The 69,168-nt window shown below is 57.2% G+C and overlaps 1 protein-coding gene and 1 long non-coding RNA gene across 4 annotated transcripts in view; both read right to left on the bottom strand.

Moving 5' to 3' along the window:
* LOC124230485 (uncharacterized) overlaps nucleotides 1–6,693 on the bottom strand; it is a 14,775-nt gene extending 8,082 nt beyond the window's left edge. For both annotated transcript variants that reach the window (XR_006886193.1, XR_006886192.1), the window contains exons 1-2: nucleotides 6,489–6,693; nucleotides 2,197–2,356 (exon numbers count right to left, since the gene is read on the bottom strand). This is a non-coding gene — a long non-coding RNA (uncharacterized LOC124230485). The remainder of the gene's footprint in view (nucleotides 1–2,196; nucleotides 2,357–6,488) is intronic.
* Nucleotides 6,694–18,715: 12,022 nt separating this feature from the next.
* NFAM1 (NFAT activating protein with ITAM motif 1) lies at nucleotides 18,716–52,841 on the bottom strand. 2 transcript variants are annotated; one of them, XM_046646546.1, is made up of 6 exons: nucleotides 52,710–52,841; nucleotides 37,440–37,769; nucleotides 36,110–36,222; nucleotides 28,944–29,042; nucleotides 20,629–20,715; nucleotides 18,717–19,247 (listed from the first exon to the last, which is right to left on the bottom strand). In XM_046646546.1, exons 1-6 carry the CDS (start codon nucleotides 52,786–52,788, stop codon nucleotides 19,188–19,190), a joined length of 768 nt encoding a protein of 255 aa, XP_046502502.1. In that variant the 5' UTR covers nucleotides 52,789–52,841; the 3' UTR covers nucleotides 18,717–19,187. The 2 variants fall into 2 exon arrangements, with proteins under 2 accessions (XP_046502503.1, XP_046502502.1); XM_046646547.1 differs by lacking the exon at nucleotides 28,944–29,042 and having other exon boundaries at nucleotides 18,716–19,247.
* Between the last annotated feature and the right edge of the window lie 16,327 nt (nucleotides 52,842–69,168).

Genomic DNA, 69,168 nt, shown 5'->3' with positions numbered 1-69,168 from the left:
AGATGGAAGTCAGGATGATCCCGGGGATTTTGGCCTGAGCAGGTGAGTGGAAAAATGGAGGGGCCATTACCTGAGAGAGGGAAGGTTTCAGGGGGGCAGGTTTGAGGTGAAGCTCAGGGGTTCGGTTTGTGACCTGCTGAGGTGGAGCTGCCTGTGGCCATCCAAACGGAGATGTGGCAGAAGGCGCTGGTGGACAGGGCTGGAGTTTGGGAGGGAGGCCCAGGCTGGGTGTGGGCACCTGTCCGTGTCTTGCACATGTAGGTCCTCAGTAAATGCCTGCTGACCTGGCCTGCAGGGCCTTGTGAGGGACACAGAACTGGCCAAGGCCCAGCTCCTGGCCTCTAGGAGAGGTGGACAAGGGCCCCAGGGCCAACCATGGAGAGCCACACCCTGAGAGGGGCACGTGTGGCACCGCCAGCATCCCTCAATGATGCGGCGGGAGGGCAATCTGGGAAGGCCTCCTGGCCGAGGCAGTGTAAGAGTCTTGGCAGAAAGAGATGGGGCAGGCATTCGGGGAAGGCAGGGCTCTGGCTTCAGAGGTGAGGTGGGAAACAGGAGGCAGAAGGCCCCCCGGAGCCAGTGGAGCTGGGTTTACACGGATGAGTGCAGGAGCCTGACCCCCAGCTCCAATCCAGGCTCTGGGACCTTGGGCAAGATACTTAGCCCCAGAGCTGTCCGTTTTTGCCTCTAAAATGATAGGGAATGAAAACCACACTCCCTTCACGGGCTGGTGTGAGGATCAAATGAGTTAATCCACGTAAAGTGCCCAGAATAAAGTGACACAGGTGCTCAGTAACGTGACCTGCCCATTAGTGCTGCGTCCACAGAAGGCAGCGTGCTCCAGCTGCCGGGGAGGATGGAGGAAGGCGGGGAAAGATGGTGCCGAGGCCCAAGTGTGAGGTACCTGGGGGACTCTGCTCCCTTCGGGCGACAGGGAGCCATGGGAAGTTCTGTGCAGAGAGATGAGGGATGTTACAGCCAGTCCTTGATTATCCTCCACCTGAGCTCAGCTCGACACATCCCTCACGTCCCAGGCCCGACAGTCCTACCCGGCAGCCTGCCTGCAGGGCTCGGGGCACACCCCACAGTGACAGCCGGCCCTCGGTGAGCGCCTACCATGTTAGTCCTCACAACGGCCCCGTGTGAGCTTGGTCCTAGTATCACTGCGGCTTGACGTGAGGAAACGAAGGCACACAGAAGGTCCCACAGATCAATGTCGTCATGCAGACAGTGGCTGGCAGAGCCGGGGTGAAACCCAGGTGGTGGCTGCTGGCCTCTCCCGGCTCTGACACTGACCCCGGAGCCCTCTGAAGTGGCCGGGCATCGGGAGCGTCCAGCACTATCCATTCTCCCAGTGGGCAGGGCAGGGTCATGGTGCCCACCCACAGGGGCAGAGACCAAAAGGTGATATGACTTGCCCCGAGCCCCACAGCTGGTCCAGGGAGAGACTGAGACTCCGGTCCAGGTCTGTTAGACTCCAGATGCCCTCACTGGGGGCCTGGCAGGCGTGACCCGTGGAGCCCTGAGCTTCCTTTAACCTGGGCCTGCATCAGGGGTGACCTCCTGCAGTGGGGAGCCATTTCTGAGGCCCTCGGTCCCCTGAGGAGGATGGGGAGGCAGTGGATCCCTCTGCCCGGCTGCCCTGGGGCTTTCCTGGGGCTTGTGTCACAGGCCCCTCTACAAGCTGTTCCCCTCCTGACTTTATCCTTTCAAAGAGGTTTTTTATCCCAACAACCACCCCGGTCCACCGGGCGGCCCTGCCCTGCCGAGAGGAGACCAAAAAGCCGGCTTAACGGCATCCTCTTAACAGTTCCACAGCCAGAAAAACCAGCAGAGGGAAACAGTGTTTGCAGATCAGGTCAGGTGCAAGGTCGCTCCATAAAAATGGATTCCCAGAAAAACATAAACCAGCAATTTACCCGGTGAATTTCACTGGCTTCAAAAAAAAAAAGCTATCCCATTTGAATAACGAAGGGAGATAAACCATCCCCAGTTCCTCCTTTATCAGTGAATAAGGACACACAAAAACTCAGCAGAAATGGAGCGTACACAGGCAGCTTCGGGTCTGATTGATTCATAAAAACCAGCATTTCTATTGAAATAGGATGATGTCCAAAAGGTCTGTTTGCTTTAAGAAATTGTATTTAATACAAGGCAAGGGTTACTTTTATTTTTTGTTTTTTACACAAAGCTCACCTTCTCCCGACTTCACGCCTGTTACTACGGCCGGGGGGAAACTGATTTCAGAATCCATCTGACATGTCGGATTTCTTTGTGGCATCCACTTCGTCGCTCAGCAGCCAGCCATGATGTCATAAGCCCATCAGATTTCCGGTAGGGGGAAAGCACTGAGGAACTGGAGAGGATGGATGGTTCTTACCCGTCAGGAAAGGGGGAGAGGGGCTGCGTGGATTGGGGACGCAGAGGGGCGGGAGTCAGGCCCAATGTTTGTGATATTAAATGTCAGGCAGAAACCTGAAAAATCCAGCCACCCAGATGTTGGCTAAATATCCAGATGTCTGGCACTGAGCAGATCATGCTCCCCACCCCCAACCTCCTGTCCCAGGGGCACTTAACATTTCGGCTTTGACCTCAGGTCCACAGCGAGCGCGCCCTGCCAGGAGCTGTACATCCTCAAGGCTGCCCACCCTCGGGTTTGGAATTTTTCTGTAAATCTTTACACACGGATGACAGGAGTAACTAGGTCCAGATTTTAAAAAGCTGTTGAAGCAGTGATTGGAAAAGTTCAGTCCTTGGAATTAGCTTCCACAGAATACACTGTGCAAGCCAAAAAGGAGGGAAAATATCCCTCAGCCAACACACACACAAACATATGTGACTCTTAAGCCATAGGACTTAAAAACCCAAAACAAAACCAGCGAGCCTGAGAACCAAGGACTCCCGGGCTGCCACGGAGAAGCCACGAGCCCTGCCCCAGGAGCACGCTTCCCCCGAATCAGAAAAACACCAAACAGCTTTGTTCTTCCTGACAAAGCCCCTCGCTTCCAAGAAGCAGACAGTTGCCAACAAAAGCACAGCGTAGAGCTAATTTACACTGAGACTCGGGGCTTCAAGGAGTCATAAAGCACAGAAGTGGAAACGGCTTTGCCTGCGAAGCTGCCTCCCCACAACTGGCCTTGGGGACCCCGGGGCCGGGGGAGCCCCACAGGCCACAGACGGAGCAGGGTGCTGGCTCCCCGGCGGCCTGGCCATGTGCCCACTGAGGCCACCTCCAAGGCCTGTGACATCACGGCTAATTGCCCATGAAAGGGAGCCAAGAACGGCAGGCCCTTGGGGCCCAGAACCTACAACTTCACAGGGAGCTGGGAGGAGAGGCAGCTGGGGAGGGGACCGTCTCCAATTAGAACCAAGGGCTTGGATAACGAGAAAAGGGGTGGCCAGTGAGAGGGCATCTGGCAGAGGGCAGTGGGAGGGGAGGGGGGCTCAGGGCTGGAGGTGGGGGGTGCTCTGTGGCCTCATCTCCTAGAACAACCCCTGTGCTTTTCAGATGAGGAAATTGAGGGCCAGGAGTGGCTGAGTGGCCTGCCCAAGGTCACCAAGCTAATTAGCAGGACAGCCAGTCCTAGGGAACAGAAAACACGGGCCTGGAATTACACAGCTCTTCCCTGAATGTTATCTAATTTCATCCTCACAACACTCTGTGAGAGAAGGATTATCATTAACCTCAGTTTCCAGAAGAACCAATGGCAGCTCAGAAAGGTTAAGTAATTTGCCCAAGGTCACACAGCCCATCATTAGCAGAACTTGGCCTGAACTCCGAATCCAGTGCTCTTTCTGCTTGGGGGGAGCGGTGGGGCACGGGAGAGGCAGCTAAGGTTTAACCAGGAGCAGTGAATCTGATTTAAATACATATTTAAAATGCTAGTGATCCCCACACAACAGAAGGGAGTAAATCATTGCAAATGAGTTTTTTAAAGCCATTCCAGTCAGGAGGGCCGGGGGGGGGGGGGGGGGGGGAGGCCACTTTGATTCTGTCCCTGCCGCAGCCTGAAGAAAGCATGCAGACACTCTCTCCTGGCGCAGGCAGGCCCCAATCCCCTGAAGTAGGGAGGGCGGGGGCGCTAAAAGCTTTGTCGGGCATCGGCGGGGCGGGAGCGTAATCTGCCACAGGAAAGGGGCCAGAGCGCAGGGCCGCCAGAGCCGGAGGAGGGAGAAATGCACTGAGTACAGAAACTACAGAAAATAAAAACAAGACTCGAGCCTGCTAAGCTCGATTCCCTCTTTCCAGCCAGGAGCTGAAATGAACTGCAGGTCACCTGGGCAGCAAATTTGTGGTCCCGAGGCCTGACTCTGGGTCAGAGAGGCGCTGCCCAAGGGCCCGTCCGCCCAGGATTGGGAGTGGGGTGGAGGGAGGCCAGGCAGGTCCTGGGGCCCTGTACCCTGGCCATCCTGGGGACCCCGCTGGCCAGCACCTTCTCCCAGAGCAGCATCTGAAGGAAACCCGGCCTCCAAGAGCTGAGACAGAATAATGAGGAGCAGGCTGGTCTGAGCTCAGAGAACAGGACAGCCCCTGTCCCCTGGCCTCCCCGCCACGGTCCACTTCCCCTCGGGCGGGCCAGCCTTGGTGCTTCAGTGGGTCGTTGCGCCAGGCCTCTCCCTGCCCTCTTCCTCACCAGGCCTGCTGGTTTCCTTCACTTTGTTTCTGTGAACGGCAAACAGGGTGTGGAGCCCAGGATTCGGGCGAGGGGAAGGGAAAGGAAAGTTTCCGCCATCTGGATGCATGATCTGGCCCAGCAGCTCCCGTTTTTCTGAGGAAATTCTGCTCATCCTTTATTTGCTTTGCTATCACCTACCCACAAGAGATTCAGGTCCTGCCCTCATGGTATTTACAATTGATGGGGGGAGACAAACATTAACCAAATAATGACAGAAAAATGTCTAGGAAGGGAGTGGTCCCTAGGCTATCAGAGCCTGTCATAGGGGAAGCATCAGGTCAGGGAGGTCCGGGAAGGCTTCCTGGAGGAGGTAACACTGGCACTGAGGCCCAAAGGATGAAGAGGCATTAATCCCTCTGAATCACTGTCACCTCTGCAGAGAAGCCTTCCCTGATGCCCACCCAAGGCTGCCTCCCCTCCCCATGCCCCCTTCCCATCCTGACTGTTGTTCATCTATGTCACTGCACTGGTCTGGAAGCTCCGGGAGGACAGACTGGGTCAGTCTTGTTCACCTGTGAGTTGCCCGTGCTTGGGACATAGTAGATGTTTCATGACTACTTGTTGATCAAAAACACAAACAACATGTGCAAGGGACGGTAGGAGGAATCATAGCAACTAGGAGGGTGTGGGAGTAAGAATGGGGCAAAAGGCACGGAGAGTAGTGGCGGATGAGACAGAGCGGCCCTACGAACAACCCTGGATATGTAGGTATCTCCTCCCGCCCCTGGGCTCCCTTCTGCCCTGCCCCTGTGGCAGAGACAGGGGTTGGGTGTCTTCCGTCCCCTACAGGAGATTGTCCCAGAGATGCCCGGCCCCACAGAACCACCCCAGGCCCAGCAGCCCTGAGGACCAGGTAGGTGGGCACTAGCCACACTCCCAGACTGCCTTGCCTCCTCCATTCATTCCCTCCCCTGGTGCTGTGGGGCCACCTGAAGCCACAGAGAGGCAGTGGGAGGCAGACCAGGGGTCCCAATTCAGGGCCCCCCCGCCCCGCACCCCCACTCCCACGCCTGCCACCCTTTCTCCTCCTGGAGGCAGAAGTGGAAGGAGAGAAAAGTCTGCGTCCCCATGCGGCGGACCAGCGTGTGTCGGGACACCAGGCGGCCTCTGCCCCCGGATCCCTCCAGGTGCAACGGAGACACCCCAGGCTCCAGGGAGACAGGGCGCCCTCGGAGGACCAGTCTGAAAGGCTCGAAACGCATCCCCTCCGGCGTTCCTCTAGGACCCAGTTCCGTTTCTCCCTCCCCACCGTCCCCCCGCCACCCCCGCAGCAGCAGCCGGGCTGGGGCTCGGGGGTCCCCCCGGCGCCTCCAGCTGAGCCCGCCCCCGCCCCAGCGCCGCCGATCCCCCGGCCGCTTCCTCCGCGCCGCCCGCCCCGCGCACTCCAGCAAACTTTCCGCCACTGCCGCCCGCCCGCGTCTACACCTGCTCGCGAGTCTGCGGCGCCTCAACCACTGGCGCGTGTCCACACGGCCTCCCCCGCCCCGGGTCGCTGGAGGGTGCCTCAGTCCCAGTCCGCGTCTCCACCGGCTTCCCGGCGCGAGCTACGCGGACGCCAACCTCAGCCTCTGGGATCAGTCCTGACTACCTCGGGATGCCGGGGGCGCCCCGGCCGGACCCCTCCCGCTCGTCTACACCGCCCCGGCATCCCCCAGGTCACTGAGGACGCCTCAGCTCCGGGGCCGCGTCCACACCGCTCGAGGCTCGCCAGACCCCAGGGCACCGGGGGACGCGGCCCGCGGGACCGCCGCTCAGCGGGTGCCCGACCTCCCCCGGCGCCCCCACGCGCGGCGAGCCGGCGGGGCTGCTTACCTTGCCCGCGCTCACGCTCCTGTCCCGGCGGCGCCCTCTCTTTCATACATTTTGCAGTACTGTCGGCGAAAGAAAATGTTATAAATCCTCTCCCGGTCTCGTGGCTGTCCCCCAACCTCCCGGCTTTCCTCTTTTTTCGGCCTTTAGGACAATACTGGGCCCCAGCGGCCGGCCACTGGCCACCGGGCTCCAGCAGGCGCGGCTGAAAGCGGCGGGGCGGGGCCTGGGCGGGGCCGGGCGGGCCGGGGGCGGGGCCTGAGGTTGGGGCGGGGCCTGGGGGGGCCGGGGGCGGGGCCTGGATGGGGCTGAGCTGGATGGGGCGGGGCCGGAGGCGGGGACTAGGGCTGGGGGCGGACCGGGGGCGGGGACTGGGGGGGGCTGGGCGGGGCCTGGAGCTGGGGGCGGGGCCTGGGTGAGGTGTGGCTGGGCCTTGGTGAGGCGAGGCGGGGCGGGGCGAGGCGAGGAGGGCGGGGGCGTGGCTGGGCGTGGCTGGGCGGGGCCGGGCGGGGCCGGGCGGGGCGCGCGGACTCTGGCCGCCTTCCCCGGGGAAGCCTTGGCCTGCGACTCGCGCTCCTGTTCCGGCTCCTGATTTGTCGGCCCGCCGGCGACGCTGACGCTTGATTGGCTGAGACGAAGAAGGGGCTCAGGCAGCACGAGTTGGGGGTGGCGGGTTTCGTTCTTCGCCTTTTCTTTCCTGGGGCTGTTGCTGCTCTTTTGGGCCCTCCTGAGATCTGCAGCCTTTTCATCTCTGCTTCCGTGCCCCCTCATCATAACACTTCATCACCCGAGTGTAACTGCGCTTCTTTGCCCTTCTCTATCAAATAGGCAGCACCTTGAGGTCAGGACCCGGGCTTTGTGGTGCTCACCACTGTATCCCCAGGGCCTGGCACACAGGAGGTGCTCAAAACGTTTTTGTTGCTTGAATTAATGGAAAATGTGCACACAGGTTTTTAGCGCTATCTTTAAGGCTGGTAACATCCCCAGAAGATGGTATTACTATTCTCTTTCAAGAATAGGGAGACCGAAGTGCAGAGAAATGCTGTCACCTGGGAGCCAATTGCTGAGCTGACACTGGGACATACTTACATCACTGGACCTCAGATCTCCTTTACACAGCGATGCCCTGGGGAGTGCCAGGGCCTCAGTTTCCCGTCTGTCAAAAGACAGTGTTGGTTTAGAGTAGAAGATGGGTTAGATGTTATTTCAATGAACGTGTTGTACTAGCACTGTGCTTGGAAGTATGAAAGAAACAGGCCCGGCTTCCATGTTAAAATCCTGGTACCCTTTCCCTCCCTGGGACCGCCTGACCCCCAAATCACAGAGGAAGTTAAAAGGACTCCACTCAAACCAGGCTACCTTGCCCACCTCTGAGGTTTGGGGGTGTGCTTGTGGAGGTACTCGCGCTGTCATTAAACAAATTGACTTGAGCAGGCATGCTTTTGGGGGGAGGGGAGGGCAGTCCTTGGGACCTCCCCCGACCCCAGGTGGGTCCTTTTGATTTCAGGGTGGTCTCTGAGATTGATAGGGGAAAACGCTTCCTCTGATACAGGAGGATGTAGGGCTGCTCCCGGAGTTGGGCAGAGGAGGGTTAAGCAACCAGAGAAATGCTACCTGAGATCCTGGGCAGCCACATTCAGTGCTGAGGAGCTGGCTTAGTGGCACAGTGAGTTCTCCTTGGGTCTCCGTCTTCACATGGCCTTCTTATAAAGACACCAGTCACTGGATTTAGGGCCTACCCTAATTCAGTGTGACCTCATTTTAATTTCATTACATCTACAAAGACCCTATTTCCAAATCAGGTTATGTTCACAGGTTAGGACTTCAACATATCTTTTTGGGGGACACTATTCAACCCACAACAATCCTCAATGAGGAAAGAACATTCTGGTCAGAGGAGAAGAGCAAAAGCGGAGGCCCTGAGGCTGCCCAGGGTAGATTACCCTCTGAGCTGCCCACTGCTCTCCTGGGGCTTATCTCCAGCTCATCTCGGTTCCTGGTACCTGGCAGCTGCCTAAACAGCCAGGAGGGAGGTGACCCTCTGGATATCAGGCCTTCCCAGGCTTCTCCTTCCAGCTGACCCTGCCCAGCCTGGGGACTCAGGAGAGCCCAGCCTGCCCGTCCCTCCTCCCCCTGCCTGCCTGGTCCCCACCCCCACCCGCATCCCACATGCACAACGGACAAGGATAATAGAAGCTATTTCACAAGCAGGTGGTGATTAATCGCCAAGTTAATTAAAGAGGCAGTAATTATGCTCGGATTTCAGAGGAAGGAGAAATGTCTTGGGCAGGGGTAGGTGGTCAGCCGAGGTCTCCCTAAAGAGGTGGGGCCGGAAGACGGAAAGGATTTGAAAAGACCGGGAAAAAAAACAAGTAACGTTTTTTAAAAGTGGGTGCTTCAACCATCGCTATGGTGTTTTATTTGACGGTCAGGCTGAGATGTTCAAGCTCGTCTCTGTACTTTTCCATGTCTTTGAAATATTTCATTAACAGTAACAACAAAAAGAAAAGGCAGGGGGAAGCTTAAGTATTTCTAAACCCCAGTTTGGGATTTATAAATGGCCTCAAATACCAGTGTGCCCCACTTTACACAATGGAGAGGGCCTTAAAATCATGTGTAAATCGAATCCCGTTTGCCCACCCGGTACATCTTAGCACCAGCCATGCTCTATCTTCATTTCTGATTGATTTTCCCTGGCAGAGGCACAGAATTCTTTGCTTTAAGTGTCAGGCTCTCTCCGTCAAGTAGTTAATGACCTATAAAGCACTTAAAACATACTGGAGGAGACGCTCTTGGAGGCACCCCGTGGTTTACCCTCTTCTATTGTCAGTAATCACCCCTCATTTATTTCCTCTCATTGGTTTGGAATTTGCTATCAGCTTTCCCTAAAGTGGAGCCCACCAGGAAAGGTCCAATTCCCTGTGGGCCTGGATGGGTGCTGGAGTTGCACCCAGGGGCAGCAGCAGCAGGTCAGGAAGGCAAGGTCCCTTTCCTCAAGAGCCCTGGTCACTTCTTGGCTCACCTTCCCTAACTCCCTCATACCTACTGCAGCTGTGGCCACCATGGCCTTCCCAGTTTCTCCCCACCACCTGTCTACCACCTCCACCTGTCTCTTGAGTCCTGACCCATTCTCTTGGCTGCCTTCAGAACACCTCCCCCTGGTTGCCGCCTGGATTTCTCCCCACATTGCTGCTCCACTCCTGTACTTCTGGCGGTGTTTACTGAAACCAGCCTCGGTCTACTGGATGGGGGCGTGGACATCCCTTCACCCAGACACCTTGACACCAGCAGGTCACCAGGTCTTCTTGCCTCCCACTCCCCAAAGTGGCTCTAGAGTCTGGTCTCCTGCCCCAACCTCCGCTTTCTCGACCCCAGTCCCAGCCCCTAAGCTTGTGCCTATCTCAGCGGCCTCCAAATGGAACAGGCCACTCTCCCCAGAGCCACTCACTCAAGTTGCCTCCTAAAGAACAGTTTAGAGGATTTTGTTTTGTGGCTCTCCGACCTCCGTGTGCATCTCAGGCCTCAGCCTGCTGTCCAAACCCCTCCACAGCTTGGGCCTGGCGTCATCTCCCCAGGCTGGCCCCAAGCACCTCACCTTTCCAGCCATCTCGCTCCTTCTGTCTTCAGGCTTTTGGTTATGGTATTCTCTCCCCGGGGAGCCCTCACCCTTCAAGGTCCTGTCTTCCGGAAAGCTAGGCAACTTTGCTCAGGCAGAGTTACCACCCTCCTTGGAGCTCCCACAGCTCTTCCCACAATGCATTTCCCCTAGGTTCCTGTGTCTGCCTGCCTTCTCACTCATCCAGGGACATTTATTGAGTGTCCACTGGGAGAGGAGTTGTTGGGAGCATCAGCTCTGGAATTAGACAAGTCCAGGTTCAAATCCAGTGTTTCCTCTTGCCAGCTGGGTGAGCTTGGGCATTCACTGCCCCTCTCTGAGGCTCGGTTTCCTTCTCTGCCATGTCCCAGAGCTGGTGCCTGCGCTTGGGCAACTGGAGGAGGACGCCAGCCTGGCGAGGTCAGCGCTGGGAGTGAGAAAAGAGGCCCAGGGTTGGGAGGAGCACAGAGGCCCTGGCAGCAGCAGCCTCCAGGGTCAGAGCTGTGAGGGGGCATCCACAAGGTGCACGGAGCCAGCTGGGCCACTGGCTGGGGGCCTGGGAGGCTGACCAGGCTGTTCCAGGAGGGAAAGTGCATCCGTTTTCTGGGGCTGCTGTCACCAATTACCACAAACTTGGGCCTGAAACAGTACATGTCTATTCTTACAGTTCCGGAAGCCGGAAATCCACCACCAGTCTCAGGGGCCAAGACGAAGGGGTTGGCAGGGCCACGCTCCCCACAGAGGCTTTCAGGAGACAGTTTCCTTCCCTTTCCAGTGGCTAGGGCTGCTTTCCTTGGCTCATGGCCCCATCCTCCATCGTCAAAGCCAGCAGTGTAGCATCTTCAAATCTTTTTCTCTGCTTCCATTACCACACCGCCTTGTGCCTTCTGTCTGTAACCTCCCTCTGCATCCCTCTCACAAGGACCCTTGTGATTGTAATAATCCAGGATAATCTGTCCATCTTAGAACCCTTAATCACATCTGAAAGGTCTGTGCCGTATAGGGTAACATTCACAGGGTCCAGGGATCAGGATGTGGACGTCTTGGGGTTGGGGGGAGCCGTTACTCAGCCTACTGCAGGAGGCAGCTGAACAAAGAGCCTCGGATCATGGGTTCTGAAGTCACTTCTGGGGCTTGAATCTCAGCTGCACCATTTGCCAGCAGTGTGGCCTTGGGCGAGTTGCTACGTCTCTCTGATACTCAGTTTCCTCATCTATAAAATGGGAACAGTGCCTAGCTCCAGATAAGAACTCAGTAGGTATTTAAGTATCTATTAGGCAGAAGGAGCTGCATGTTCCAGAGCCTGGAGGTTACGAGAGACCCCAGAAGACCCTTTCCGTAGGAGGGAAGGAGGAAGGGCAGGAAAGGGGACAGGGCAGGGCAGGCTGGGGTGGAGGACAGAGCTGGGCCAGGTCCCAGGAAAGTGTGTGTGCATGCGCGCGCGTGTACTCTGCCCTGGGGGTAGTGGACAGGGGACACAGACAGCATTTAAACAGGGCAGTTTTTGTTTCACCTTATTGAGATATAATTCACATACCATAAAATGTACCATTTTAAAGTGTACAATTCAGTGGCTTTTAGCATATTCACAAGGTTATGCAACCATTACCGCAATCTAACTCCAGAACATTCCCCCATAAAGAAACCCCACACCCATCAGCAGTCATTCCCACTCCCCCATGGCAGGGCAGGTTTTAGGACAGAGCATCCTAAAGCTCTCTTCAATCTGCCAGTCCAGGCTCGAACCCAGAAAGAGGACAGCGGCAGCACGAGCACTGAGATGTGGGGCTGGAGTGCTGCTGAGGGGCCCTCCCAGCTTCCTCATTTTATCCAGAAGCAGAGGTGACCATCGCACAGGCTGAGCGAGGCTGAGGTGCGGAAGCTCAGGGCTCGCTGTGTGTCACCACAGCTACCATTTCTAGTTCTGGACCTGGTCACTTGGCTCCGGAGTCTGCCTCCTGCCTGGGACTCACCTACACAGACATATCCTAACAGGTCAGGGGGGCCAGCAGCTCTCCTCGCACCACGCCCGACACATGGCACCCCAGGGCTCCCCACCTCCCACAGGAGGCAGCAGGCTGTGGGGGCTGCTGGAGAAAGGTGGGGGGCATTGGAAGCTGGGTCCTGCCTGGTTCCCAGAGAGGCCAAAGTAGGGGACCTTTTTGAGGCCTGAGCAGCCCTGAGCCTCCCCTACCGATCCAGCCACTCTTGAGGTGGCTGTGACCTGGCTGGGACATGAGGGACCCACAAGGGGCTTCTACAGTGCTCCCACCTTGCACCCGCTGCTGGGCTCAGTCCTGCTGGCTGCTTGGAGGGTCTCAGGCCCCGTGTGGTCAGGGCTGTCTGGCCTAGCCTAGAGGCAGCTGAAGCAGGAGGGAAGGCCAGCTGGTGAGGCGAGGGACAGCAGTCGGGACATTGCTGAGTCGGCCGAGGCAACCTCTGGCAGTGACAGGGGCTTCTGGGATCAATTAGCAGAACCACTCTACCAGGACTTGCTGCTCCTGATGCATACTCCACAGACATGTGTCATCGATCGGAGCCTCTGACAGCCTCGGCAGCCAGGAGGTGAAGCCAGGGGCTGTGGCTGGCCTTTCTCAAGTGTCTGGGCCTCGCCTCCAAGAGCTCACACAGAGCCTGCCCCTTCCCATCAGGCGGCAGGCGCTGGCCTTCCAGAACCTTCCAGAACCTTCCAGAACACGTTCCTTGCCTCGCCTCTCTTGGTGCCGTGGATGCAGCAACATGTCTGTCTCAATTTTCTCGTATGTAAAATGGGTTGTGTACTAACCAGAGATCACTTCCTGGAAATTGGAGGAAAAAAATCATTCTCCCTATTTCATCAAGAACCAGCACCACTTCGCCAGCAAAAGGAAAGGTTCATTTATTTCTTAAACAAGTGGCTGTGGAGCCCCCACTATGAGTCAGACACAAAAAGAGACCAGTAGGATGTTCGCCATGCTCAGGAGGCCCAGAGCCTCCTGGGGGAGATGGGTGTGTGTGAACTGATTCATGCGAGGAGGTCGGAGCAATGAGAGAAGTGAATAAACTGCTTGGTAGGGTAGGGAGTGTTAGGGAGGGCTTCATGGAGGAGGTGGCACTTGAGCAGGAATTTCTGCTCAGGTTCAGAGTGGGGAAGTTTGGCACTTTAGGGAATAGCAGCCATGGATGGGAACATGGATGGCCCTTGGGGTGACTTTGGGCCAGTGGGAGCTGGTCAGAAATGAGGCTGATGGACTGCATGAGGACACAGCCCCAGCACAGGGCCTGGCATCTAGTTGGAGCTGGACAAATGTTGTTGAAAGAATGAAGGGGTTGTGAGAGCCCTGAGTGCAGGGCTGGGGGCCAGTCCGCCACCCTGGGGACAGTGGGAGCCACTGTGAGGTTTGTATAGGGTGTGAGGGGGGCTCCAACTTCATCCTTCTGCATGCAGATGTCCATTTCTCCCAGCACTATTGGTTGAAAAGATTGTTTTTTCCTGTTGAATTATCTTGGCCCCTTTGTGGAAATGAATTGACCATAAATGTAAGGTACTACAGGGCTTTGAGAGGGAGGAGCGATGGTGAGGTCTGTGCTCTCGAAAGCCCAGTTTGGTGGCAGAAGCTCAAGGCGGGAGAGGTTAGAGGGAGGCTTAGATAGGTGGGCTCCATGGAGGAGAAAAGCAGCCCCCAGATCAGCCCCGGACCCACGGAGGGGAGCCAGGTACAGGGCTGCGCCCTGAGTCAAGGCCATGAGGTCAGCCAGAATGTGGTCCCCAGGCCAGTGGCACTCACGGGGGAGTCAGGATGGGGGCGACAGAGAAAAAGCCGGTGCTCCTCGGCCCCTCAAGGTCCACACACCGGTAAAATTAAACCCTCTCCAGATATAGCCACTGCAAGTAGGTTTTCAGGTAACGAGAGGATTGTAAACGTGAAACGATGCCAATTACAGCAGCATTATCCTGGATTATAAAGCTTCCAAGAGGCGGCTCGTGCCTCCAGGCGTGCTGTGCCCAGAAATTTCCAGGGGAGCCTTGGAATCCACGTCCAGGCTGCCTGAAGCCAGGCCCCACAGGTGGTGCGGGCTGCTGGGTGGGTCCAGCCCCACTACCTCTACTGACCTGCCTCCATTTCCCCAAGGAGATAGAACCCTGCGGCAGGAGGACACTCCCTACCCCTACGATTCTGAGATACCCGGTGTGAGCAACGTAAGGCTGACAGGCCATCTCTGAAGGAAATTTGTCCTTTCACGGGCTTCCCCAGCCCTGGGGGCACCGAGCCCCTCTGAGGCTCTTCCTGGCCACCCCCCGTATCCCCCTCCCCTGACCTACGGAGGCAGTGGGACTGCACACAGCTGGAGCCAGCCCTGGCTGCCCCTTCTGGGCTGTATGGCCTTTAGCCAGTCTGCTTCTCTGAATCACAGTTTCTGCTTTGGTCCCCCACTTCGCGGAGTGTTTTTGGGATTAAATGAGATGTTGTAAAGAGCCCGAGGAATAGAAACCAGTCCAGCCGCCATGCAAGATGCTTCGGCAGTGTCTGCTCAGGTGGTAAACGTCCACTCCCTGGAAGTTGCGCAGATCTGTGCAAGGATGTTTCTGCAGCACCTTCTGTGAGGGTGGATTGTAAACAACTGAAAAGGCCATTACTAGGGGCCTGATTCAATTAGGATCTGTTGGTCCTGGGGAATCCTTTGCTGTAATTAAGGAGTCTGGCAGCTCCCATGTGCTGTCATGGGCAGATCCCACCACGTGGGGCTGAACAAAGCAATTGCAAACAGCACCTGCAGAATGATTCCACGGAAGCCTTCAGAACCCCCCACAAGCACCCAATGTCTTATGTGTTCATGTCTATGCAAATATGCACGTAGATGCAATAAGAATAGCCCAGAAGAAAACATGCTCATATGACCCAGTGGTCGCCTCTGGGGAGGGGACCGAGCTGGAGGCTGTGAGGTGGCAGGAGCATCAAAGAGAATTTCACTTTGCTGAAGTTGAAGTGTTTCACAGCAATATATGCCCACATCACCTGCATAGACACACACACAAAATCCCAGTCCAGCACCAAGTGCAGACAGCAGGCCTGACCCATGCTCTGTCAAGGGCCGGAGGCCATAATTATGACTGCAGGCCAGAAGGAGCCTGGGAAGGAGGGTGCCTCAGTGCCTCATGCCAATGTCCCCAACTCTAGGAGTCTGGATTCAGGGATGAGGAAGTCCCTCAGGTAGACAAGGGACATCCCCTGGTATTTAAGAGGGACAGAGAGACGCCGCTCTGTCAGCCTGGCTGGGCCAAGGCCATGGCCCACCTCTCGTGGCTGAGCAATCTGCCAAGAAAACTATTGAACTACATAAAAATCCATCCTGGAAATCCCAGAGGCATCCTTAGAATGGAGCACGGCCTTTAAATTAGAATGTAAAAAAAAAAAAAAAATGGCAGATTTGCCTGTAACTTGCTTTCAGGTTAGTGAGGGCTGGTGGCCAAAATGCAAACGGCTGTGCTTGCCTGAGGCGCCTCCACCCCCAGTGCCTGCGGGATCCTGCGATATTGGCTGTGAAGGGAACCCCAGCCCCACTGGGTTTCTGTGTGTAACCAGCACGTGTTCCCATGGAAACTCGGCTTCGCAGAATCCTCTGGAAATTGTTGCCAAGGAGGGGCCACTGCTTCCCACACCCACTTTGCGTTCCTGGGTTTGTTTTCAGGGATGATTTTCTAGAGCAAGTGCTGAGAGGAGCCGGAGCAGAAGAGAGGGTTGGAGGCTGAACCACTGGATGGGGCAGGATGGGGCAGGATGGGGCAGGATGGGGCAGGATGGCCATCCTGCACCGAGCTACGGCCCTGGAGAGGCTGGTGGAGGCTGAGGGAGTCAGAAGTAGTTGAAATGTTTCAGATGCCCCAAGGTTCTGAAGACAGCGGCCGGGCACGACCCAGGAGAGCAGGGCCGGCTATGCCAGGAGAGATGGTGGGAAATCCTTGGGCGGAGCAAAGGCAGGCCAGGCAAAGAAGCATCTGCTGAGGCCTGGACATGCCCTCTCCCCGCTGTGGTGGGTCCTTGTGGTGGGGAGCACACAGGAGGAAGCAGTGTCCCCTGAGGCCTGGGATCCGCCTCAGAATGGCTGCCACCACCTTTCAGTTCTAAGGCTTCCCCTCACCTGGGTCTCACCTGTTCCCGCTCAGGCACCCTGCCCTCCGGCACTCTTCCAGGGGGCTAAACTCACCCCCTCTCCGGCCCCTCCTGAGGGCTCTCCTCACACACACCTCTCAGCTTGCCTTGCCCCCAGCGCAGGAGCTCCCTTCGGGGGCAGCCACAAAACCTGGGTCCCAACCCCCGGGAGGCCTGCCCCTCATTTAGCTGACCCCCTCGGCACCGCCCTGTGGCAGCCTGATTTTCCTGGAGGAGGAGTGAAGAAGGAAACGCACGCCTGCTGAGCCTGGATGAGCGGGGAGTCCCCTTCTGTCCTCACTGAGCTGTCTTGATTGTCACTGAAACCGAGGCTCAGGTGGACACGCTGCTGGGAGGTGGGATTTGAGACAGACCAGTGGCCACTCAGCCCCAAACGACCCCCAAGGGCGGTTCCTCTCTCTCCTCTCTTCCACCCACTCAGAGCTGCACACAAGCCTGCCTTTAAGGAGCTCAGTTCGAGGCCCTCTCTGTCCCCCACTCCTCCATCACTGCCACCTGCAACCCTCTGCGGTAATCTGCCACCCCTCACCCCTGTGCCGCCCATCTCCTTGGGCTCTCGGTCCTGGGGGCTGGGGAATGGGTGCTGAGTCTTCCTTGCTCCATACTAGCAGACCCAGAACATTCTTCCTCCACCTCCCTTGTGTCAAACACCCTCCAAGCGTCCTGCCCTTTGCCCTTCTACCTCGACTTTCCTCCTCCTCCTCTTTGCTTCCCGAAGACCTCAGAACCTGCTGCTTCACAGCCTTGCCCTGAACCAGGCTCGGCCGCCACACTGGCAATGTCTGTGTCCACTGAGGGGTGACAGGTGGGTCCCCGAGGGCCTCATAGGCCACAAGGAAGAGTTGGGACTTTGTTCTAGGTGAGGTGGGAACTGTAAAAGGGTTTGAGCATAGGGAGGGACATGACTGTCGTGGAGCAGACTGTCGGGGCACGGCAGCCATGCTGGGGCCTGGACCAGGGGTGGGGGTAATCCTGCCAGGCTCCCCTCTCTGCCACTGGGCAACTAGGAAAGGCTGACTCCCAGCCAGAGGGCCTGGGGTCCAGGGACTCAGGACAGAGAGGCCCAGGCCCGGCAAGGCGGCCTCCTGCTGACCTTGCTGCCTTTGGTTTTCCTGGGGAGGCGCCCAGCACCCTGAGCGGCACTGTGCCCCCTTCTCCACCCCACCCCACTCACCACCCCCGCCTCTGCCTCAGGCTGTTGGAGTCAGGAGCCTGGAGGGCAGCTCTGCTGGAGGCAGCTTCGCCTCCCTAAACAGGCAGCGAGTTCATTAAACTCCAGCCTCCCGGGGAGCAGAGGCCTCTCTATTCAGCCTTATAAGCCAGCTGAGAGCCTTCCTTGCTGTGTGCTCACAGGGTGGGCCCAGAACGGAGCTGGGAGGCTGTGGACTGTCCTGGGGGTTCAGGGAGGCTCAATGCCATCCCAGCAGAGGGCCCGGGACTTCTTCGAGATGTCAGTCAATGTTCATCCCCACCCCCAGCCTTCCTCTCCCCATGGGAGCGGCCTGACCTGCAGTGCAGAAGGTGCTGCCCAGACCTCGTGGTCCAGTGCTGCTTAGGGGCCAGTGGCAGGCCACCCCACCCTACCTGAACACATTTGGGGTTTGTGTGAGAGGGTACCTCTGGGACCTCTGGGGCAGCCCAGGGCGTGGGGAGGGAGGATTGGCCTGCCCGTTTTATGAACGAGGAAACAGTGGAAAGCTGAGGGAGGGATAGGGGAGAGCGACATCCTGGGGCTTCCGGACCTCAGCCCCGTCTGCCTGTGAAATGGGTTCCCTTTTCAGTGTGTGCTGCTGCGAGGGTGACATGATGGGTAATGTGAGCGCACAGAGGAGCAGGAATGGCTCAGGGCCGGGCCTTGAGGGACCACTGTCCACGCAGGGCCTGAGCATCTGCAAAACGAAAGGACCCCTCTGCCCATGCGGGGGAGGCCCCGGGGACCAAGCCACAGCTAGACCACGATGGAGAGAGGTGGCCTCGAGGCAGCGGGGCCTGGCCCTGGGCCAGGAGGGGGGGGCTGGTCTAGCGGGCTGGGGCACAAGGCAGATAAAGACCAAGGAGGAGGGTGGGGTCAGGATGTGCCAGATGCAGGGGCCTTTGGGAGTCTGGGTCTTGGGGTGGAAGGAGGAGCAGCTGAGGCCCTGAGGACGGAGGAGGTGTGAGGAGCAGAGGGATGAAGCAGCTGCCTTAGTGAGTGTGGAAGGCCAGGCCAGTGGGACACAACCTTGGGGTCCTTGTTGGGGGCAGAGAGCTCCAGGCTGTTCACCTCCTAGTTAGCCAGCACCTCCCCTCCCAGCTCAAAACATGCCCCCGCCTACTCCAGGCCCCAGCCTGACCAGCACTCAGCCGCCCCCTCAGCCTGCCGCTCTGTCCCTGAGGCCAGCCCAGCCTCTGTGGTTCAATCTTACCCACACCTCATACTTCCTACGCCAGCACCCTGCTCCCTGCTGATGTGGCCGCCTTGTGCCTTTGGCCTAACTGGGCAGCAGGTAGGGAGGTGGGGGCGTCTGTAAGGTTACTCCTTTATTCATCCGCTCCGCCATGCTCTGCACACAGCTCTGACAAGGGTCCCTTGCCAGGTCCCTCTGGAGGAACCCACAGTCAGCCTTGCAGCTGTGGTGCAGGCTGGCGCCAAGAGAGCCCTTGGGTCTCGAGAGGGTGAGGAGGCCTTGGGTAGTGGGTGGTGTCCAAGAGAGCCCCTGAAGACTGAGGAAGGGCCCGCCTGGTAGAGGGAAGAGCTTGGGCAAAGGCCTGGAGATGTGGAACACTCAGTGGGTATGGCTGGGGCACAGAGTAAGAGGTGGAGGCAGGCCAAGGCAGGAAGGGCCTTGACTGTAGGGGTGAGGTGATGGGGCACCCCGGGGGCCTCACTCCTGGTACAGAGCAGGTCCTCTGGAGGGAGGGGCTGCCCCGGGGCCTCTGATCCTGGGCAAGACCTGTGGGTGGGGGGAGCTCATCCTAGAGATTTTCATAGACCATGTTAAATTCACTGTCATCCTTGAATCTGTGCAGTTTCTCCTGGAAAAAAAAAGAAATAAAAGACGATAGGAAAGGAAAAGAACAAACTTGCACTAATTTAGTTTTAGTCAGAGGCAACCATGCGTGTGGCTTCCTGCATAGCTGTGACAGGGAGGCCTGTCCTTGTCCCCAAGCCCGTCTCTCCATTCTCTTCTCCTAGCTGTCCACTTGACCCCTGCTGTCTGCCCTCCAGCCCCGTGGGCCTCCTCTGTCCTGCCTCAGGGCCTCCCCACATGCTCTTCCCTCCATCTGGGGTGTTCCCCTGACCAGGCCTGCTCCCCAGCAAAGCCCTGCTCCCCCTGCAGGGCTCGGCTCAGTCTCTCCAAGAGCCACGCCCTGCAGCCCTGGTCGGGCCCCTCCCTGGAACCCACCCCTCATGGGGGCTACCAATATCTCTGTGTGCTTGTTGGGTTAGTGACCTGTTCCTGCAGACCCGAGGCTCAGGAGGGCAGGGACATGTCTGGCCATCCTGGCTAGCAGCCCAGGGGCTGGCACGGGGTGAGCACTGCCTGGGATGGCCCTCACATCCTTGGGGGGGTCCCACGGTGGGGAGGCCCTGCTTCCAGAGCCAGGGCTGAGTATGCAAAGAGCAGAGAGAATAGGAGATTCAAAGAGCAGTGCCAGCCCGGGCCCCCTGGGCCAGGGTCCCCAGCACCAGCCCCCGCACTTCCTGTGATCTCTTCCAAGGTGCCCATGGGCCCACCCACCACCCACGGGCTCCTGCACTGGCTTAACAACCCCTTGCACTTACGGCGTCCCTGGTGCAGACGTTACTGACGTTACTTGACTGGGAACTCATTTGCATTCAGGGACAGTTGGTTTTGCAGGAAAGAGTCGCTCATCCACTTTACAGATGAGCAAACTGAGGCTTGAGAGAGGATCGTGATCAAGTGATGCGCCTCAGTCCCCATGGTGATAAAAACTGAGCCGCAACCAGGCCAGCCCAGGCTGGCACCAGCTCCAACTCCAGCCGCCAACTTCAGCCAACACCAGCCTGGGGGAAGCTGATGAGAAACCTAACACCCCTTGCCTGATTGGCCAGTGTAGATGCTACACTGGGCCTGGCGGTAGTTATGACTGCTCGCTTGGGTCCCAGTATGACATTTGATCCTCGTGGCAAATCTATGAGGTGAGTGCTGTCAGGCTCCTCAGTTTACAGACAGGAACACAGAGGTCGGCCCCTTGGTCTGGGCTGCACAGCAGTAAGGGATGGAGCAGGGGTTCAAACCCACCAGTGCTCCCAATCTCTAGGCCAGCTGCTTTGGGAGAGGGCTTCGATTCTACAGCAGCTGGCTCCCTCCTGTGGTCCCCATTTCACAGGTGAGCAGAGGGTCAGATGGGAGGGAATGAGGAGCCGGGCTTACTGCCCCAGCCTGCGTACCTGGGAGAGATGCCCCTGGGTGAAGGGAGCGCTGCTGGCCTCGTTCTGGATGCAGGAGTAGACCTCGGTTTCTCTGCGCTGCAGGGCCTGCAGGAGACGGCATGAGGGTCAGAGAGGATGCACGGAGGGGCAGGGCAGCTGGGCCTCCCTGCCTGTTATGGACCACCCCTCCCTGCGGGAGCCAGGGGCCAGGCAGAGCCCTGTGGGCCCTAGTCTGCGAGAAGACGCCCACCTCGCCCAGCCCCGCCACCCACAGTCACACCTTTGCACCTGCCATTCCCTCACAGAGCCGCCTCACCCCTTTCCCGCTTGCACAGCGCATCTCCTTTCTGTGCCCCCTGCCACCTCCCTCACCCCACCTCTGGGTCAGCCCTGGCAGGCTGTCTCTGGGCTTCCACCTGGCTGGCAAGGGGAGGGACCCAGGCCCACTCCTGCAGACGCTGCCTGTCCTCGGGCCCTCGGGCACCCTGGCAGCCAGCAGCCCCTGGCTGTGACACCCATGGCCGTGGCTCCAATCGGATGCCCTCCTGGCATCCGCTCTCTCTCCCCAGGTCCAAAACCCCTGCCCTGTGAGGGTCTCGTCCACCCATCCCACCGCAGCCTGTGCTCGTGGATGACCTAGGCACCCACTGGGGTCACACTCCTCGCCCATCAAGCTGTGCCTGGCTTGTCTCTGGGTCACTGAACCTACAGCTGTGCTCAGCACACTTGGAGAACAGCAGTGAATGAACTACGATGAGGAGCTCCTCACTCACTAAGTGTGTGTCTTGGGGCCACACTCACTCTTGGCCCGGCTATGAGCAGTCTGACCAGAGGGTAGGGTAGAAAGAACCAGGGCTTTGAAATCAGACAAGACTAGGATCAATTCTCAGCTCTGACACACGCCAGCCTTGGGCAAGCCCTGAACCTCTCTGTGCCTCAGTTTCCTCATCTGTATAATGGGAGCAATCATATCTATCTTGCAGGCCCAATGCATAATTAAATGAAATATTTGTGCCTCCAGGCCCCAGCACAGGGTCTGGCAAACAGTAAGTGCTGAATAACTGTTGAATGATCATCAAGGGAGGCTTGATGGCTTCTTCGCCTCTCTGCGGTCACAGCCTGGACTGTCCCTCAGACCCTGATGGGCCCCGGGGTCCCATGTAAGGGGCAGATGTTGCTCTTTAGGGTTGCTGGAGCAGAGCCGCCAACAGCATAAGCAAGAGGCAGGAGCCGTTCCTCCCGTGTGTACATGTCATATGGATGCCGGCTGGTTGCCAAGGAGGTGGTTTCCCTGGCAACAGGCAAGCAGGGGTTGCCGAGGCAGGCTGGAGAGACAGGTGGTGCTCTGAGGCAAGAGGAGGGAGGAGAGGTGGGGAGGGGAGGAGGGAAGGAGGCGTCGAAGGGTAGTGGGGCATGAAACCCGTGTAATAAACCATTCGGCACCTGAGGGGCCCTCACTTCAAGGGTATCACACAGGGATAGCAAGGCAGCTCTGGGCACCAGCTCAAGGGGCCTCTGATTCAGAAAGAGGGTGGATCTTAGGAGAGGGGCTTCTGACCTGCCTCCTGGTAGGGAAGGGTGCAGGGCCGCCCCAAGGAGGAGCCCCATTTCCAGAAGGCAACTTCCAAGGCCTGCTCTGGCCTGTCAGGTCTACCTGCCCGCCCAGAGCACCAGCCACCACCGGCGAGCCTGGCACACAGGATGGGGATCTGCTCCTCAGACGCCCTGTGCCCCCACCTCTGTCCACCCAGGCCTGGATTGCCACAGATCTGACAGCTCCTCCAAGCTGGACATTTCTGGTCACAGAGAGAAGAGAGGAAAAGGACCTCTTTGCTGACATCTAGGCAGGGGAGCAGATCTGGGGTCCCACAGGTGGTTCTCTTCTCCTTCACATCCGGCTCTCATGGGTTGCCTACCACACATGAGCCCAGAGAGGCCCAGAGTTGTCTCAGGCCACACAGCCCCTCAGTAGATGGGAACTCAGGCCTCCTGCTCCCAGCTCTGCAGAGCCACCGGCCCTGGCATGCCGCCAGGGGATTTCTGAGCCAGAGAAGAGCACCCTGCCCCGGGAACCTGCAGGCCTCTGCCCCACGCTGGCGGGCGGCTGCGCTGCAGAGGTTGCTGCCAATTAGCAGCTGCTGAGTGAAGCCTTTGACAAGTCCTGACCGCTGGCTGCATTTGCATTCAGGCTGTGACCCGCATCGCTAGGCTGTGAAATGCAGGGCGGCCTTTGTCAACAGGACATCCTCGGAGGCTCTGAACCAGACCCTCCTGGTGGTGATGGGGACTGCCTTCCCCAGCCTGTGCCTGCTGGGAGAAGACTCTCCAGGCCTCTGAATGGGCTTCCCCGGGCTGGGGCTGAGTCGAGCCTGGGGCTGTGCTGTGTTGGGGCTGGACTAGGCAGCGCTGGGCAGTGCTGGGGTGTGCTGTGCTGTGCTGTGTGTGTTCCGTCTGTGCTGTGCTAGGTCTGTGCTGTCCTGGGGCTGTGCTGGGCTAGGGCTGTGCTGACCTATGGTGTTCTTGGGCTTGGCTGTGTTGGGGCTCTGCTGGGCTGTTTTGTGCTGTTCTAGAGCTGTGCTGGGGCTATGCTCTGAACTGTGTGCTCAACTGTGCTGTGCTCTGTGCTGAGCAAGCACTGTGCAGGGCTGTGCTGTGCTGTGTTGTGCAGGGCTGTTCTGTGCTCTGCTTAGGCTGTGCTGTGCTGTGCTGGGCTGGGCTATACTGTGCTGGGCTGGGCTGGGCTAGGCTGGGCTGTGCTGTGTTGTGCTATGCTGGGCTTGGCTGGGCTGGGCTGTGCTGGGCTGGGAACATTTGTCTGGGACCCAGGCCCTCCAAGTCCTCTGCCTCCTGCTGCCCAGGGGGCAATGGTGCTGACCTGAATGGTCATTGGCCCTGGTAGAGGTGTGAAGTCAGTGCCAAGGCTCTCCTCTAGGTGGGCTGAGGCCAGAGCTGAAGCTAGCTGCCCTGGGCCAGGACCTAACCTGAAGGTCCTGGACATCGGTCCACCTATAATATGAACACCCCCCCCCCCCCCCCGCCCCAAGACCACGGAAACAGAGCTGCACTCTCATGGGCACCTGCGGGGAGAGACCTGCATGGTGCACCCTGGGGGCAGATGGGTGAGACCTGGGGTGTTGTTCAGAAAGGAGTGGAGGAGGAGAGCCTCTGCTCTGGGTCAAGTTCCTGGAGCGTCTGAATCGATGGCCTCCTGCAGTGACAGCAGTCCAGGGAGGCAGGGCTGGGATGGGCCTCCCCTAAAGGAGGAGCTGGTGATCGGGAGCCACTGAAGGTTTCCAAGGGGGAGGCGACAGCATCAGCCATGCGTTAGAAAGGTCCCTCCTGCCACAGTGAGGAGCCAGAGGGGCTGGAGGCTGAGAGCAACACTGAGGGCACCAAGCTGGGCAGAGGCTGCAACAGAGCTAAGGGGAGGTGCCCAAGGGCTCTGAGGGAGTCAGACCATAAGGCTGATGCCCTGCATTTGCCACAGGGGCCCGCCCTGGGCCCAGCCCTGAGCCTCATGGAACCAGGGTGCCTGGAAGGTGAGACAGTCCTCCACTCGTCCATGTGGCAGTTGATCGCTGAGCACCTACTGTGTGCAGGGAGGGATGCAAGACGGACCACAATCACAAAGTAAAAGGTGACCAAAGGCCACAGAGAAGGAAGATAGGGATGTTGGGGTCATGGAGGGGGTGAGGAGGTTGCAGTTTTAAAATGGAGGTCAGGAAAGGCCTCACTGCAAAGGTGCCGTATGAGCAGAGAGCTGAGGAGTGAGGGAGTGGCCTCGGGTCAGCTACAGAAAGGATGCTTGGGAGCAGGGCACAGCCGACAGCAAGCCCCCACGGTGCGGCAAGCTGGTGTGTGTGCGGAGCAGCAAGGAAGCCAACGTGACTGGAGCAAGTGAGTGAGGGAGAGAGACAGCGGGAGGACATGTGGACAGAGCTCTCGGAGGCCACTGTCAGGGCTCTGACGTGGACTCTGAGAGAGAGGAACCTCTGAAGGACTGCAGCCATCATGAAAACGTGCCTCGCAGACCTCAGCTCCATGGATCAGCTTTGACTAAGGGCCTAGGTGCTGGGCTCCAAAACATGCCACATGGGCTACTCCCAGCCAATGGCTGAGCACGGCAGGAACGCCATCACAGCCTCCCGCTCTGGGAGACACGGGGCTCCTCCAACTTGGGTGCTCCCAAGGGCCTTGTTGAACCTTGCCTAGACTGTGTGGCAGTCGGAGCTCCCTCTCTGCCTTCCTTTCTCCATCCTTCACTCAGCACCACATCTGCTTCAGTCTGATGGCCCTCCCAGTCATCCCCATTTGCTCTCACAGGTGGCTTGTCTAATAAAATTATTGCACATCTAACCCTGGTTTAGTGTCTGCTTCTCAGAGGACCTAGACTCACAAGGACTCTGAGCAGAACAGAATGAGATCTGTGTGTGGGTGGAGAGGATCACTCTGGCTGCTGCCAGGTGGAGAACAGACTGGGGCAAGCATATAATAGCTGGGCTGATTAGAAATCAATTGCAGGACTCCAGGCAAGCAATAGTGGTGGCTCCCACCAGCGTTAGCACTGGAGGGTAGAAGGGTCAGATTCCAGATGTGCTCTGAAACAAGATATGCTGATGGATCAGATATGGGTGGTGACAGAAAGAGAGAAGGAAATGGCAACTTCGAAATTTTCAGCCTGAGCCACTGGAGGGATGGAGTGTTCACTCACTGCAGTGAGGAAGAGGCATGTCGGAGGTAAGGAATTGGAGTTTGGTCTGAGAGAGAAGCCGATGAGACGTCCAAATGGAGTTGCTGGTGGCATTCAGAGGAGATATCTGGGCTGGAGATATAAATTTGGGAGTTGTCAGAGTGTAGATGGTCTCAGAACCTTAAGGCTGAAGGAGATCACCAGGGGGCGGGAGGAGGGAGTGAAGATCAAAGAGAAAGGGCCCCAGGACTGGATCCCAATGTTCAGAGGTCAGGGTTCCTAAGGAGGAACGAGTGAAGAAGGCAGAGGAGGCATGGCAGTGAGACAGGGGCATCAGGAGAGGGTGGAATGTTCTGGAAGCAAGTGAAGAAAGTGTGTCACGGAGGAGGAAAAGCTCGATGGTGATCTCCCGATGCTGCTGATTCATCAAGGAAGATGAGGATGGAGAACTGACGGTCGGATTTCACAATGTGGAGGCCAACGGTGGCCTTGAGAAGGAAGGTTTTGGTGAAGAGGTGGGCAGAAACCTGACTGAGTGGGTCAGAAAGGAGAGAGAAACTGCAGAGTCTTGACAGTTCTGTTATAAGGAGTCATAGAGAAAGGGCAGAGTCGCTAGAGGGGGATGCGGGCTCAAGGTAAGGAATTTAAGATGGAGGAAACCATAGCATGTTTGTAAGCTGCAAATGTAATATTGTATAATTAGTCCTATTTTACAGATTATGGAACCAAGACTCAGAAAGTTTAAACTGCAGAACCCACGAGCAAAAGAACTGGGCTTTGACCCCCAGTCTATCAGACCTACTCTAAATTCATGCTCCTTAATAGCTCAATTTTAAAAACAAATTGGAGTAGTATAGGTTTTTTTTATCATGAGCATTTTCCCACATGAATAAAAAGCAAAAATTGACGTAACAAAAAGGAGAAATATACAAATCTACAATCATATGGGCAGATTTTAACTCACTTCTCTTAACATCTGATAGACAAAAAAGTCAATAAGGATATGGAATATTTTAACAACGTGATCACCAACTTAACTGAGATGTACAGAACAGTCACTCAGTCATGCCCAGGGTAAGTTCTTTTCAAGTGCAAACAGAATATAAGCTGAGCCACAAAACAAGTCTTAAAAGACTTCAAAGGATTAAGGTCATATAGAATATATTCTCTGATCACGGTGGAATTAGCAAGAAATAAAAAACAGAACAATAACTACAAAATAATTCAACATTTGAAAATTAAGCAAAACACTTTTAAATAATCCATGGGGCAAGGAGGAAATCTCAGTGAAAAATTTAAACTGAAAGATAACAAAAATATGACATATCAAAACTCGTGGGGTGCAGCTAAAGCCATACTTAAAGGGAAGTTCATAGCCTTAAGTGCATAAATTAGAAAAGAAGACAGATTGGAAACCAATGCTGTAAGAATCCATCCAAAGAAAGTAGAGGAGGAATATATGAAAATCCTTCCCTGGAGGTTCGGAACAAGACAAAGAAGCCCGCTGTCACTACTCCTGTTCACCATCGTACTGGAAGTCTGAGGCAGCGTGATAAAGCAAGAAAAAAAGAAGTAAAAGCTATGAGGATTGGAAAGGAAAAAGTGAAACTTCCATTATTTATAGATGACAGGACTGGGTTCATAGAAAATCCAAAGGAATTTACAGAGAAACTATCAGAATTAATGAGTGAATTCAGCACATCCATATACAAAAGTCAATCATATTTCTACATACCAGCAATAGACAATTAGAAAATGAAATTAAAATGGGGATAACACCTGTAACCTAAAACCCTATTATGAGGATTAACAAGACAGCAGGTGTAAAGTCTTATCACAGTGCCTGGCATATAGTGGGACTCAACAAACAGATGGTTTCTGATATCATCATCATGGTTATTAACGTCATTCTTATCTACCAGGTCCAACCGCAGCTGGTACGGACTGGTCTTAAGGATGAGCAAAGTCTGTGGCCTCCCTTCACATCTCCTTTTGGGTTCTAAAACCTCTTGAAGCCACCTTGCAACCCTGACGGGAAGTGGGCCTCTCCCCCTCCTCCCGAGAAGTCCGCCTCAGCCTCCGAGAAGTCTAAACACCGGCGAGAAAGATGTTCCACGCAGAAGTGCATCTCTCCCATTGAAAATCATCTTGGAGAAGGCTATCTATTCACGTGGAGAGAGGTTCACGAGATATTGTAACATGAACAAAGATAGCTGTACTACTCCAACAAAAAAAGTGTGTGTGTGTGTACCGGTCTCTTCGTATGTATTTATAGGAAAAAAAGACCGGAAAGTATAGAAGTCAGTGTTACTAGTATTTATCCTGGAAGAAGATAGGCCTGGGATGGTGGTTATTTTCTTCTTTTTGATATATATAGAGAGACAGCTCCCATATGTGAGTGTGCACGTGCGTGTGTGTGTGTCTGTATGGAGACAGAGAGAAATGTTTTTATTTAACAGCTGACACCAGAATTGCTCATAGGGAAAATACCAGGATGAGCTGCTGGGAGAATAGGGGGAAGTCTGGGGCCACGTGGGAATCAGGGGCTGGTGGAAATTCCCTGGGCTGGGGGGCTGATGGCCCTTCGAGAGCTGGCCGTGTCATCTGGAGCTGTCATAGCTGCCCTACAGGGACACTGACTTTGCCTCATCCCCAACTGCCCCGTCCTCAGCGAACAGGGCCATATTCTGCATGCACTCTGTGTGGGGTTTTGTAGAGATTGAGGAAGGACCCGGGTTTCACGTGTGAGTCAAGAGGGTCGGGACAGGAACAGTGAGCGCCCACACAGGCAGAGTCCTGGTGCAGAGGCAGCCGGAGGATGTGCCCTTGGCGAACCTGCGGGACCTCACAGGGCTTTGAGCACCCAGATTTGGAGCCAAGATCCTAACCTGGTGGCTCTAGAGCTCACGGAGTTGAGCCCCACCGACGCTGACTGGCATTTGTGCCGCACGTTCTCTACAACGAGCGCATGTTACTTGTGGGACTAAGATAGACGTAACTGAAAACAAAGTTTGTCGTGTTCCCAGCTGCTGGGCAGAACGGCCAGCCAGGCGCAGGTCTGAGCCCCTCCCAGGACGATTAGGAAGACCACTGCAGAGACAGGAAACGCTTACGACACAACGAAACAGTGTCCCAGCCCGTGTCTCCGCTTAATCGTAAAGATAAAACAACGTCTGTGTGCGGTGTGGAAGAGGGAACGCGAAGAGTTAAAACTCGTTGATGTGTGAAGGGCGTGGAGCAGTGCCTGACCTTTTTCCTCTTTTTGTGGTTTTTGTTGTTGCCGCGACGTTGTTTGTGCAATAAGAACAGGAAAGAGTTAGTGGGCCGGTCAATGTCATTTGGTCAGATGAAGAAACTGTCTTCATTCCTCTCCAACTCATGCCCTTGATATCCCTTGTTCCAGAAGTGAAGGGGTCTGCCACGGAGGGGAACGGGGTGGCCCCTTACATCTGCGTGCCTGCTGGGGGCCGGGGGCCATACATGTGTAATCTCAGTTCACCTTCATAGAAACCCCACCAGGCAGGAATTCTTGTCCCCAGTTTACAGATGAGGAACTGAGGCTCAGAAAAGTCACGCAGCTGGTAAGTGACCAAGTCAGGCAACCGGACCCTGAGTCAGGCCCGAGAGAGGCAGACAGACTCACTGTGTAGATGGATTCAGCAGGAGGCTGCTCCTGACCACTGGCGGTGCTCGGGGCCGGGCACTTCTGGGCGGGGTGCTTCCGTGGAGCCTGCATCTGTTTCTGGGAGGAAAGGAGTCAAGGCTGTCAGGGCTGGGAGCAGCAGGTCCCCTGTCTCCACCTCGCCCCCTTCCGCCCCCCAGACCCGCCGGGGAAGGATGGCAGATGGTCATGAGACCACACGGAAATTGACCACTCAGCACCTTCCGCCCACCTTCTCCAGGGAAACCTGGCAAATGCCCCCACCACCTCCATCAGACCAGTCATCTGCCTGGAGGTTCCATAAAGGACAAAGACCCCCCACGAGGCGTTGCCCACGGACACAGGGCCTGGCTCAGGGTAGGCGGGCAGTGCAGGCACAGCGCCGGTGTGATACGGCCCCCGGCTCTGGAGCTGACTGTAGTCTGTAGTGGTGGTCCTGAGCGAGCGCCAGACCAGGTGTCCAGTCCCGCTGTGCCCCCCACTGGCTCGGTGGCCTTGCACAAGCCACTTCCCCTCTCTGGGCCTCGACTTCTTCAGCAATAACCCTCTCTGTGAGGTTGCTGCAAGGATTCAGGAAGGTGATAAGTGGTAAGCGCCTGGCACTTAGGTGGCCCTTGGCCAACCAACGCACACCTGTCAGGAACCTCCTGTTAGCCAGGCACCGTCCCTGCCCTCCTGGACCTGAGGACCCAGTGGGGAGACGGAAATGCACTAGGACTTTCACCAACGTGTGTGCATGTGCTGATCAACAGGGACAGAGCCTCCTCACACAGGGAGGGAGCAAGCTCCTCACCCGGCCGGAAGGGATGTTTAAGACCTGAGGGCTGAGAAGTTGGTTTGGCAGGAGAGGGAAGAAAGGCAGAGGGAACAGCATGTGCCAAGGCTCGAAGGTGTCGAGGAACTTAAAGATGGTCAACTTGGCCAAAGAGGGAGGCGAATCCGCCCGGGATGGGTCAGGACGGCTGGGCAGGACCGCGTGAAGAGAGCAGACAGTGGAAGACACCTGAGCCGCTCTAAGCAGCAGCTGCCAGGATGGGAAAGCGCATGCTGGCTGCTGCGTGAAGCACTGGTGGTGGTCCTGGAGGCAGGGGCGGTGGGCCTGCGGGAAGGCGAAGGCTGCGGGACAGGAAGACAGTGAGGAGGCAGTGCGGTCAGCCCTCCAGAGGCAGAGGGAGGCCATCCGGACGTGCCCCCTCGTGGCAGGCGCCACACTGCCAACAGTGGAGCAATGGCAGCCTCACCTCGGGGTAGGAGCTAATTAAAAACCCTGGCCGCCTGCCAATCCCCAGCCCATTTACTCGGGATTAGCTCTCGAGAGCTACTTAACTCTCAGGCAGAAGCCGGCGCCACCCCCAGTCACAGCATAATAATGGCTCAGGATGATGGAGCCTCACTGGTTACCGGGTGAGTTCTAAACACATTACCTGCCTCATCTCATGTGCCCCTCAACAAACCTGCAAGACAAGTCTTCTATCATGTCTGTTCCCAAGGCTCAGAGAGGGCAGGCAACTTGCCTGAGGCCACAGAGCCAGAAGCAGCAGAAGCAGGATTTGAACCCAGGTCTATGAGATTCACCAAGATGCTGACCTGATAGCACCTGGAGATTTTGCTCTTGTTTTGTTTGAATGTATAGGTCTCATGGGCAGTTAGGTGCTGGCACTTTACAGTTTACAAAGAACCCTAGGATTGGTCTAATTTTCATTTAATTCCCGTATTAGCCTGAGGACCCGGGCATGGAATTCCCACTTTACAGAGGGGGAAACTGAGGCTTGCCCAGTGAGTCAGTGACTGTCCCTGGATCGCGCCCAAATGCCTTGCTCTCAAATCTAGTGCCCCTCCGCTATGCCGCCTGCTTCTTGAGGGGTCTGTCACAGTCAGAGGGCGTGGCTCACCCGCAGGCAGCTGGGGGGCTGGTGCCTCTCCCCTCGCTGAGCCAGTGGCCTGGACACTGCCAAGTGGACATGAGCTCATGGCTAGGGACCATCCTGGACCCCATGCTGAGCAAGACCCAGGCCAGGCCCTGTGGTTTCTAATGAGACTGGGGGTGCCACTGTGGGGTCATGGGAAGGAGCCCCAAGTCTCCCAGGAGGGTGAGGCAGACTTCTCAGGGCTTGCACTGTCTCCTGAAGATAGGAGAAGAGTCTGAGAAAATGTCCCAGGCCGCGGGAACAGCACATGGAAGAGCAGGACATGTTGGGGACATGCAGAACCATGGACTGTCAGACAGTGGCTGACAGAGTAAAAGATGAAAGAAGATGAGCTGGGAGGCTGGTGAGGGCTGGGCCACAAAAGGCAGGATGCCACAGTGTCTCTGCTCGGAGGGGCGGTGAGAGCAGCCAGGGCAGGGAAGCAGTCACATTGGGTCAGATTCGCATTTTATAAGGCTCCCTCTGCAGCCTCAGAGGTGAAGTAAGAGTTGGGAGGAGCGGGAAGCGAGGAGGCATGAGCTCCCAGGAGGGGCAAGCCTTCCGGGGGAGATGAGGAAGGATCCCGGGGAGCGCAGAGGGAGCCCCCCTTGAAAAATCAGATGGATGCATTTTAATATAGGGGTGGGGATGCTCCGCCCCTTGGAGCCAGCCTTGCCCTCTCCGCGTGCCCTGTTCCAGGCCACCCACATTTGTGCTTCCAATTGTGATTTTCAAATGAATAAACCCATTAGAGTGGCCGTCAGCAGCTCAGGAAACCTGTAGTGCCTCAGTTTCCCCATCTGCAGAATTGGAGTGATACTGTTGCCTTGCCCGCCTCACAGCCTGTCACCTCAGCCTCATCCTTCAGGTCTCCGTGCTCACTCTCCCCATCATTATTCCTTCCACAAGCACCTACTATGCGTCAGGCTCCCCCAGGCCCTGGGGACGCCAGTGCCCTCTAGGGCTCATGCCTGGTGGGGGAGACAGTCATGAACTCAGAACAAGGGTGTGGGGAGCAGAAGGAGGAGGTGAGGCTGCAAGAGGTGATGGAGCCCCAGACTATGGGGTGGGGGCAGGGAGACAGGGCTGGATCCTGGATAGACTGTGGCGGGACTTGCTTAGGGCTCAGCTGTGGAGGGAGAGAGGAGACAAGCACAACTCTGGGGCTTTGGGCTGGAGCGTCCAGGGGCGTGGTGCCACTTACTGAGATGGGGCAGATAGAGAGGGCAGACTCGGGCGACTGAAGAATGCTGGCCTGGATGAGGTAGGTGCAAGCACCCTTAGGCCCCCACAAAGAGTGGACATGGTCTGGAGCTCGGGGAGGGGTCTGGGCAGCGCCAGGAGGTGGAGAATGTAACCCCTGGGAGCAGAGAAGTCATCGGAGAGCGTAGACAGGGCAGCAAGAGCTCCGAGGAAGCGGCCTGGGACATGCTGATGTATACAGTCCACAAAGCTGTGGGTAACCCAGCACAAGGCTGCCCGGGGGGCCTGGAAGCAAGGGAAGGAGAGTCCCATGGAGAAGGGAGACCTGCTGTGTCAGATGTCCCCAGAGCGTAAGGATGGATCCTCAAAGTCTGCTCCGGAGCTGGCCTTGACCCTCCGGCTGGGTGGAGCCTTGCACCTGCTCTCCGGGGCAGGAATCACTTGCCTCTTCTGGGTCAGTAGCTTCGGGCTTTGATTCATTGATATCCGCAGCCGCCTGTGCTCCTGGGGTCCTCCAGGCCTCCTCGGCCCTCCCCTCTCGGCCCCCACAGCCTGCAGCCTGGCCTGGTCTCCAACTGGAGGCCCCCACTGCACGCTGCCTTCCTGTGCTCAGATAACGGTTCACATCGCCTGGCCCGGGAGGTGGCACCCCCAGGGTTGGCATCACGAACGTGGTTCCCGCTCCAGGAGCTCTGGGGACGTCTTTGGCAACACAAACCCGGCAGCGGCTTCTGGCCTTCTGAGTGCTCTCTCCTTCAAGGCCAGGCTTTCGCCCAGCCCTTCCTCCCCCAAGTTCAGGGAGGGACAGCAGGAAGCACTGGGGCATCGCGCTCCTGCTGTGGGTCAGGCACCCAGCTGGTGCCTCCAAATGCTCTCTTCCACCCTTTCTGTGTGAGGGGCCGTCGATCCTTATCCTCATTGCTGGAGGAGGATATCCTCATTGCTGAGGCTCAGAGAGAGTCAAAGCTTGACAAGAGGGCGGGGGCCGCGTCTGTCTGCCTTTCCACTGTGTCTGGCACTTAGCCCAGCACCTGGCACATACTAGACACTCAATGGCTATTCCTGGAAGGAGAGGAGGGGAGGGAGGAGCCAAGGCCCTGCCATAGGGTGAGAGGCTGGGACCGGAAGCCTGGTGTGGCTCCAGGGTGTACCCTTCCACCTCCCCTCCCAAGCCTTTACTGAGCACCTACTCTGCGCTGGGTGCCTCCCTGGCCTCACAGGACACTGAGATCCAGTCATTACAGCCCCATTTCGGCAGAGCAGGAGCTGAAGTGGGGGCCCAGGGTCAAGGGCACACCTAGCCCCGGTCTGGCCCTTGCCAACTGAGCTTCATGGCCACGGAAGGCACTGGTGCAGTCACTCACATAAGCCTCATGTGGGGGTCCACAGGCTGGGCGTGGCCCCTCATCACCCTGCCTGAAGCGCAGTTTCTGTCCACAGCCTCTCCCAGCCCAGGCGCCCTGTCCAGCCCCTGGTGGCTGCTCAGTAGCCATTCACTGGGGCTGGGGCTGCGTCCTAATGCTGGGACTCGTGGGAGGCTGAGGGGAGCATTTCCCACTGGTCTTCTGTCTTCCTGCTCAGCTGTCCCTGTGGCCAGGCAGGAGTTGAGGACTGAGGACCCACCGAGAGGGCAAGGCGCCTCTGGACCTCCCAGCGCCCGGGCGGAGAGAAGGGGCTCCCTCTGCAGCTTGTCAGCAGGACGAGGCCAAGTTAGGACTGGCTCGTGCCAGGGTCATGCCTCACATCTGTGGCATCCCAAGGGGGCTCACAGGACAGGAAAGGAACCAGAGGGAGGCTGAGGTCATCACTTGGACTCCAGCTCAGAGAAGGCAGGAGAGGCAGCCTCTGGAGTTTCATGGCAGAGACAGCGGCCATGCTCAGCTTCTTCTACTGCCTCGGAGCCTTTTCTGGAAGAACGACAATGTCTGCAGCCTTGAGGCAAGGGTGGGAAACCGAGGCAGGGTTTGAGTCCCAGGCCTGCCCTGCACCGGTTGTGTGGCTCAGGCAGGTCCTCCCCGCTCTGACCCCAGGCAGCCTCACCCGTCCTTCCATCTGCAGATGTCTGCCGGACTCTGGCCCCGCAGGCCCTGATCCAGAGGCACCCAGGCTCTCCTCGCGGGAGCAGAGCAGACCCGTAAACTGGGCGCTAGCAGACTGCGCATGATCTCCTCAGTGAATCCCGTGGGCCTCACCTTCAGGCTTTAACCCACCTCACTCGCCACTTCTCCTGAGGCCGGCCTGGTCCCAGCCACCGGCGCCTCTGCCTGGACCATTGCAGTAGCCCCTCGCCGGGTCTGCCTTCCACTGCTTCTCCTCACGGCAGCCAGAGGCTCCATCAGAATCTCCGTCCCATCCCGCCCGGTCTCTCTCCAAGCCCTCCAGTGGCTCCCAGCTCACTCAGAGTAAGAACTCAGGCCTGTTCAATGGCCCTCGCCCCGGCCCCCCGCCTCCACCCTCCCTCCCTCCGCTCTCTGCACTCGGGCCACACCACCGCATAGGCCCCCCTGCAGCTCCTGGGACGCTGCCAGCATGCTTCTGCCTCGGAGCGCCTGCACCTGCTGTTCCCCTGCTGGACACACTCTTCCCGATGCACACCTACCATCCTTCTGAGGGCAGTATGGGAAGGCCCTCCGTGACCCTTTATTTAAAACAGCAAGCTGCCCCATTCCCACACTCACTACCCTCCTCACTTTGCCGTATTTTCCCCAACACCTAGCACACTGCTACGCTGCGTATTCACTTGTTGGTTTATGGTCTGTCTTCCCTCAGCTGGAACACAAGTTCCACAAGGGCAGGGATTTCTTGGGGGTCCATTTTGGTTATCCCTGTATCCCCAGGGCCTGAACAGGGGCTGGAATGAGTAGGTGCTCAATAAATATTTGCTGAATGAAGGAGCAGATGAATTCCCACCTAAGGGGGCCTTCCCTGGGTGTGGATAGGGTATGGCTCTTGGGTGCAGGGGCTTGGCCTTCCTGGACCCAGGGAGCCCCCCTTGGTGGGGCCGCAGCCCCCTCCCCACACGCAGGGCCTTTGCTGATGGAGCTGTTCCCTCAGGGAGCAGAGAGCAGAGGTGCTGCACTCTTGGTCCCAGAGGGTGGAGCAATGGCCTGAACCGCTCTGATGGCAGCCTTCGAGCAGCCAGGACAGAGGGTCCTGGAGTCCCAACAGCCATCTTTGCACCCCAGAGCCTCACAGAAACTGGTGCCCACTGGGTACTGCATTCCTTCACTCAACAAACACTTCCTGCCCGCCTACCACGTCCTGGCACACACGGAGCCACGAGAACAGGATCCCCTCGGTCTCCGTCTTCATGTGTTTGCTGCCTGGTGGGGAGGGTGAGCATCGAACAAGAAACCACAGGGCTGGGTGACGATGTGAGCGGGGAGCCCCACTGGGGAGACACCCCTCCCTGCATAGGTGCCATCGCAGCATGAGCAGGAGTCAGCCAGGCGTAGAGCTGGACCAAACTGCCCCATCCACCTGCACTCCAGCCCTGACTCTGCCACATGCTTGCTGTGTGACCTTGGGCGAGTCACTACCTCTCTGAGCCTCACTTTCCAGAGCTGTAAAATGTGAGGAAACCTCCCTCACAGAGTTACAGTGGGACGCAAATGAGAGCTCGCATGGGAGGGTGCCTGGCGCACAGCGGCTCTTACGAAATGCTTCTTCCTTCCTTCCAGGTTGCTGGGGATCCAGAAAATCTGGAACAGGAGCCCCTAATCCGAAGAGCTAGAAATGGTAAGCACACAGGTCTGCAGCTTCCATCAGATACTCAGAGGGACCCGTGACCCACGACCCGGAGAAGGCTGAAGAGCCCTGGTTTCTTGTAATGAGATCAAAAGGGGCCTGGTGAAGGCAAGTTGGCAGCACAGGCCCAGCCGCAGGGGAGGGTGAGGAAGGGCCCCTGGTGCGAGAGGCCATGAGGAACACCTATGACAGGCACCCCTCACCAGGGCCTACCGGACGCCCCTCGGGAGGCATTCCTGAGCGCAGTGAGGGGGCGGAGGGGCGGTGCTGCCGTGTGCGTGCATCCCGTACCTTCTTCCAGAGCAGCAGGGCCGTGCCCACGATGCTCAGCACAGTCAGGAGGCCAGTGAAGGAGCAGAGAAGGAGCTTCTGGGGGTCCTGCGGGGGCTCCCGGTACCCCATGTCTAGGAGCGCAGGAAAACAGAGCAGTCAGTTACCCTGGAGAGGTGGGGCACCCCGGACCCCCAAACCCTGTGTTCTCCTTTACCCAGGTCCCCGCTTACAACACCCCCCACAAGAGCCCCCAGGCCCCCACCTCGCCTCAGGCCCTCACTCCCACACTTGCTTTGGCCAAGCCCCTCTCTGGCGCTGCCGTGATTCTTGTTAAGGGCCAGGACCACATCTTTTGCTTCTTGAGTGCCTGACCTCAGTGAACTGGCTCCACTGAGAGCTGCTGAGGGACCCCGGTGAGTCATTTCATGCCTGGGGGGGGGGGGGGCTCCTCTTCTCCACAGGTGCAACAGTGATTACACGGGCAGGCGTGGTGAGGATGAAGGGACGGGTTCTCACAGGGCATCCTGCAGGGCAGGTGGCTGCTCTGCACCAAGGGTGGGTGAAGGGCACAGCCCAGCCCCTTCCCTTGAGCCATCCATCCATTCACCCGTCCCTCCATCCATCCATCTGGCTGGCAAAAAATTGAGGAGTGCCAACCACGTGCCAGGCATGCCAGTGTCTGTTATTTACCAAGCCCCCTATCACCAGGCACGCGCCCTTGCGTGCAGGAGCTCCTTCACCCCCAGAAATGATTTTGGCAGGCTGGGTATTGTCATGAAGACCAGGTCCAATGTCACATCCTGGCGAGCGGCTGAAGTGGGGTCCAAACACAGGGCCCTGGAGTTCCGAAGCCCCAGTCCTACCAGTGGGAGTCTCAGAGGCAGGTCGGAGAGGCATGGCTTCGGTGATGGGCTGTTCTTAAATTTTTGGAGTCAATACTCCTTTGAGAATGTGATAAAAACTAGGAATCTGTCCCCAGAAAGATGTACATGAGCCAAGGGTTCGATCACAGGCCGCCACAAACATGCACGTGCACACGCCCAATTCTGCACTCACCCAACCCCCGCCCTATGTCAAAGGGACTCTGAGACCAAGGGGCCAAGGGACCTCTCTCAGGTCATCTGCTAGAGGTGGCCAGAGGCAGATCCAGAAAGGTGGGCCTTTCCACACAAAGGGGGACGTCTCGGCACACCGGCATGGCCAGGCGCTTCCTGAGGATGCTCTGTTCTGTTTCGCCAAAGCTGAAAGATGAGACAAACATCCCCCACTGTAGATCCTATGCCCCAGACTCTGCTGCATGACACCTCTGGGCCCTTCAGTTGGGGAGGAGGCACGGAGGAAGCCTCACCTCTGACCAGGATGAAGGTGCCGTTGCCTTTCACTCTGGAGCCGGCCCAGGAGATGGAGCAGTAGTAGGTGCCGGTGGCTGATGAGTTGGGCAGCTTGAGGGTGACCCGGCACTCCTGGGTGGAGGTCTGGTTCTCTTTTCCCGGGTTGAGTTGGCAGCCAGTCTGCTTCTCAGAGCTCCTGTGGCCCTGGAGGTCCACGCGATAGTAGTGGACTCTGACGTCCTGCAGTTCGGGGGCGTACGGGTGGGTGATTCTGCAGCCGAAGGAAACAGGCTCGTTGGCCAGTGAGACCACAATGGGAGGGCCAATGTGGATCACTGACTGCCCTCCTGCAGGGGAAGGAAAAGGAGAGAGTGGGGGCTCACTCTCTGGGCTGCTCCAAACACCTGCTTCCCCGTGAGGACCGTGGCTCACACTCGCACCTCCCGTGCACGTGTGTACAGGTGTTGTCCCAAAGGCTTTACACATGACTCTGCACCTCCCAACACAGCCAAGGCAAAGTGTGGAAGAGCTCCATTTTACGTAGAGGAAGAGTCTGAGGGTCAGGGAGGTCAAGCTGCTAGCTTTCAATCTTTCAGCAAGTACCAAGTGGAGCTGCAACCCTGCCCGGGGCTGGAAGACTCCAGACTCCACGCTGCCAACCACTCTCCTTCCTGAAGGCCAAGAAGCTGCGTTGGATGAAAACACAGGCCTGAGAAGATTCAAAGCCAGGGAAGGAGGAGAAGCAAAGAGGAAGGAGGCAAGAAACAAAATAAAGAAGCCCTTCCTGGCAGTGGACACACAGAGGGAGGCAGGTCTGCCTGTGGCTCGCCCTGGTCTGAAGGAAGAGGTGCGCCAGGCAACGGGACAGACAAACCCTTCCCTGAATCCGAGTTCGGAGAAAAATGTCCAGCTTTATGGACTATGACAAGCGACGCCCCAAGAGCAGTTCTCCGACAGCACAGAGGTGTTCCACATGGAGCCGCCTGACCGTGATGTTCAATGACCAATGACCGTCACAAAGACAGTTCTGCAGGAGCACCCCCCCCGCCACCCGCCCATCAGAGGCACCTGGGAAAACAGTTTGAAAGGCCCCAAAGCAGCAGCTTTCCCAGCTGGGCCTCCCGTCCCCCTGCAGGCTCCTGAGATGCTGGTCAGATTCTGGGCCCGGGTCAGCAGCTGCCACCTCCCCACTCCCAGATTTCAGGGCGCAAGTCCCCTCAGCTTCAATAGGCCCTGTCCACCAGCACCTTCCTTCTCCAGCAGCCGAACAACAGACAGTTCTAAATTGAGGTCGGCAGCGAGCAGCCAAGAACACGCTGGCCAGGTTGTTAATCGGGAGAAGATCATGCGCTGGAGACGCTCGGAGGGAGAGGCAAGATTTATTTTGCTGGGGACGGTGAGGCGTGCGCCTCCCGCCTGCGGTGCCGGGCTGGCATGAGGCCAGGCTGCTTTCTTCTCTGGTGTCTTCAGCTCAGTCCTGAGCTGGATCCCAAGAGGAGGTGAGGCCGGGCCCTCCGGAAGACTCCGGGACAGGGACAGAGACGGCCCTCCACACCCGTTAATCTTTTGAAGCGCTGTTCTCCCTGATATTTTGAGCTTCCTGTTGAGCAACTCAAGAGACAGCCCTTACCCCCAAAGAACTAAAGGCTCGGGCAGTGCCAGGGCACGACTAGCGTGTCTGGATGTCACAGTGCGTCGGCTCTGTTGTGTGTCACACGTGACGATGCTCCCGTGTGGAGAACCCACTGCCCAGGCCCCGGGCCCCCCTCTAGGGGTGGAGCGGCAGGGGATTTCACGCCACACTCTGTATCTTGGGCTCTGCTGTAGAGTGGCTGTCATTGCCATTGAACTATAACAACACATTAGTTTTGTCATAAAGCCAGGAGCATTGACTCAGGGCTGAGGTTCGTCTGAGGTGTGGCAGGGGCAGGGCGGGGGTGCAGAGGCAAGGGGGAGGTTGTTGCATGCTCCCCCAGGGGCCCAGGTGGGCCACGGAGGACAAGAGGCCACAGGCGTGAGATGAACATTACTCGCCCTGCCATCCTACCTGCACACACCGGCCACTTCCTGCTCTGCATCCACCCTGCGTCCCCTCTGCCTGTGGCTTCCACCTCCTCACCTAGCCAACTTCTACTTAGTCCCCAGACTGGGGAACTGCTGCTGACTTCTATCCACATCCTGCCACGTGGTTCTGGCAGTGGCCTGACCTTGGGTCAGGCTAGTGCTTCCTCGTGAGGGTCAGCGGTTGGAACCCGACCAGAATCCCCAGGGAAGCAGTGGCTGTGCCAGGGCCTGCCCCAAGGCCTCTTCACCTCCTGCTCCTCCTCTCCGTGCATCTAAGAGGCCACCCCAGGCCCGGGGAGGCTGGACGTGCTGTCAGTGCTATGAGACCACCTTCCTGTTTGTCTTGGCAGGAAAACGTTCATCCAATTGTCTTAAAAATTCTCCCCACTTGAGGTATCCCTCTAGAAAATGATGGAATCTGCTAGTGCTATTAAGCCAATCTTTACAATTCTGGGGAAATCTGTAAAAACAGACAACTATTGTTCTGTGTTCTTCTGGGATTCATTATTTTAAGGTGAGAGGGTTAGGATCACGAAAACGCGTGACCCTGGCTCTGGTCTGACACCGAGAGGAGGACCTCAGACCTCGGATGAAACTGCTATCTCCAGAGTGAAGAGACGAGGCCGTCCCTGCAGATCAGAAGGACCGCCAATCTGGAGACAGCAGGCCGAACAGGGAAGAGGGGGAGGCTGCAGATGCAGCGAAGGCAATCTGGCCTGATGACGTAGCTAGTTGCTGCCACTGCCCCTTCTTTTTATTGGGGTGTCAGCACCCCAGAGCCTGGACTATAGCAGCCGGGCTCCCACACTCTCTCCTGGACCTGTGCCTCCAAGACACACCTTCTGGGGTGCAGGCTGCTCCAGCTGGCTGCTGAGCATCTCCCAGTTAAGGCTCAGTGCTACCGACAGGTCCACAGTAATTTCCGAGTCCACGAATTCTTTCCAGCTGCCATTTGTTTGTGCCTCCAACAAACCTTTAAGGGGTACCAGCTAGGTCACAGGCCCCATCCAGGACCTGGAGGGGCTCCCTGCCCTGGCAAGGTCCACAGTCTAACAGGGAAGTCTGGGGGGCAGGGCAGGGAACCACTAATTCCGTGTGGGAAGAGGCATGCTGGTGACCTGGGGGTCTGGAGGTCATCAGTGAACTGCCAACAGGAACACACATGTACAGTGGGGCTGAAATGGCCCAAGGACAGAGGGGGAACAAATGTATAGAAAACACACTCTGGCTGGGTGTGACACTGGCCCTCTGTCAACCAGACACCACGACAATCCCATAAGGCAACTATCGTAACCCCATTTTGCAGACAAAAAAAATCAGAGGGTCTTAGAGGCCCAAAGCCAAGAGTTCCTATGTGGTGGAGGTGAGATTTGGACCCCAGTTGGTCCGACTGTACTGAGGAAGAAGAGCCAGCAGGCACCCTGGGCGTTGGAGTCAGAAACCCGGCCAAGTGAGACTGTGCGGGGCTAGGAGTGTGCTTGGTGGCACCAAGCACAGGAGATATCAGTTGCTAAAGAGACGGGTTCGTCAGACTCTGGCAGAAGTCACGGACTTTCCCAATTGGAGGCTGACAGTGGCTGCATGGCAGAGGGCAGGGGTGAGGAGGGGACCTAGATAAAACCGAGGGGCGCCCAGCCTGCCCTGCGTGTGCCTGCTTCTCACCCTAGACCCAGAGGGGCTTCAGCGGGACCCTCACAGAGCTTGAGGCTTGTCCCCTGAGTGCCACAGGATTGGCACAGTGGCTGATGTCTGTCTTGCACCCAGTGATGGCTGCATCACGCTTTGTCCCTTGTTCAGGCAAAGGGAGTGTGTCCCCAGGCGAGAAGGAGGGCAGGGTAGAGCTAGTGGGCCTGGGATCCTCTTAGATCCATGGGCTGCCGAGAGGGGCGAATGGCCCAGGGAGGAGGACTGGGGGCGACCCTGGATTCCTGGGGCTGAGGCGGGACGGAGAGCCACCGGAGCCCGGCTGGCACACCCTGGTGGGAGCTGCCGGGTGGCCCAGGAAAGTGCCCTAGGGAGTCCACTCCAGACCCTGCCAGCGCCCAGATCATCGGGCCACCTGTCCGCAGCAGCTGGCCGTAGGGCTCTCTGCCCCGCCCGCTCTTCCCCCTCCCCTGCTTCCACCCAGCCGACGTGTGGCGAGGGGCCCAGAGGCCCTCACCCCGGTCTCTCACACCGAACCCAGCTGGCCTCTCTGGCGTGAATCAAGTTCAGGATTTGGGCAGTTACTTGGGGCTGGGGATTTGAAGATCTGGGCCTTGTTTGTGACTGTAAGTGACCACAGAACACTGAGTGACCGGAGCAGCCTAGACCAGCCCGCTTTCCCTCCAGGCGGTGGGGGAATCTCCCCACGCTGAGAGGGACGGGCAGCGGGAGCAACATGAAGTTCCATAGGATAATTCTCCAGGAGGCCTGCACCTTCTCGTGCTGGCCGGCCAGACAGGCACGGGAAGGAAAGCTCTTCAAGGAGCCTTGAGTGTTCTATTGAGTGGGTGGATGGATTGATTTGATGGGCAAAAGGGAGAGGGGCCTGGAGTGCAGGTCGGAGGAGGAAAGGAGGGGGCAGCAGGGCAGGGAGAATTTGAAGGCCGGGTCCAGGAGAAGTGTTTCTGGATGGGAGGAGTGTGAGCCTGCGTGAAAGCACATGGTGCAGCCCTGGTGGGGGAGGTCCACGGCGGGTGGGAGGGGCCAGGGAGCAGGGACAGTCAGAGACGGGATTGGGAAACAGTCACAGCATGCTGTCTGGGAGGGCCCGCTCCCGAGGGCCACCACCGGAGCCCAGCCCTGCCCCAGAGCTTGGCTGCTTACTGTGCATCTCCTGGTCCTCCTCCCGCCCCACCTCCAGCCCCACCTCCCGCCCCACCTCCCCCCAGCTGCAAGCACGATCAGTTCATTGGGCAGCCCAGGCCGCAACTAAGCCCCACCCACCCACCATGCCCCGCCCACCCCACCGTTAGAAGAGATTGTGTTTTCAGGGATGGCACATCCTTGACCCCTCACTTCTGTGCAGTTTCAGGGACTGCTAGGAATCCTTGGGGCGGGCCAGAAATAGGGGTAGGGGGTGCCTGGGAGAAGCCCAGTTTCTGGAGACAGGAGGCCTGGGTTTGTGTCCTGGTTCTGCTGCTCAAAGACCGTGCAACCTTAGGCAGGTGGCTTTACTTCTCTGAACCTCAGCGTCTTCCCCACTACATGGGGAGATTAACAATACTAACCTTACAGGGTCATCATGAAATTAAATGAGGCCGGGAACACAGCGTGCCTGCCACAGGGCCAGGCTGCCTTTTCCCCAAGACAAAAACGAGGTAGGGAAGTCAGCCCATCCTGAGTCCTCCTCGGAGTCTGGAAAGGCAAATGCCAGCCTGACTCTTCCAACTGCATAAGTGACAGGCCCACAGCGCAGGGCACACGCAGCACGGAGTGGCCTCTGGGCATGACAGGACCCTGGGGGCCAGCCCTCCTTCCCTGACCAAGCCTGTCTACCGACTTGGGTCCCGTGCAGGGCTGGACACAAGGGAACGGGGGACGCCCTGGGGCGCAGACCTCGGGTGTGGCCCTCGAGCGTGGCCCTCGAGCGCCCCTGACTGGTGAGCTGTGTGTGGCAGGGGCTCTGAGCTGAGAGCCCTCCCCCAGCAGCCCCCTCCTGCTCTTTCCCATCTTGCTTGTCTGTTGCCCTTGTTGGGAAAGACTTTGTCTACCACCCTGATTCCTTCCTTTTCCGGTTCTTCTTTTGAATCTGTGGCCGCTTGAACTGTGGGTTTGAGAGCTGGTTGGAGGTGCCCTACTCCCACCCCTGGCCTGGGGACCCCGTGCTGAGTCCCTGTGGGGAGAGATTTGCAATCAAGGAACTTGACTGGGTGTGTGGAGGGGTGCTCACCCCATCTGACCTCCCCACCCCAGCTCAACACCCCACTTCCACCTCGAAAGCTCCGGAATCCAGCTTCCTCCCCTCCCCAGCTAGGGCCCACCTGGCGCTGCCCTGGGGGAGCCACAGCCATCCTGCTGTGCCCTCCCTGGCCCCGCTGGGCACCCCACCAGAGGAGGAGACCCAAGAAGGAGTCTGAAATCAATTTACAGGGTCAAGACAAGCAGTTAAAAAAAACAGAACATGGAGCATTTCATGCGTAGTAAGGGCACGTTCGTGACTTGGATTCAGTTATATTCATACAACTGAGTTCAGACAGGGCCGCGCTATAATGTGCATCCCTTAACTTTGGGCCACCGTTAAAAAACAATTGATAGCCCCTGGCCTAGATGACCCAGTCCACGCTCCAGGCCCTTGCAGACCAGCTCAGTTGCCCTCAGCCCTCGGTTCACCCCCGACCAGCGCCAGGCCTACCTCGAACCTTTGTTGGTGCTATTCCCACTGCTAGGAATGCCCTGCTGTTCCCTGCCTCTCCCCAGGCTGTGGGGTCACCCTCTCGGTCTGCAGGACTTTCTCACCTCCTCCCTGAGCCCCTCCTGGGGGTGCGGCCCTGCCTGCCCAGAGCAGACTCTCAGGCATCACTGTGAGGCCACGTGATGATAAGAGCTGACCTCCCTGGGCACGCTCCCCTTTCACAGATGAGAAAAATGAGGTTCAGGGAAGGAAAGAGCTTGCCCCAGCAGTGCAGTCGTCAGTGGCAGAGATGGGATTTTAAGCTGGGTCTCCTTGGGTCCTTAACCCCACACTCTTAGCCACTGCTCTACCCTATAGTTTAAAAATCTCAAAGGAAGCAAAAGAAAAAACTCCAATGAAAGAACTGCACTCTTTTAAAGGGAGGGAAAAATTCAGAGGCCATTCCCCAAATATGGGTCAGCTAACAGCATGTAGGGTCTGGGGCAATGGTACTCAGTCCTGACCCTGTAGCATTAGGGGGTCGCCCATCTCAAGCAGAGCTCGTGGCTCCCAGAGCAGAAGCAAGGGGCCCCAGGAGCCCTCTACAGACCACCTTGTGGCCAGGCCAGCCAAGTGTCCAAAGAGGGCTGGCCAGCGTCCATTCCTCCCTCACTGCTGCGATGACATCCCCTCACCCCCAGAGTCTGGCACCTGCCCCATCTCTCTCCACTCTCTCCAGCTGCCCTGGCTTCCTCGATGCTCCTCTACTACCGATTCCTGGGCTGGGCCTGGGCCGCAGCTCCCCCTCTGCTAGGAACTGAATCCCTCCTATGCTCTGAGTATCAGCATCATCAGCCAAGGGCGTGAGAGCCCAGACGTGCTGATCAAAGGTATCCATTCTGACTTAGGTCGATTTTAAAGGAAAACACTTTGATGCCCCAGCTACAGAAGAAAGCGGTTCCCACGGTCTTTATTTTTGGCATAGAGTTTTGCCCTCCCGTTTAATTCTGGCATCTCTCAGAGCTGTGCCTTTTTTCAAGGCCTGTCTGAGGGGCTGCTGGGATGACACAGGTGCAGGGCTGCTGGTTTTAGCACAGGGCTCTGGCCACTGCCTGAGCAGGAGTGCCAGGATGCTGCAGAAAACAGGTGGGTCCTTCAGGACACACACCTCAAATGGCACAGGGCCCGGCGGCTGATTGGGGAGAAGCGCGGAGCAGGCATTGGAAGACAACCTTTGAATGGATGTGTATTATGGAGGTTTTAATGCTGATGCCCTCTGAACGGAGGCATCATACTGGCTGTCACATCTTTCAACACCTCCAAATTACAAAGATGCACACGGATGTGGCTTACCTCGGGGGCTGTTTCTACAGCCGGCCTGTGTCCCGTTCTCACGCCTCCAGACTCTGGACCCTGGGTGCACAGCGACCATGCGGGGACACAGACCAAGTGCAAAATGTCTAGTGTTTGGTCCCAGAAATGTATAAACTTCACGGGTGTTAACTAGTACTTCACAGCGGACACCTCCTTTTCGGCCCGTTTTCAAAGGCAAGTTGCTCCAAGCTTGGACTTGTTTGAGGGTGTGGCCTGGGGTACCAGGCGACTCGGTTTCTCCCTTTACACCCCACACTACCCTCAAAGAAGGGTGTCAGGTGGAGTGGAGGGTGGCAATAGGGACCAAGAGGTGGGGTGGGGGTCCTGCTCCTAGTCTCTGAATGGGGGCAGGAGAAATGGAGTGAGGGGGATAGATCCTACCAGGGTACCCCCAGAGTGTGTGCCCACGTGAAGTCCCGCCAGGGAGGGCCAGGCTCACCACTGGGAAGGGAGACTGGGAAGTGATGAGATAAAGGGGAGTCTCGGGGCTGCAGAAACCCAAAGGAGGGGACCCCACCCAGCTGGAGAGGGCGAGGGCTCCCCAGAGAGGTGACCCTTAGACTGGGCCCTGCTACTTTTGTAAATTATAATTCTTCAGGTCCCCCCCCCATCATAAAAGTGAAACATGCTCACTATAGAAATTCTAGAAATCACAGCAAAGGATCGAGAAGAACATGGAACTTGTCTGCAGGTCTGCCACCCTGGCATCACAGCTGTGAACGATTTGATCTTTCTTCCCCGTCTCTCACTGAGCTGAACTTTGAAGGAAGAGTAGGAGGCAGAGGAGGGGGAGGGGCACAGAGAGGGGGGTTTAAGCATGAGAAAGCTCCTGGGTGGAGCTGCTAACAGGGCACTGAGTTGGAGAACTCCAGAGCTCTGGTCGAGTTGAAAGAAAGGGTTTGCGGGGTGGGGGGAGTCGTCCTGGAAACCTGGGGGAGCCTCTGGGGGCTTCTAAATTGGGAAGTGACATGATCATATTTCTCGTTAGAAAGATGACAAGAGAAATACTACTGAGTTCCAAACAGCCTTCCTTGGCCCCTAAAACTTCACATTTATGACTCATTCTGTGGGATTCAGTGTGTCCCCCCGCCCACCCCGGCCTCCTTTTAAAATACTACTGCTTCTGGTTGTCAACACCCTAACTCCTTCCTGTAGATGCCTTCGCCCAATCACTTTCATCCCGACTTTTCTTAAATCTCTACCTCCCCAAAGACCCCGTACCCTCCAGACACAAAATCGCCCAGTTGCCCTCCGTCCTCTCCTTCCGCATCCTCCAATCTGCCAGCCCCGTCCCTCCCTCCCAGCCGCCGCCTCCCCTCCCATCTCGCGCAGGAGCAGGTCAACAGAGACCCTGGTGGCTCAGCTGTGGCTCCTGCTGGTTCTAGCCGTGACCCTGACCCTGCAGACAGCTCCCTCTTTGACCTTCTCCCTCCCCCCAGGGTCCTCCCAGCCTGTACCTTTGCCCTTTGCCCTTCGCCCTTTGCCCTTTTTCTGGCTTTTCTTATATAGCCCACCTCTTAAGTTTCTATCCTTGTTCCCTGGCTCTGTCCACACCCTCACCTGCCCCAGGTGAGCTCAGTCACCCCCCTCATACCTCTGAGCTCCATAGCTCAGAACCCCAGGTGACTACCTGGGGGGTAGGGCCTGGTCCTTGGGTTTGTCAGGGCCTGGGAGAGTGGGTCAGAAAGGACACTGCAGGGAAAGAAGCAGTTTGACCTTGACCAACAGTTTGGAGTCACCAGGTGGGCAAAAAAGAGGACATCTTCCAGGCCAACACCAGGAGCAAAGGCTCATGGGAGGTGGTCAAAGAGCAGGGTGGGGGCTGGCCCAGTGTCATAGTGGTTAAGTTGGGATCCTGGGTGCAGACCTAGCACTGCTCATCAAGCCATGGTGTGGTGGTGTCCCACACAAAATAGAGGAAGACTGGCACAGATGTTAGCTCAGGGCATATCTTCCTCACCAAAAAAAAAAAAAAAAAAAAAGTGTGGTATGAGAGAAATGGGCAGGAGCCTGGCCGGGGCAGGGCCTGGAGGGTCTTATTTAAATGCATTTCGGGGCAGTGCGGCTGTCTGCAGCCATGCTCCAAGGACACATGGTGATCATCCTTATACATATAGGTTGACTCCTGGTCCCCTAGCTCCCTAGGACAAGGTCCGAGAAGGGGAATTGCTGATTCAAAGAGGATGCATATTTTAAATCTTGATATGTGTTGCCAAGTGGCCCTGAGAAATGTGACCTGGACCCTATGACCAGCACTGTAGGCACCTCCCGTGCCTGCATGCTGACCGGCTGCCTGATGGGAGGCTGCATGATGGAAGGCTGCCCCTGCCCTTGGGCTTGGGCTGCGCTCGCTCTGGGGCCCCTCCCCTGTCCCTTGCGGCAAGCAGAGTTCTGGCCCTGAGCCTCAAAGGAGCCCCAGCTCCAGCCCTCCCCTCTCTCCCCCACAGCCCACGCAGTCCTGGTGCAGGAGGGGAGCAGACACCTGCCAGGCCCACCACACCACCTTGTCCCCATAATTGAGGCCTCACGGTCCCTCCCCGAGGGGTCCCAGGTGCCAAGCCCTGGGGCCATTGGTGGTCCTGGACGTGCCTTCCTGTCGCCACTGGCAAGAGGCCTGATGCGGGGGGGGGGGGGGGGGTGCTGAGCACCATGACAGGGAAGTAGGCGTTCAGAGAGGTCAGGAGGCTTGGCCAAAGTCTCCTGGGACTCAAACTCAGGCAGTCAAACTGTCCTTGCCAGGGGGCCAGGAACTCCGCCTGCCAGTTTCACCTTACTCCCTCCCCGTCCACCCCTCCAGGCTCCCCCTGAATTACCCTCTTCCCTTCCTCTGGCTCCAGCCCCCACCCCAGTGCCTGACACCTGCACTCCCACCATGGCGAGGCCATGCCCAGACCCACAGTGAGCAAGGAAGCAGGTGGAGCGCCAGAGGGAGCAGGTGGAGGGCCAGAGGGAGCAGGTAGATGGCCAGAGGGAACAGGTGGAGGGCCAGATCCTGTTTCCGGGTCCACATTTACCCAGCACTCCCTCGTCCATTCTCTCACTCACAAGACATGAGGGTCTTGTTACTCCACCTGCACCAGAGGAACCCAAGGCTCAGGGAGGACAAGAGGTCCACGCCTGCCCCACCTCATCAAGACCACCCCCTGGGCCTCAGGTGCCTCTCCTGGTGGCATAACGTCTCCACCTGCTCAGAGCACCCTCTGGAATTGTCTGTGGCTGAGGAATTCGTCTTGCTATTGTTAGCATTTTCTGGGCATGCCCAGGTGCCGGGCACCGTGCTGGGAGTCAAGGATTCAAAGCCAAGTGAGTCCGAACATTTCCTGCCCTCTCGACGCTCACAGTCCACACAGGCAGGTAGACAGCACCAAGAGAAGTGGCCTGAATGGGAACATGGCCCCTGGAGGCACCAAGCACACGTGTGTCTGGAGACACAGACGAGTATGCAAAGCCCCAGACCAGAAGCTCCTGAAACACTGACCATAACGATGTAAATCGCAGTATGTTCATTCAATGGGCCCTCAACAGCAGGGGTTTACAAACGTGTTCTCTAAAGGGCCAGATAGTAAATATTTTACACTGTGCTGGCCATATGGTCTCTGTCACAGCTACTCCGCTCCACCGTTGGAGGGTGACAGCAATCATAGATGATCTATGAACGCATAACCATGGCTCTGTTCCAATAAAACTTTACTTATGGACGTGGAAATGTGAATATTGTATAAATTTCACATGGCGTGAAATATTCTTCTTTTGATTTTTTCCCCCACCCATTAAAAAATATAAACACCATTCATAACTCGCAGGTCCTACGAAATGGCAGTGGGCTGGATTCAGACCAAGGGCCGCGGGGAGCAACCCCTGCTCTTTAGCAATGAAAATAAACAAACTTCAGCCACATCGTCAACTGGAGACATCTTAAAAAAATATCACATTGAGCGAAAGAAGCAGGTCATGAAAGGATAGACGCAGTATCATTCTGATTATACAGAGTTCAAAAACAAGCAAGAGTCCTCTGTATCATTTAGGGATGCACACCAAAGGATAAAACTATAAAGAACAGCCGGGAGGCCACTGCCCTGGAAGTCAGGATGGTGGTACCTCTTGGGGGGGGGCGTCTGGGGGTAGGGGCCCAGGGGCTCTGGGCACTGGAATGTTCTCTCTCTTGACCTGGGTGGTAGTCACGCAGGACCTTGTCTTGTAATATTTATTGCACTTTTCTGTGTCTGTATTATATTTCACAAGTTAAAAAGGGAAAGCAATGACAATAGGACCTATTGGAACAGCGTCTGTACCCCTACCTGACAGGCATTTATAATCCACCCGGAATTGTATCCCAGTGGGGATCATATCCCGCGGCTCTGCTGAGAGACGGTCCTCTCATCAAACGGAACCGGCCTCCCCGCGCTCTGCCTTCTGGCCTCCCAGCCTTTATTCCTGCTGTGCCTGCCACCCACCCACCTGCTCCGTCTCCTCCCCATCCCGGCTGGACCCCGCTCCGTCAGCCCCTCCAACACTCCCCCTGCCCCACCTCCAGCAGGGAGGTGCTTCTCCTCCGCCTGCCACAGAAGCTCTTTATTGGGATTAGACAAAGATGAAAAGCAGAGGCCAGTGCTGACAGCGGCCGGAGCTGCGGGAAGGGAAGCAGGAGGCCCCTGAACATCTTTTGGATGACAAAGAGAGTGGTGGCACCTGAGTCCAGAGCACATGGGGGAGGGGAGGCAAACCGGCATCCGTGACTCCACCTCGGGCTGTGTTCTCCAGGTGGCTCTCACAGTTTCCAACAGGCTGAGAGTGGGGGCTGTGGCTTGTTCACCTCCAGGTCCCCCCAGTGCCTAGAACTGGTCCTTCTCAATGGATATTTAAGAAATAAATACAGCCCAAGAGTTCTGGAAAAGCCAGGAAGAAAAAGGGGACTGATGATTGTTAAAGACCCCAAGGCTCAGAAAGGTTAAGTGACTTGCCTGAGGTCACACAGTAGTCAACATAAAAAGGCATTGCACCTGGTCTGTCTGGTCCGAAGCCCTTGGAGGTGACTGAGAGGTGACTGAGACCCGGTGGAAGCAGGGCTAGAGCAGGCGTCCAGCTGCTCTCAGGAAAGCTGAGCCTCAGGCTCAGAGGAGTCACCTCCAGGGGAGAGTAGTTGCCCATGAGACCACAAGTGGCTGCTGGATCCTTTGAGGAAAGGAGAATTTGCAGAGGGCTCAAGAGACCAGAGGCGAGCAGGCCTGAGTCCCAGCTCACAACAGGAGAAGGATGGGGAGCAGGAGAGGTCCTGAGATGCTGGGTGCGCTGGAGACCACTGGAAAGGCAGAGCCGCCCCGAGGAGCCCGTGGGCTCCTCAAGATGTCGAGGCAGCCAAGTGAATCTCACGTTTCGATGGGCTCTGCTGGGCTAGCAGGTGGCTGATGTTCTCTGAGCCCCAACCCCGTGCCCTAACCACTCAGTCACAGGATGTGCTACTGCAGATACCACTGTCCCACCCATTTAACAGATGAAGCAGCTGAGGCACAGCCACCTGCCAGGGGCCCAGGGTGAGTCCCACAACTCAGATTCAAACTCTGGCTGAAAGCCCCGGGCCTGCATTCAACCCTGCATCACGCCAGGGTTCAGGCAAACGGCGCATTGACCCTGGGCTCGGAGCCCCCTGTGGACTCAGTGGAGGGGACCGGCTGGGCCATGGTGCTCCATCTTGGCGGTTCATGGAGCTGGTTGCCCAGGCTGATGGGTGAAGTCAGGGGACGTTGGGGAATGTGGGAGAGGTCAGATTCCTTCCGTCAAACCCACGAAGCTCAGAGACAGGAGGGTGGGGGAGGGGCAGGGAGCCGGGCGCCGCAGGGGCAGGACCAGGACCAGGAGCACTGGGGTGCTGCGTGCTGCTCCAAGAGGTTCTAGGAGACCGCGAGGGTGTTTTCCTCTCTTGTGAAAGAGCAGTTTCTCTTTTGTACGACGTTTGCTGCAACACTGGGGAAAATTTGCGGTTTGTTTGTAGTGAAGACAGTTACAAAGCGTTTTTCAAAGCAGCACCCCAAAAAGTCTCCCCTGCTAGGTTACTGGAATGTGCCGGGTCCCTTTTGGGGAGAAGCGACCACACAAAAAAGAAATGAAGGGAATTAAGGGGGAATTAAGCTAAAAGTGACTAAGTGAGAGTTCAAACGCATTGTCACCAACAAGCTGCATTTCCTCGGGCCATCTTTGCACCCAGCCATGGGGGGGCAGGTAGGAGGGGGCTTGAAGTGAGCCAGATTAAAGGACTGAAGGAGATGATGTGGCAAAGGGCCTGGCCCCCCAGGCCTGTGGTAAGGACCCCAAAGTCTGCTCTTGCCTCCCAGGGCCAGGGGGTGGAGGAGGGGGGAGAGGAAATTTTTCTGTGAAGAATGTTCTTTACAAAGAAATGCAAGAGCAGCCCCAGACCCACTGCCAAAGGTCCTGGCTCCGGGCTTAGGCTGACTCTTAGGCTGACTTGGGTCTGAACCTGACCTCTACTCACCCTCTGGGCCTTGGGCAAGCCACCTGGCCTCCCTGTTCTTAAACGATGCCAGTGGGACAGCACCCAAGGGTGCCTCGAGGGGGGCTGAGTGTGATAAGTGCCCAAAGCAGCTAATTCATGATCATAAGAATAGCTGTTATTGGTCATGGTACAAAGGAAAGGCAGAGGATGAAGCAGAAGGTGGGCAGCTCCTGGAAGCCCCGTTGAAGTCTAACAGGAAGAAGAGCGCCTGGCCTGCACAGCAGGGCGGGGCCTCCTGGGAAAACAGGAGCGCCAGACCCGCTTGGGAGAGCCAGAGCGGAGGGAGCCCTGTGTGGGCAGCCCTGGCGAGGGTCACTCCTGGGGATTCCATGGCCTGGACGAACTTGCCCCAAAGCCACCCACCCCAGGGTCTGGCTTGGATGGAGGCCACCCCGCTTCTGAGGGGCCTGGGACCAGGGAAGGAGAAGAGCGTGGGCCCCCACGAAGGCCTGGCTCCCCTCGTAAAACGATGATGTGACCTCTGGCTGCATTTCAGGAAGTGGGAGGTGCGACCCTTTCTGGGGACAGTGACAATTTTGTGCCCCGGGCAGAGCGCTTCCGGTGGCCCCAGCTGGCCTCCCTTGCTCTCCTGGGCTACCACGGGGGAGAGGGGCTCAGCTGCTTGGCGGGTTCAACGCAGCCGCTCCCCCTCGAAAAGCCCTTGAGGGTGAGCTGTTCCTCCTCACTGACCCTCGCCCGACCCTGCCGCCCCCCGGCCGCGCCCACCCCCCCCCCCCCCCCCCCCGCCCCCCCCTTGTTCCAGGGCCAGGAGGTCAGGCCGCCTGGCAGCGAGGCTGCTAACCCGCTGCCGGGGGAGCGCTGCCCCGGCCCCTTCAAACGCCACCTTGGCGAGGCGTTAGCTAAACATCCTCCGGTGCCTGAAGGCTCCCCTGTGAAGGCGGCGATGTTCAAACGCAGCCAGCAAATCCCCCGAGACAGCCGGGAATTAGCCGTCCGGGCGGCGGATGAAAGGCGCTCTGATGCGCAGAGCCGAGCGCGCAGAGCCGGAGCCCGCGGCCCCCGTACCTGCGAGCGGCAGCGTCCAGGGCAGCAGGAGCAGACCCAGGAGCCCGGGGCCCCGCCGCCGCGCCGGCCGGCTCTCCATCGGGGCCTCTTGCTCGGTGTCTCTCTTTCCTCTTTGGTTTACAGGAGGGGACAGCGTGCTGGCAGCCACAGTTCCCCTTCTTGTCCCCACCAAGCTCCTCCCTGGCCGCCGGTCTGCTTCCTCAGAGCCTGGACTTCCACAGGAGGAGCTGAACAGCCCCAGGGCAGGCGGTGCCCGGTGAGGGACCTGGGGCTCACCCTCGTCCCAGTCCACCCAGTGCAGTGGGCTTCTCCCCTCCTCCGCCCTGTCCCACCCAGATGGTGACAGAAGGAGCACAGGATTTGCACAAGTAACTCCAGGGCTTGGTTTAGCTGTTCACGTCTGAAACTCTCAAAACGACTCTGTCCACACAAACCTCCCCTTGGAAACAATCCAGGAGCTCCTGATAATATGCTCATCAGAGAACAGGGTTTGGGGTCGCGGTGGAAGTGGTCAGGAGAAGGGAGGAGGGGCAGGTGCTGATGGAAAAGGGGCGGGCAGTTAGGGGGGGGGTGGGAGCCACAGGCTCCAGCCCTGCTGGGTGCCCACCGCCTCCAGGGCAGAAGGTCAGGCTGCCGGTCCTCATTAGCCCAGGGAGGGCCACTGTGGGTCCCCTGCATGGTGGGTCTCCCACACAGTGGGTCCCTAGCGCATGCCTCCTCTGACTCACTTCAAAAGTCTTTCCTCTCTGCGGCTTCCCAAAGCTGAGCTCACGCCCTCCCCCCCACCCCCGCAGACACAGGCACTGCTTCCCCTCTGGGCCCACACCACAGCCCTATCCTTGCTGCCAGCAGGCACCAGTGCAGGACAGTCACTATGCTGCCTGGACCCCTTTCCCCAGCAGGCTGGGAGCCTCAGCATCCTGGAGCTCAGCCCCGGGCCCAGGTGGATGGGAAGGGGACAGATGTTCGTCTGTGTGTCTGGAGTGGCAGAGGGCAGGGGTCTGGGGTGGTGGTGAGGCACCCGCATGCCGGCAGGGAGGAAGCTGGGGCAAAGGTGGTCGAGTTTAGCACACGCACTGCACTGCCCCTCCTTCTTTCATTAGTGCTCACTAACCCTCAAGACAAATGTGACTATCTCAGTTTTGCAAAGGAGAAAACTGTGCCCCCAAGAGACAAAGCAACTCGCCTAAGATCAGGCCAGGTTCATGGGGTGGGAATTTTACGCCCAGCTCTGTGAGACCTGAGCCTTTCTCTCCACCCCCATGCAGCCCCTAGTGATGGCATGATGGGGTCCAGTTTCCAGCCTTCGTCCGCGTGCTTTCCCCTCTGCCACTTTGCACATGAAGGGTGAAAGCCAGAAGATGCGTCGGGAGGGTGCAGGCAGGAGCAGGGACCGCCCACCAGGTGAGGAAGACGTATGAATGCAAGACGTTTCCTGCCAGCTGGGGGGCGGCGGGGACCCCAGTGGTATTGACTGTTGATCCATCACTGTGATACATGATCGCATATGTCACAGTGAGACACAGATAATCTGCTTCACGCTGTTTCCCAGCTTCTGGGGGGAGCAGGTTGTCTAAGCACCTCGATGCCATGGTGATCGACGTCATGTTAATGTCTCCGTGCACGGAGGGAGCGTTTTAAAGGCATCGGTCTGCGCCTCCAGGAGTCTCTTTACGACTTGGCATCGAGAGGCGGCTGAGTGCCAGGCTGCCTGGAAACACGGGCTCGGCCGCTGCCTCTGCTCCTGCCTGTCTGCCCTGGGGCCGCTCTGCCTCTCACACAGAGCCCTCGGGCCCCCTCCCGGGGCAGCCCAGGCTCCAGATAGGCACTCCCAGAGCCCCAGGAGCTTTCCGGCCCCTGGGCCTGGATCCTGTCGAAGGCCTCCTGTCTGCCTGGGGCTCCTGTTTGTCTTCTTCCTCTCTGACTCCCCTGTTCCTAGGGCAATGCTCGCACTCAGTATGTGCTCAGTAAATACTGGTGCATGAATGGATGGATGAATGAGCATAAAGTGGGGGTAAAGGGCCTTCTCCCAGGCTTGCTTGAAGGTGGGTGCTAACATCGAGCATAGCACACAGGAGGCTCCCAACAGGCCTCCCTGGGATGGCTGGACTCCGGGGTAGGGTGGGAGGAGGCCCACGTTCCCCCAGCCAGGCCCTAGGCTGCAGAGCGCAGATGCCACTGGAAAAGAAGAGGCCAGTGATCTCGAGTCATTGAGTGTCCCTGGGGGATGGTGCATTTCACACTTGCTCTCATCCAGTTGTCTGTCTTCCTGTCCGTCCATCCATCCATCCTTCCTTTCACATTTTGTTGGGCACCTGTTCTGCACCAGGCACTGGCCTCAGCAGAAGGACGCACAAGTGAAAGACCCCAGCTTCGAAGAGCCCACGTCCAGGGTGGGAGAGCAGTAATCCCAGCGCAATTAAGCAATAACATGGCAGTTCAGAGCAGTTACTAAGCACCAGACAGTGTTCAAGATGCTTTTAATCTACAAATCAATTTAATCCTCACTGCAATCCCGCAAGGGCGGTCCTAGAATCACTTACACTTTACAGATGAGGACACTGAGACACAGGGAGTGAAAATAAAATTTGCCCCAAGGTCACACAGCTGAGAAATGTGTCCAGGGGAAGTGACTCTGAGAATGACCCCAGCCTCTGTGCTCCTAACCACTACTCTAGCCTGCCTTAGTGGCAGAAGTGTGCATAGAGGGAGGTGGGAGAAGAAGTGAATCGCTGGGGGCGAAGAAAGGAGGGGGTGCCCAGGAGGGCTTCACGGAGGAGGTGGCAGCCCTGAAGGAGGAGGAAATGGGGGAGCACAGATGGCTCCTGCAGTCCTGAGATGCCTTGTCCACACGAGGGCTAAAGCTTTCCAACTGGACCTCCGTTGCTGGCCTCCGTTTTCAGTTTAGCTCCTACGTACCCTTATTAAGTGCCTGCTGTGTGCCAGGCAGTGGAGGTACAAAACATAAGCCACGGTTTTGATCTCAAGGGGCTCCCCATCGAGGAAAGAGAACAGAAGCCCCAACAGGACTTCCAGTGCCCCCAGGGAGTGAAGGTGGTGAGCGAGTGAGGGCGAGGCCCCCGGCCTGGTGTGCTCAGTTCTGATGCTCAGGAGCTGCTGTCTCCTCTGCGTCTCCTCCCCGGGCTGCACTGTGGCAGTGGTGCACAGGAAGCAGAAGTGTAGTGGGAAGGGGACCCGTCTCCTCCTGCTCCCGCTGCGGGAAGTCGTTTCCTTCCTCCCCACAGACTTCAGCACCAGGAGGAGCCCACCAGTTGGAGGGGCCCCTCAGAATGACCCTCTGCACTGGCCTGGTGGCTGAGATTTACAGCATCTCACTCCTCGGGTCCTCGGGGTCCCTGCGGCCTGGGAGTACCAGGAGCGGATCCTTCAACTCCTTGTTTCCTCCCATTCTCTCCTCAAGCTCCCCCGCATTGGAGAGGGTGGCCTCCCTGCACTCCCAGCCACACCCGGGTTTGCCTTTGGAGTCCCCCTTTCTGTACCATGTAGCAGTCTGCACTTGGGGGGCACTGACCCCCTCACCACGCTCCGGGAGTGGACTGGGACAGTCCTACCCCCCGGGGCAATGATTCGGCCCCTGGGAACAGGCTGTGACTCATCTGTGTCACTTCTGGAAAGAGACCCATCTAGTTGCGTGCGGGGCTGGCCCACACTGGACGCCTCCTTTCCAGGGAGGGAATGAGCTGCAAACCTGCATGGAGGCTGTCCACCCTGCATGCTGCTGGGGGATTTCTGCCCGGGCTGGAAGGCTCAACTGGCCGGTCCCCAAGGTCCCTGCTCAGTTCAAGCTGCCCTGTATACTCGCTGTTTATTAAGTGTCTGTGTCACGCCAGACACAGCTCTAAAGGCTTTTCTTGTACTGACTACTTCAGGCTTCCCAGAGACCTCATGTGGGTGGGTGTTATTATTGTCCCTATTTCACAGATGAGGAAACTGAAATTCTGAGGGTGAAAGCCACTTGCCTGGGGCCACACAGTGAGTAAGCAGTGGATGGGGACTTGAGCTCCCAGGATGGCCCTTGAAACACTATGCAATTCACTGATTCTCCCAGCGGGGCTGGTACTACAACCTTCATCCTACAGGTTTAGTGTCGGAGAAAAATAGAGAAAGTGGCCTGCGCGGGGTCACAGCCGGACTCAGAGGTGCACCTGGGCCCAGAGTCCAGGGTTTTCCTACTGGACGTGCACCCAGAGTTAGATAAGGCTCTCCTGGCTAATTCTGTTGGGAGGCAGCAAGGAGCTAGTGTCCTCTCCCAGCCCCTGTCACATTGGAAATAATCCTAAAGATCTGAAAAAACAGAGGTGGCATTATTTTTCAATATTATTCCATGTTCACCAGGTGCCAAGGCCTTGTTAGGATTAGGCTCTTGGTACAATGGGTCCCCAGGACACAAGCACAGACCAGGAGCCTTGTCACTGGAGGTCCTCCCGTGGCAAGTGCCAGAGCCTTGATGGTCCCCCACTACGGGTCCCACCTCCTTCGCCTCCAGCCCCACCTGGATAGCCCCCCAAACGTTGTCCTGTGCTAATGGTGCCACCTGGTGGCACATGTGGGAACGCTCTCCCCTGAGATGACTCCTTGTTGCTTCTTCCCCCTCTAGGGGTCCTGGGCTGCCCAGAGGCGGCCACCCAACAAGGTCCCACCAGGGCTTGAGAGGTGACATGATGGAGTGGCGGAGGGGGGCAGGGGCGGGCAGGACTAGGAATGTGCTGGGGGTCCTGTGAGAATGCGGTACAGGTCATGCCGGCTGTAGGACCCCATCCCGCCTCTCCAATCTCTTCCTGGGCACCCACAGGAGCCTCCTCCAGAGCACGCCCCGCTCTGTTCTAACAAGCTGCCTCAAAGAGACACTTTATAAACTCCTCTTGGGCAACCTTCCTCTGAGCCGGTTATTGGCCGCCAGGCAAACCAGTCCCGCGGCTTTGCAGTCACCAGGGGAAACTTTCCGGGCAGGGTTCCCCAGAGTGACTTCAGCCAATTAAGGAAACAATTAGCCTCCCTTGAGGCTAATTCATGCATTGTCACTCCACACAGTTCCACCTTCTGTGGGACAGAGGGCGTCAGTCCCCTGTGGGCAGTGGGGTGTGTGTGGTAGCCGCTAATTATGCACATCCCTGGCCCCGCCCCAGAGATTCAGCTCCCGGGGGCTTTGGGAAGCCAAGGCGTCTGTGTCTTAACAGACCCAGGTTCTCACACTTGAGAACCTGCCGGAAGCAATTCCCAAGGCAGATCCCCAAGGGGCTAGGCAGGGTGGTGGTGGCTTCCAGGAGGCCAGCTCTGAAGGGGCCACGGCCAGGAGGAGCCCTTCAAAGAGATGTGGTAATCCCTCCCTCCGTGCTTCCTCCCTCACTTGTCCCCCTCCCCGATCCCTCCCTCCTTGGTGTCTTAGGGATCTACGGAGAGCCCCCTAAGTTTGCATCCTGACCTTATCTGCTAAACCAGTGGGGGCCGTTTCCTTATCTACAATACGGGAGTGAAATAACCGCCTTGAATGGATGCGATGAAGAACAGTTGGAGGAACAGAAGTGAAAACACTTTGCAAAGAATAAGATGTTAGTTGAAAGTAGCTGTTCAGCCTTAGACCTTTACTGGACCTCTTGGGGAATTCGCAGAGAACGACAGGGTCCCCAAAGGGAGACACAGCAGGTACAGACCCCAAGGGTGTGTGATAAGGGATGAGGAAATCTGTGGGGGTAGCCGGTCTTGGGGGGCAGTGGGGAGATCTTTGGGAAGTGGGGGAATGGAACAGGAGGAGGGGCAGGAGGGGAGGCCCTCGGGGCAGCAGCATGGAATCTGGTCCTGGAGCCCATCGCTGTCAGGGCTCCAGAGGCTGGGGGGGGGAGGTGGGGGCCGTGGCGGGGCAGGGCTTCTCCGGAGCACTTTCCCACCAGCTCTGCTCATCTCTCCTGCTCTCCCCTCTCCTCTCTGCCCTGCAGGTTCTTCCTCTCACTTCTCTTCCCAGCCCCCTCAGGCCCCAATGGGGAGACCAGCATCAAAGTCAGAGGCCTTAAGTTCACAGACAGCAAAGAACCCAGGCCAGCACCTCTAATCCGTACAGGAGTCCAGAAGTCCCTCCAATGACCCAAGAGGAGCTCTGGTTCTCTTGTTCATTCACTCAACAAACCTCTCCAGGGCGTTGCTCTGGGCCAGGCCGTGTCCTGGGCGCCCTCCATCTAGGGCAGAGCTTGACACTCACAGACCCAAGTCACAACCTAGTGGGAAGCCGGCATGAAGGGGACACAAGCCCAGAGCAGGCGGAGCCTGTCGAGGGAGCGAAGCCCACAGCATTCCCAAAGTCTCGGTGAGAAGCTTCCAGGAGTAGAAGAGAGAGGCCAGCAGGAGGGGCTGGGCTGTCAGGTCCAGGCTGAGAAGCTGAGGCAGCAGGAGAGGGGCCCAGGGGAGCTGGACTGAGGCTGCCTCCCTCCTCCCCATCCTCTGATGGAAAGACCTTCTCTCTCCAGTGTCAACATGAATAAAACCGTTTATTTTTCTGTTAAAAAATTACTGGTATTGCAACTAGTATCGATGTCTATTGTTTTCATTTCACATGAGCAAATCCTCGGCCACCCTCAAGTGAAGCAGCTTTCTGGCCATTCCTGGAAGCCTGGCACCACTTACATTATGGTTTCCCAGGGGCCCGGAAGACAGCTCATTGGGAAGTTAAGAGACTTCTGCGTTCATCAGAGTGACAATCCCGTTCTGTACAAAGTGCCCTGTGATGCTTTTTGGGACCAGAAATCTCCAAGGGATGTGCTGGTTGACAATGCCCACCGTCTGTCCTTCATCTGGATAAAAAAAGAAAGAGAAAAAGTGAGCTGTACGGTGATATTTCCACTAGGTCACAGCAGACGAGCAGCTGCCCTGGGGCCTGAAGATTTCACTCACCCAGAAGCCTCCTCGCCGGGAATCCCCCCACGCCTGCTGAGGATCAAAGGAAAGCATTTTCAAGCTTTTTTCGTCTGACTTGGGCAAAAGTATTCCTGAGCAGCAGCCCGGCCTGGCGGGGAGCCCGCGCCTGAGTCACGGCCTCCCGCGGCCTGCTGGCCATCACTCTTCCTTTCTTTCCTCCCTGCGTCCATGTGCTGATCTTCATGTCAGCACCTTCAGGAAGACGAGACGCACAGAGGGCTGGGCCATCACTGAGCTGCCCATGGGACAGGGGCTGGGCTCCCTGCCAGAGGCCACTGACTTCAGAGTGGGCAGGAGGCCCTTGTTCCTGGCCGAGGGCCCGGACCCAGGCAGGGGTCCCCTCATTCCTCACCCACAGCCTTCCTGCCTCCTCTGACACCAACATCCCCGGGTGCCCCACTGCCCACTGCTGAGCCTGGCCAGTGTCTGGGCGTGGGGGGAGGAGGTGGCCAAGGATGGAATGGACACTCATCTTTGCCAGACCCAAGGCTTGCCTCCATCCCCTCAGCTAGCCTGCCAGCAGGTTCTGTTGTATCCATATCTTGCAGATGAGGAAACTGAGTCTCAGAGAGGGGAAGTCACATTTCTAAGGCCACCACAGCCAGCGAGGGCAGAGCCGGGGTTTGACTCCAGTTCGGCCCGCTCACAAATGCTGCCATGTAACAACTGCTGGGGGTGTCTCGACTCCCTGGCTGGACTATGAGCTCTCTGTGGCCTCTTCTGCTCCAGCCCCTCACCTGCTCCCCTGGAGCAGCCCTCCCTCCAGGGGGATGACACCTCCCTCTTTGCAGGTGCTCAGGCCAAGCACATGGATCTCTTGAATGAATGAATGAATGAATGAGAAACTGGGAGAGGAGTCCCCATGTCAGGCCTTTTCCCTTAATACAGAGGAGAGAAGGGGCCCACAGGGAATTCTAATCAAATCAATAACAGATAAAGGTGACTTTGGTTACACACTGGTAGAAAGTGGATGTCAGAATCTGAAAGCACAGAACTTGGTCCTGCTTAGGAAAGAGCTGGCTACCGTGTAGAGCTACAAAGTGGTAGGAAAGCTGGACTCCGAACGCAGTGCTCCCTCCAAGTCAGTTCCCCAGGTGTTTAATGGGTGCCACGGGGACAGGGCCCTGTGCTTGGTGCTGAGGACACAGGAAAACTAAGACACTGCCCGACCCCTCCCTTACTCCCAAAGGGATCCCGGACCCTCAGGTCACAGTCATCACTGTGTCACTCCAAGGGACACAGCGCAATGCAGAAGCCAAGGGGGAAGGGAGGGGTCAGGCAGAGGTCAGCAGAACCGTGGCCCTCCCTGGTTCTAGACAGATGCCTCCCAAGAGTCCCCTTGGAGTTGGGGGTGGGGCTGACCAGCCACTAGTTGACCCCCCACTGCACCTGCTTGATGCCCCAGGAAGCCCCTCACTCCCCTGGGGATGCGGAGGCCACCGCAAGTGGGTCCTCCTGTGCGGTAACGCATGATGCTGACTAACGTCTGCTGCGCACCTGGCACAGCCCTGCCCTGCCCGGAAGAGGCCATCAGGACGGCCCCAGGGAGACGGACTGTTTTGGAAGACCCTCTCCCCGGCTCCTCTGCCCCATTCTTATCCCAACCCCCACATCATTGGCTGAGAGTGTGCGAGGGTCACTCCAATTTAGAAAATGGCTTTTTGAGGCTCTGGCATCCACCCCTGAGAGGAAGCTCAAAGTTTAGTCGAGGATAATACTCCGGAACTTAGCCTGGCCCGTGGGAGAAGCTGAGGCCATCTTTGTGGCATACGCGTCAGGAAAAGATGTGGGAAGGGGACCGAGAACTGGCACCTGCTAAGGACGCAGGAGGCCTGCAGGCACTCTGCACAGGCCACCACACAGCCCCCGTGAGAAACTTGATCCCCGTTTGACAGGGAAGGAACCCCAGGTGACAGAAGTGAGTCAAGAGGATCCCGCAGTGAGGCTGTGGCCGGGCCAAGCCCGTCTCTTCTCTATGAACCGCCCATTCTCAGCATAGGAACTTGGGATCTGAGGCTCACACAGTGCTGAGGGGGCTCTCGCTGAAAACCCCACAATTACAAAACCAAAATTAGGTGTGACGGTGAATTTTAACTTCCTCTTCCAAGGAGAGCAGAACTCACAAGTTAGACACTTTAAAAGGCTGACAAAGACCCTAAACATCAAGCAACCCAGAAAATTAACAGGACGTCTTGTATGAACGGCCCAACCAGCTCTGTAACACATGCCTTGATTTTGTACACTCCCATCGCCTCTGCCTGACAAGGATTCCGGAATGCCATGTTCCATAGACAGAATACAAACTCCGACCAAGTTCCTTCTGGATGAACAGAAAGACTTCAGGGCACATCGAGTCTCCTGCAGGGGCTCATCTGGAGTGCTCCCTGGATGGACGACGCTGGTGACCCAAGGTGGCTCTGATGCCTTTGTTGCCGGGGCCTCCTAGGAATTCTGTTGATAACAAATTGTTGATGTCAATATTTCATGTCAAATCAGCAAGAAATTTAATCTTTTTCCATCGTGTCCATCAGGCTCACTCTTCTCCCTTCGTCGGTGGGAGCATTCCTGGGAGCCAGCCGCACCCTCAGCAGCCCAATGACTGAACTCCGCACGGAGGTGACTGTGAGCCGCATAAAACGCCCCATAATCTCAAGCCGAATGCATTCCCAATGCGCTACCCTAAAGCCTAGCACCCGGGGAGAGGGGGGAGGAAGGATTCAGAGTAGAAAGAGATTGAACTAACTGAGGTGGAAACGTCTCATATTTGCAAACTTTGCAGAAACCTATGACCATGTGAACACATTGCAACTACATATTGCAATTCAGTGGCAAAAAAAAAAAAAAAAAGAATTTGTTTTTACTGAACGGCACTGACTTAGCAGACACATCCAGGCAGGCAGAGCCAGGCCACCCTCTGGCTGTTGCAGAGAAACTGCCCCAAAGAGGCTGCAGCAGCTGGACTCCTGCTAGATTTTGATCTCACTCCAAAGGCCCAGCCCTTCCGGGCAGGGGCAGCCTCAGCCTTATAGGAACCTGAGCCTGGGCTGGGAGGCAGGAGATCTGGGTTGCTGGCCTGGCCCTGCGGCTCCCTTCTGTGGGGCTGGGGCCCATCGAGGGGCTCCTCGCAAGGCTGACGGGAGAGGGACCGCCATAAGAAGCAGAAAAGTGCCTGTGAGGGTAAGAGGCCATGGATGGGCGTGGGGCTCTTCTCCCCTGAGAGGCAGCCAGCTGCTGGCTGGGGAACACTGCCATCTAGGGCTCTGCTGGGGTGGCCCCAGGAGCCTGGTTTTGGGAATTTGTCTATCTCCCCAGGCGTGGAGAAGGGGTGGTGTTTCTGAAGCAGCATTCTAAGCCAAACTCCAAACTGGGCTGTGGTTTACCAGCACGTCAGGCTCCAAGAAGAAGAGCCGGAGAGGCCTCATTTCGTTTTCCCTTTCAGGCTTGACAGATGACGGAAGATTCCTCCTCCAGCTGTCAAGAGCTCCAGCCCGCAGTTTGCCTCCAACTCCATCAGGCGGGACCGGCTCCTCTGCATCCTGGCTTCAAACGGCTGTTTGATCAGCTTTTCATCCATTTTCGAAAAGTGTGGCAATTTAGGGATGTTCTGAATCTTGCACTCTGACGATATATCAGTGTGGCCCCAAAGCTGACATCGGGTGGGTGCCCTGCTCTCTGCCAGCCCCTTTATCTCCCCCACCCACAGCCCCCAGGGCCCCAGCTCTCCCCTTTGCCAGACCCTTGGTGAGGGCAGGAGGATCAGCTGAATGCCCTTGGCAGAGGGTCAGAAGAGGCGCTGAGGGGAGATCTGGTGACCCCTGGAGGTCAGCTAGGAAGGGCAGGGGGTGGGGAATGAGCCAGCATCTGTCCTGACATCCCAATTCCACGGCCCCCTGCTCAGCCTTCCTGACAGTAACGGAGATTGACTGAATGCTGGTTAAGTGTTCTGCATCCCACATCTTTAGTAATAGGCTTTCTCATTTGGTAGAGAATCCAGTTTTACAGAGCATTTTTTCAGCCATTTTCTTCCTTGCATGTAGGACCCTGTGGGGAGGCAGCTCCCCAGGTTTTCAGAGAAGGGGGCCAGGGATCCAAGAAGCCTCACCAAGTTCATGAGTCACTGTGGAGGAGGGCCACAGGGCGGTCAAGTGACAGGAAAAGCCAGAGGACCTGGGTGGGAACCTGCAGGCATCAGGGAGAGGGAGCCAGGGGCCCCGGCAGGCAGGGCTGTGGGTGGCGGGGGTGGACCCTGGACCAGGGCTCATGACGGAAGCCCTGAAACCTCAAGGGTGAGGGAGGGGGCAGAACCGAGCAGGGCAGAAACCAAGGACCCAGTGAGGACTGCCGGGCGCAGAGCAAAACCAGAGCCCGGAAAGTGCAATCACCAAAGATCTGTAAAGAAAGAGCTGATCACCCCCTCCCTCCGGCCCGTCTCTCTCCACCAAAGGTGTCTGTGCCCTCAAGCTCACCTGCAACCTGCCTCCCTCCTCTGATTTGCCAAGTAAAGCTAAAGCTCTAGGTGAAGCCTAGAGCCGCAGCCAGGACCTGGGCCGGTTTGCCTTTACTGCAACAGGGCCGTTTGTACCTGAGCGCACCTTGCTTCAGGCTGGTGGGCAGGCCAGTGCGGGGCAGCTCCAGCCTGCGCTTGGTTGGTCAGCTAAATCAGGAGGGAGGGCCAGGCAAGGCTGAGGCAGAGCAAAAATCTGCTCACCGCTGGCAGTGGGGAAGGAGAGGGGCTGGCCCGTGGGGAAGGAGGCAAAGGACAGGGAGCGGAAAAAAGCCAGAGGGAGGAGCTGGGGGTGGGGACAGCCCCACCCTACTGAAGGACCCCAGGAGGACAGGAGCCTCCACCAAGGGGACTGTCCCAAGGGGTGGGCGGTAGGCAGTGGTTGATGGGGGGGATGCTGGGCGGGCAAAAATTGGCAGAACCGCCCAACCAATTTGAGAGGACAGGATTAAATGAGAAAACACACATGAGGTCCCAGCGTGCCTGGCTACTCGCCAAATCCTAGCAAGGTGCCCACTGACTGCTGATTCCTTCCTGTCTCTGATGAAAAACTCCAAAAGGATGAAATTGTTTTCAAATCTCTAAATTTGGATTATCACAACTTTATTCTTTCTTTATTTGGAAATAATGAGGGGTTTTTGTTTTTTAAATTTAAAAAATTTTATTTTTTTACAACTAGGATATACAACTATGCACCAGAGCTTTGGAGAGGAAAAAAAAAAAGAGGAAGATTGGCAACAGATGTTAGCTCAGGGCAAATCTTACCCGGCAAAAAAAAAACACATTTATTTTTAAATTTACATACAGTAAAATCCACTCTTTCTGGTATACAGTTCTGTGGGTTCTGACTAACACATACAGTCGTGTAACCACTCCCACAGTCCATATATAAAGAATATGCCGTCACCCCCTAAATCTCCTCTGGCTGCCCTTTTGAAGCCAGCCCCTCCCCCAGGCCCTGGCAACCACGGGTCTGTCCTTGTGCCTTTCCCAGAGTGTCAGAGCAGTGGAATCTTGGCACGTGGCCTCTCAAATCTGGATTCCTTCGCGTGGCATAATGCGATTGCGCTCACCCACGCTGTTTGCGGGATTCCCTCGTGTCGTCCGTGATTCTGCTGACTGCTGGGTGCGCTCCACTGTGTGGACGACCACAGTTTGTTCGTCCCTTCGCCAGGTGAAGGATGTGGGCTGTTCCCAGATTTTGCTGGTTATGAATAAAGCCATGTAAACATTCATGTCTGGATTTTTGTATGAACATAGGTTTTCATTACTTTTGGGTAAACACTGAGGAGTGGGGTTTCCAGGGCCCATCAGGTTTCCAATGGCCCCCGAGTCAGAGTTGCTAAGAGGTTGGTTGGGGAGAAGAGACCGTCAGCTCTGGGTCCCCGTAAGCAGCTCGGGGATGACAAAGGTCGATTGACCGAGAAGCAAATGTCAGCTGCCACTTCAGCCTCCTGTTCTGTGCCCTTTCCCTCGAACATAAAATTATTGCTTTGGTTTCATTTCCTTATGTTTCCACTAATATTAGGAAGTGTCCAAGAGCAGTGAAAGAATGAAATGGTGGATGAAAACAGCCCAGAAAAGGACTCCATGGTTCCCAAAGCGATGATCAAATGCCGAATAATTGGGAATCAACCTTAAAAGCCAAAATAAGTCTTGAAAAAAAATATTCATTATATCGTCATTTTTTTCCTCTGCCACAAACATGATACATACCTCCATCCTGCCCTGAAGACAACAGCAGAGGGAATTCTAGAGGTGCAGGGGCTGCTCCCCGAAGCAGGCCGAGGGGCACCATCTTCCCCACGGTGCCCACCTCACCGCCTGGGGCCAGGCCGTCTCCGCAGGGCCGTCCTGGACAAGGGGGCTTGGTCCACTGGACTCGCCCCAAAACTGCCCCTGGGAAGCCACAGCCACTCTGCCCCATTACCCTGAGCCCCAATTCTGCCCCAGTGTAGCCCTGGCATGGCTCAGGGTGAGGGCACCAGGCCTCCCTGTCTTGTCTGTTTCCACTGGCCATTTTTCAAACAGTCCTTATTGCTGGAAGAGTCATGGAAGCTGTATTAGTCTGGGCTCCCCAGAGAAACAGAACCAACAGGAGATACATGTATCAAGATGTATCATAAGGATGTGACTATGGAGGCTGAGAAGTCTCAAGATCTGCAGTCAGCAAGCTGGAGACCCAGGAGAGCCGGTGGCGTAAGTTTCAGCCCTAGTCAGAGTCCGAAGGCGGGAGAGAACCGATGTCCTAACTCCCAGACAGGCAGGGGGAGCAAATTCGCCCCTTGTCCACCTGTTGCTCCTATTCAGGGGATTGGATGAGGCCCACCCACACGGCGAGGGGCAATCCACTTCACTCAGTCTACTGAATCAGATGTCAGTCTCATCTAGAAACACCCTCACAGACACACCCCGAATAACGCTTGGCCAAATGCCGGGGCATCCATGGCCCCCCCCCAAGTTGACGTATACAATGAACCATCGCAGGAGCCGGGGAAGAACAGCCATCGTCCCCCGGCTCGCCCAGCGGGTCCTTTCGTGGGCAGCCCTCTCCTCGAGGGTGCGGCTGGGCGACGCTTCCTCAGGCCTGGCCGCTGGCCCTGAGCCTGGTTCTCGCTGCAGGACACCAGGCCCCAGTGGGGAGGAGGGTAGCCAGTGCCCGGGTCCTGGGAATGAACACGAGCTTTGCAGTGTTCCATCCGTGTTCCTCTCAAGTGGGGGCTGTGTTTCCTCCTAGTCCTGGTGCTCCTGGGCCTGGAGGTGGGGTCTGTGCCGTCCTTGCTCCTCCCTGCTGCTTCTGGACTCTTCTCCTCCGTCCTCCCCACCAAGCTGACCTCTGAACCTCCTGTTATCAGATCTTCTTACCTGTTACCTGTTACCTCCCCTTGCTACAGTCATCAGACCTCCAGACCATTCTACCCTCTATCCCTGTAGATTTTGGCCTACAGACTCCTTCCACCAACTACTTCTGACTTCCTTCTTGGCGATGCCAGTATCCATGGAGCTGGGCTTTTGGCCTCCCAGTCCTTCCCCTCCGCTCCTCCAATGGCTTTGTCCTCCTTGGAGCTCAACATCCTGTTTCCACAGCACACTCCACACCCGGCGAGAGCGCCCAGATTTCCAGCACTTTCAGGTCATGACCTCCTACCTCCATCTCCTTCTTCCAGACTCCCTCTTCCAACAATCCATGACCACCTTGGGGCTCAGGAGCCACGGTCCACGGCGCCCTCATCCCATCCTCACTCAGTGTCACAATCGCACTGTCACCTGACCCCTCTCCATTCCTGTCCTACTAGCCTAGTCCCACCAACTCTGGTTACACCCCACTTTCTGCCCACCCGTCCACGTGCCTACACTCCCGACCGTGGCTGGAGACAGCACACAACCCCACTGGCCAGTCTCATTCACAATCATGACCGCTCACCTCCGTGGGCTTCCATAGGCCCTCCCGCCTTCCGGCAGCCCACTGCCACCCGGTCCAGTCCCTGCCCCTCCCCTGCTTGTTCCTCAGTGGGTGTTCCCACGTCTCCTCTCTCCTTCCCGCAGCCCGCTTCTATTTTACTGAGGAGAAGGAGTTAGCAAAGAGCCGCCGCAGGCTCCAGTCTTGGTTCTCCTCTTCGTTAAGACCAAGCCTTGCAGCCATCCTGCTTGCTCTCTTTCTCCCACACCTCTAGGCACCTCTGCCTGCAAAATATCACCAGAATACAGCCCCTTCGAGTCACTTCCACCACCCCAGACCCACACGGAGCCCCTGCCTCCCCACTGGATCATCTCGGGCTCCCCGTGTCTGCCACGTGTCCTTCCCCAGCCTGTGCTCAGCTCAGCAGCCGGAGGGATGGAGTTCAACAGAAGCCGCTTACCTCACCCTGCAAATCTTTCCCATGGCTCCTTGTCCTCAGGGTCAAAGCCAACATCCTCAAAGGCTTGCAGGCTCTCTAAGACCCACCACTGCCCGACCCCGTTACCTTCTGTCCAGTCCCCTCCCCTTCTCTCCTGAGCTCACCCACTCGCCACATTGGACTCCCTGCCGGTTTCCCAGCCCATCTGAGCCTTGGCAGTCACTGCTCTTCCCTGAGTCCCGCCCCCACATCCAGGAGAGTCCCACCTGTCTCCTGCGTCACTAAAATGTTACTCTCCTAGGGAGGCCCTTCCTGGCCACCCCATCTAAAATGGCACTCCTCCCCAAACTCTGCATCTCCCTCCCTGCCTTGTATCCCTCCTTGGCATTTAGTGTGGTCCCTATTTTTATGTTTATTTACCTTGTTTTGTGTCCCTCTCCCCATCCTGTAACAGAAGCCCCATGAGCGTGGGGAGTACTCGTTTGTTCACTGCTGAGTCCCAGTGCTGCACCAGCGCCTGGCACATGGCAGGAGCTCCCCATGACTCTGCTCTCCTGTGGCACCCGTGCCCACCCGGGACTCCACTGGGGCCACACCCCCTCCCTTCTTGCAACTCAAGCCCGCTACTTCAGCAATTCCCTCGGCTTCTGCTTCATTGCCCTCCTACTGGATCATTTCCATCAATGTACAATGTGCAAATACACTGTAATTTCTCCCTTCTTAAAAAAATAACAACAGTAAAAGCCCCACAAAAGCCTCTCTTGGCTCAGCATCACTTTCCAAGAATCGCGCCATTTCTCTGATTCTCCTTCTAGCAAAACCCTTTGAAAGACAGCATTGGCCGTGTCACTTCCCCTCCTCCCCCTCTCTCCAGAACCCACCCCGATCCGATCGCTCCCTCCTCTCTCTGAAATGTTCTTGTCGAGGTCCGATGACCTTCAGGTTGTAATCCAGCAGCTCTGTCCCAGGCCACACCCCACCTGACCCCTTGGCCACGTTAACGCAGAGATACCCTCTTGAGATCCGGGTGCCAGGACCCGCCCCGTCTGGTTTCTCCCCTCTCGCTGGCTGCTCCTTCTCAGCATCCTTTGCTGGTTTCTCATCATCCCAACCTCTGAATGGGAGCAAGTCCCAGGCTGTCCTCGAACCTCCTCCTCTCTGTCCACCCTCACTTCTGCGACGATCTCGC

This window comes from Equus quagga, chromosome 19 (assembly GCF_021613505.1).
Source record: "Equus quagga isolate Etosha38 chromosome 19, UCLA_HA_Equagga_1.0, whole genome shotgun sequence".
Lineage (NCBI taxonomy): Eukaryota > Metazoa > Chordata > Mammalia > Perissodactyla > Equidae > Equus > Equus quagga.
This window is presented reverse-complemented; position numbering and strand designations above follow the sequence as displayed.

Coding starts and splice junctions, on each gene's coding strand:
- NFAM1 (XM_046646546.1), bottom strand. CDS start 52,788: ATGGAGAGCCGGCCGGCGCGGCGGCGGGGCCCCGGGCTCCTGGGTCTG. Junction 29,043..36,109: donor CCCTGCTGCTCTGGAAGAAG/GTACGGGATGCA, acceptor CTTTCCTCCCAG/AAACAGATGCAGGCTCCACG. Junction 19,248..20,628: donor CCCAGGGGCATCTCTCCCAG/GTACGCAGGCTG, acceptor TTTTTTTTCCAG/GAGAAACTGCACAGATTCAA.